The following is a 72,089-nucleotide window of genomic DNA, read 5'->3' as shown; positions in this document are numbered from 1 at the left end:
GCGCACCCTCAATGCATGCCGAGCGCTTTACCGCTTCTATCTGGGCAAGGCGTCACCTAGTCGCTTGACCAGGCCGAAGTAGCTGCTCGGAATGGGCCGGCGGGCCATAACCGGACTATGATGTCCTACATGGCCAAACCAGACATCCTGTGCGGCTCCGCCAGCTGCATCATCTGATTGTTCAGCAGCTCTGGCCGCTCCGGCGCCAAATACTGCGACCAGAATAGCTTCTCCATCTCGTTCCCATCTTGGGTCCGGAAATATTGGGCGGCATCAGCAGCACTCCTCGGGAGATCCGCAAAAGCGTCTGGAGCACTCCACAGTCGGTTTAGCAAAGCATATCTTCGACCGCCAAATATACTCTGTAAAAGAAAAGGGTTACCGGCTGCTATCTGTCCGGCTTGCTTGATCTCCTCGTGAGCAGCCCAAGATTTGGACCGTGCCTCCTTGGCAGCCTGAAGAGCCTTGGTGAGATCGGCCGTTTGGGCCTTGTTCCTCTCCTCCAAGGACTCACATTTGGTGGCGGCCTCCTGGAGTGCATGCTCTACTTTGGTCACCCTTTCTTCGTACTGAAGGCGGGAGGCCTTTTCGGCCTCCACTTCTTTAGCCGCATTGTTTGTGGCTGCTTTGCTTACCCTTCCCTCCTCCTTGGCTTCGGCAAGTGCACTCCTGAGGGCCTCGACCTCAGTCGCGTTGCCTACACACGTTCATAGTTACACATGGGCTTAAAACTCTAAGGTTTGCTTTATAATTCAAGCTTAAAAGGGGTCTTTAAAAAAAGCATACCTTGGGCCTCATCGAACCACTTGTTAATACGGTCGATCTCATCATCGGCCAGCTTCAGTTTCCGCTGGAGTTCGGAAACTTCAGCATCCTTAGTTGAGGATGCTAACAGTGAAGCCTGTTTATCAAAATAGATAAGCATGGTTATCCCTGCAAATATTTGATCCTCTGTCTAGCCCCTTTTTCCGAAGAGCTAAATAGAGTCTCATGGCCTACTATCTATATACATGCATATTCTTCCAATATGAAAAGTGGCTAAAACATGTTATATCACTTACCTCAAAACCTGTTAACAGGCTAGTGAAAGCATCGTTCACACCACTTTTGGCGGACTGAACTTTCTCAACCACCGTACCCATCAGGGTACGGTGTTCTTCCACGATGGAAGCACATTGGAGTGCTTCCCTCAACATATCCGACGCCTCTGGATTGGTAGAGGTCGCCGGTGGAGTTTGACCTCCTCCTTCTCTTGAAGGGGGATGCTTGCTCGACTCCGGAACCATGTGGGTCTCTGAAGCGATATTCGGCTGAAGGCCGGATTGATCTAGCCCCCCGTCGTCAGTTGCCATGGGGGTAGTATCCCCCATGTCTTCGGCAGACGAGGCTTTACCCTCTGGCGCCGTCTCAGTAGCCTTCCCCGTCTCCCCCTGGCCTAGAGAAGCCCTTTGGGACAACACCTCGGTGTCATCCGGGGCTCGGGGTGGAGAAGTTTGTGGAGGCGTTTCGCTCTCCATCATCTCCGGCGCCAACGAGTTCCCCGACGACGATGATTGCTCGGGGGATAATGGACCGGACTGAAATACATAATAAACATGTTACCCTACAAACTGTAAAAGACCGGATATGTAGATGGAATCTTTAAAACACTTACGATCCGGCCTGGGGCTTTGCTGGGGGATGACTTCGGTGTCTGAATCCGAGTCATCCGGGAGGGATATCTTCTCCCTTTTGGACGCCTCTGCCTCTAGTTCGACAGAGGCCACCCTTTTCTTCTTTCCCCCTTGAGGGGAGAATTTCTTTCCTCCTCGTCTTCTTCGTCTTCGTCTACCTCAAGGGAGGAAAGAGTGTCGGCATCTCCGGACACAGTGTCAGAAGTGCCCTTACGGCGGAGGCCAATTCTGGTCTCCTTGCCCTTCTTCTTGGCCTTCTTCTCCGGCGCCTAGTACGTGATAACCCACAAGTATAGGGGATCGCAACAGTTTTCGAGGGTAGAGTATTCAACCCAAATTTATTGATTTGACACAAGGGGAGCCAAAGAATATTCTCAAGTATTAGCAGTTGAGTTGTCAATTCAACCACACCTGAAAGACTTAGTATCCGCAGCAAAATATTTAGTAGCAAAGTAGTATGGAAGTAACGGTAACGGTGGGAAAAGTAACAGTAGCAGTTTTGTAGTAATTGTAACAGTGGTAACGAAAAAGTAACTAAGCAAAGATCAATATGTGAAAAGCTCGTAGGCAATGGATCGGTGATGGATAATTATGTCAGATGCGATTCCTCATGCAACAGTTATAACATAGGGTGACACAGAACTAGCTCCAGTTCATCAATGTAATGTTGGCATGTATTCCAAATATAGTCATACGTGCTTATGGAAAAGAACTTGCATGACATCTTTTGTCCTACCCTCCCGTGGCAGCGGGGTCCTATTGGAAACTAAGGGATATTAAGGCCTCCTTTTAATAGAGTACCGTACCAAAGCATTAACACTTAGTGAATACACGAACTCCTCAAACTACGGTCATCACCGGGAGTGGTCCCGATTATTTTCACTTCGGGGTTACCGGATCATAACACATAGTAGATGACTATTGACTTGCAAGATAGGATCAAGAACTCACATATATTCATGAAAACATAATAGGTTCAGATCTGAAATCATGGCACTCGGGCCCTAGTGACAAGCATTAAGCATAGCAAAGTCATAGCAACATCAATATCAGAACATAATGGATACTAGGGATCAAACCCTAACAAAACTAACTCGATTACATGGTAAATATCATCCAACCCATCACCGTCCAGCAAGCCTATGATGGAATTACTCACGCACGATGGTGAGCATCATGAAATTGGTGATGGAGGAAGGTTGATGATGACGATGGCGACGGATTTCCCTCTTCGGAGCCCCGAACGGACTCCAGATCAGCCCTCCTGAGAGAGATTAGGGCTTGGCGGCGGCTCCATATCGTAAAACGCGATGAATCCTTCTCTCTAATTTTTTCTCTTCGAATGTGAATATATAGAGTTGGAGTTGAGGTCGGTGGAGCCTTAGGGGGGCCACGAGGCAGGGGGCGCGCCCTCCACCCTCGTGGACAGGGTGTGGGCCCCCTAGTGTTGATTCTTTTGCCAGTATTTTTTATTAATTCCAAAAATATTCTCCGTGAAGTTTCAGGTCATTCCGAGAACTTTTATTTCTGCACAAAAATAACACCATGGCAATTCTGCTGAAAACAGCGTCAGTCCGGGTTAGTTCCATTCAAATCATGCAAGTTAGAGTCCAAAACAAGGGCAAAAGTGTTTGGAAAAGTAGATAAGTTGGAGACGTATCAACTCCCCCAAGCTTAAACCTTTGCTTGTCCTCAAGCAATTCAGTTGACAAACTGAAAGTGATAAAGAAAAACTTTTACAAACTCTGTTTGCTCTTGTTGTTGTAAATATGTAAAGCCAGCATTTAAGTTTTCAACAAAGATTATGAACTAACCATATTCACAATAACACTTAGGTCTCATGTTTACTCATATCAATGGCATAATCAACTAGCGAGCAATAATAATAAATCTCAGATGACAACACTTTCTCAAAACAATCGTAATATGATATAACAAGATGGTATCTCGCTAGCCCTTTCTGAAACCGCAAAACATAAGCGCAGAGCACCCTGAAGATCAAGGACTGACTAAACATTGTAATTCATGGTAAAAGAGATCCAGTCACAGTCATACTCAATGTAAACTAATAGTAATGCATGCAAATGACAGCGGTGCTCTCCAGCTGGTGCTTTTTAATAAGAGGGTGATGACTCAACATAAAAGTAAAGATAGGCCCTTCGCGGAGGGAAGCAGGGATTTGTAGAGGTGCCAGAGCTCGAGTTTTGAAACAAAGGTAAATAATATTTTGAGTGGTATACTTTCATTGTCAACATAACAACCAAGAGATCTCGATATCTTCCATGCTACACACATTATAGGCGGTTCCCAAACAGAATGGTAAAGTTTATACTCCCCCACCACCAACAAGCATCAATCCATGGCTTGCCCAAAACAACGGGTGCCTCCAACTAACAACAGTCCTGGGGGAGTTTTGTTTGCAATTATTTTGATTTAAGCATGGGACTGGGCATCCCGGTATCAGCCATTTTCTCGTGAATGAGGAGCGGAGTCAACTCCTCGTGAGAATAACCCACCTAGCATGGAAGATACAGACAACCCTAGTTGATACATGAGCTATTCGAGCATACAAAACAGAATTTCCTTTGAAGGTTTAGAGTTTTTACACATACAAATTTACTTGGAACAGTAGGTAATTACCGCATATATAGGAAGGTATGGTGGACTCATATGGAATAACTTTGGGGTTTATGGAAGTGGATGCACAAACAGTATTCCCGCTTAGTACAAGTGAAGGCTAGAAAGAGACTGGGAAGCGACCAACTAGAGAGCGACAACAGTCATGAACATGCATTAAAATTAATCAACACTGAGTGCAAGCATGAGTAGGATATAATTCACCATGAACATAAATATCGTGGAGGCTATGTTGATTTTGTTTCAACTAGCGTGAACATGTGCCAAGTCAAGCCGCTCGAATCGTTCAAAGGAGGATACCACCCTATCATACCACATCATAACCATTTTAATAGCATGTTGGCACGCAAGGTAGACCATTATAAACTCCTAGCTAATTAAGCATGGCATGAGCAACTATAATCTCTAATTGTCATTGCAAATATGTTTCATTCATAATAGGATGAATCAGGGACGATGAACTAATCATATTTACAAAAACAAGATAGGTCGAGTTCATACCAGCTTCTCTCATCTCAATCAGTCCATCATATATCATCATTATTGCCTTTCACTCGCACTGCCGAACGGTGTGGATAATAATAATAGTGCACGTCCATTGGACTAAACTGGAATCTGCAAGCATTTAATATAAGGGAGAAGACAAGGTAATCTGGGTTGTTGATTAAATCAACAATAATGCATATGAGAGCCACTTCAACATTTTCATCATGATCTTCCCCTCTCGACCCCCAAAGAAAAGAAATAAAATAAAACTATTTACATGGGAAAGCTCCCAACAAAAAAAAAGAAAACGAGAAATATTTTTGGGTTTTCTTTTTAATTATTACTACAGGCATGGAAGTAAACTAGCTAAAAGCTACAACTAATTTTTTTGATTTTTTCTTAAGGTTTTTCAAACACATAAGAAAAAGACTTAGAAAAGAAAATAAACTAGCATGGATGGTACAATGAAAAAGTATGAGCACCGACAACTAGAATGAGTGTGTAAACATGAATGTAATGTCGGTGAGAAATACGTACTCCCCCAAGCTTAGGCTTTTGGCCTAAGTTGGTCTATGGCCATGGCTGGCCTGACGGATATCCAAAGTTGTAGCTGGGATCGTACTGAGCTGCAGCAGCTACTGCCTCAAGAGCTGTAGCTTGGAGGCGAGCTGCCTCCGTCCTCCTCTCGTACTCGTTCGCCTCCTCCCTGGTTATAACATATCTCCTTTTTGCCTGAAAGTCAAAGAAAGTAGGAGCAGGGAGAGCAATATGGACAGTGCGACGTCTGTCAAAGATTAGTTGGTACTGGAGGAATTGTCCATTCCTCTCAACAAACTGATGGCGAACCATAGCATTATAATCCAGATAAGCAGGAGGCAACCTAATATCATTTTCATGTATGGGTACATCAAGATAATTAGCTACATGAGTTGCATAAATTCCACCAAACAAATCTCCACTTAAACCATTAAGATGCAACCTTCATGCAACAATAGCCCCCAAGCTGTATTGTTTATCACCTAATACCGCACTTTTGAGGACACAAAGATCTGGAACACACATGTGACAGGCCTCATCTTTACCGTTAATGTATCTACCTATGAAGAGAGCGAAATAGTGTATGGCAGGGAAATGAATGCTGCCTATGTTAGCTTGTGTGATTTCTCTAGATTCCCCCACAGTGATACTAGCAAGAAAATCTTTATATTCAGATTTGCGAGGTTCACTAACATTACCCCACTGCGGGAGTTTACAAGCAACATTAAAATCTTCTAGGTCCATGATATATGATTTATCATATAGATCAAATAAAACAGTGTGAGAATTGCGCGAGGATGTAAGTTTAAACCTTCTCACAAAGGAATTAGTTAGGTAGTGGTATTGCGGGCACTTATCTGACACGAAACCCTCAAGATCAGCATTACGCACATACGCGTCAAATTCTTCCTTAATGCATGTCCGGACCATAAACTCCTCTGACGGCCATTCGCAAGGCCGCACTTGAGCTTCCCTTGGTGGTTCATCGTCCGGCTCACGTATCGCGAGCCTTGGTCCTTGCTTCCTTGAGTAACCACCTTGGTATATTTTCCTAAACATATTTCTTCCTTTGAAAAATTTCTGAAATTTTTAGTGACTCAAAATAAAAGTGAACCAAACCCAACAAGATTGATAGCAACTACTCCCACAAGTTCCTAGAGACTATATCATGCATTAAAACTACTTTTGACCATACAAATTTGACATGCAAGCTCAAGAACAGGGTCACCTAAGCAGCAAAAATTTGTAATAAATAAAGCACTAGAACAAAAACTAATTGGACCATTGGAGGAGTCACATACCGAAGAACAATCTCCCCAAATAGTTTTGTGAATGGAGCTTTGAGCAAGGAGATCGAAAATGGCAGCAAGATGAGCTAGAACACGGGTTTGAGCTATGGGAGGATTTTTTCTGGAGGAAGACGAAGTGATTGGGTGCTGGAATAAGTGGAGGGGGTCCACGTGGGGCCCACGGGGCAGGGGGGCACGCCCCAGGGGGTGGGCGCGCCCTGGACCCTCGTGGCCGGGTGATGGCTCCCCCTGGTGTGTTCTTAGTGCCAGATATTCTTAAATATTCTACAAAAAATCATATTTCATTTTCAAGACATTTGGAGAACTTTTATTTTCAAGGTATTTTTTATTGCAAGCAGGATAATTTAGAAAACAGATAGAAAATACTATTTTTGCTTTAATTAATTTAATAACAGAAAGTAAAAGGAGGGTACCTAAATTTGTGCTTTCTAACTTCATCCATCTCATGCCCATCAAAAGGAATCCACTAACAAGGTTGATCAAGTCTTGTTAACAAACTATTTTCGAATAACATGGAACCAGAGAAATTTCGAATAATACTAGGTTACCTCAACGGGGATATGCACGTTCCCAACAATAAGAATATCATATTTCTTCTTGACAGTAGGAAGAGGAAATTCAAAACCTCCAATAATAATCGTTGAAATTTTTCCAATAGAATTAATACTATGGACTTGAGGTTGTTTCCTCGAAAAGTGTATCGTATGCTCATTACCATTAACACGAAAAGTGACATTGCCTTTGTTGCAATCAATAAAAGCTCCTGCAGTATTAACAAGGGTCTACCAAGGATAATCGACATACTATCGTCCTCAGGAATATCAAGAATAACAAAGTCCGTTAAAATAGTAACGTTTGCAACCACAACAGGCACATCCTCACAAATACCGACAGGTATAGCAGTTAATTTATCGGCCATTTGCAAAGATATTTCAGTAGGTGTCAACTTATTCATATCAAGTCTACGATATAAAGAGAGAGGCATAACACTAACACCGGCTCCAAGATCACATAAAGGAGTTTTAACATAGTTTCTCTTAATGGAGCATGGTATAGTTGGTACTCCGGGATCTCCTATTTCTTAGGTATTCCACCTTTAAAAGTATAATTGGCAAGCTTCCGGTATCTTCTTTTATTTGTAACAATATCTTTCATATACTTAGCATAAGGATTCATTTTAAGCATATCAGTCAAACGCATACGCAAAAAGATAGGTCTAATCATTTCAGCAAAGCGCTCAAAATCCCCATCATCCTTTTTCTTGGATGGTTTAGGAGGAAAGGGCATGGGTTTCTGAACCCATGGTTTTCTTTCTTTACCGTGCTTCCTAGCAACGAAGTCTCTCTTATCATAACGTTGATTCTTTGATTGTGGGTTATCAAGATCAACAGCAGGTTCAATCTCTACATCATTTTATTGCTAGGTCGAGCATCAACATGAACATCATCATTAACATTATCACTAGGTTCATGTTCATTACCAGATTGTGTTTCAGCATCAGAAATAGAAATATCATTGGGATTCTCAGGTGTGTCAACAACGGGTTCACTAGAAGCATGCAAAGTCCTATCATTTTTCGTTTCTTCTTTTTAAAAGGACTAGGAGCTTCAACATTAGTTCTCTGAGAATCTTTCTCAATTCTCTTAGGGTGGCCCTCAGGATACAAAGGTACCTGAGTCATTCTACCCCCTCTAGTCATAACTCTAACATCATTATCATTTTTCTTATTATTTAATTCATTGAGCAAATCATCTTGTGCTTCAAGCACTTGTTCTACTTGAGTGGTAACCATAGAAGCATGTTTACTAATGAGTTTAAGTTCACCTTTAACTCTAGACATATAATCACTCAAGTGTTCAATCATATAAGCATTTCGTTTCAATTGTCTACCAACATAAGCATTGAAGTTTTCTTGTTTAACAATAAAATTATCAAACTCATCTAAGCATTGGCTAGCAGACTTATTACGAGGAATATCACCTTCATCAAATATATAGAGAGAATTTACCTTTACTACCTGTGTCGGGTTATCAAGACCATGTATTTCTTCAATAGGTGGTAAATTCTTAACATCTTCAACTTTAATACCCTTTTCTCTTTCATAGATTTCTTTGCCTCTTGCATATCTTCAGGACTGAGAAATAGAATACCCCTTTTGTTTGGAGTTGGATTAGGAGTTGGTTCAGGGAGTGTCCAATCATTATCATTACTAAGTATATTATTCAATAACAATTCAGCTTGATCAACAGTTCTTTCCCTAAAAACACAATGAGCACAACTATCCAGGTGGTCTCTTGAAGCATCGGTTAGTCCATTATAAAAGATATCAAGTATTTCATTTTTCTTGAGAGGATGATCAGGCAAAGCAATAAGTAATCAGAGAAGCCTCCCCCAAGCTTGTGGGAGACTCTCTTCTTCAATTTGCACAAAATTATATATTTCCCTTAAGGTAGCTTGTTTCTTATGAGCGGGGAAGTATTTAGCAGAGAAGTAATAAATCATATCTTGGGGACTACGCACACAACCAGGAGTAAGAGAACTAAACCATGTTTTAGCATCACCCTTTAATGAGAACGCAAATAACTTAAGGATATAGTAGTAACGAATTTTTCCTCATTAGTGAGTAGGGTGGCTATATCAATCAATTTAGTACGATGTGCTACAACAGTTTCAGATTCATAGCCATAAAAAGGATCAGATTCAACCAAAGTGATTAACTCAGGATCGACAGAGAAATCATAATCCTTATCAGAAATACAAATAGGTGAAGTAGAAAAAGCAGGGTCATATTTCATTCTAGCATTCAAGGACTTTTCTTTCAGCTTAACTAACAGTTTCTTAAGATCATATCTATCTTTGCAAGCAAAAAAGTCTCTAGCATTTTCTTCATCCATAACATAACCCTCAGGCACATCAGGCAATTCATATCTAGGGGGGAATCTTCATCATCACTTTCATCAATATTACCAGTTTCAATAATTTCATTCTCTCTAACCCTAGCAAGTTGTTCATCAAGAAATTCACCTAGTGGCACAATATTATCAAGCATAGAAGTAGTTTCATCAAAAGCATCATGCATAGCAGAAGTGGCATCATCAATAACATGCGACATATTAGAATCAATAGCAGGTGTAGGTGTCGCAAATTTACTCATAACAGAAGTTGAATCAAGTGCAGAGCTAGATGGCAGTTCCTTACCTCCCCTCGTAGTTGAGGAAAAATCTTGGTTCTTTCATCTTTCAAGTTCCTCATAGTGACCAGCAGATATAAATCCCAAGTGACTCAAAGAATAGAGCTATGCTCCCCGGCAACGGCGCCAGAAAATAGTCTTGATAACCCACAAGTATAGGGGATCGCAACAGTTTTCGAGGGTAGAGTATTCAACCCAAATTTATTGATTCGACACAAGGGGAGCCAAAGAATATTCTCAAGTATTAGCAGTTGAGTTGTCAATTCAACCACACCTGAAAGACTTAGTATCTACAGCAAAATATTTAGTAGCAAAGTAGTATGGAAGTAACGGTAACGGTGGCAAAAGTAACAGTAGTAGTTTTGTAGTAATTGTAACAGTGGCAACAGAAAAGTAACTAAGCAAAGATCAATATGTGAAAAGCTTGTAGGCAATGGATCAATGATGGATAATTATGTCGGATGCGATTCCTCATGCAACAGTTATAACATAGGGTGACACAGAACTAGCTCCAGTTCATCAATGTAATGTAGGCATGTATTCCAAATATAGTCATACGTGCTTATGGAAAAGAACTTGCATGACATCTTTTGTCCTACCCTCCCGTGGCAGCGGGGTCCTATTGGAAACTAAGGGATATTAAGGCCTCCTTTTAATAGAGTACTGGACCAAAGCATTAACACTTAGTGAATACACGAACTCCTCAAACTACGGTCATCACCGGGAGTGGTCCCGATTATTGTCACTTCGGGGTTACCGAATGATAACACATAGTAGGTGACTATTGACTTGCAAGATAGGATCAAGAACTCACATATATTCATGGAAACATAATAGGTTCATATCTGAAATCATGGCACTCGGGCCCTAGTGACAAGCATTAAGCATAGCAAAGTCATAGCAACATCAATCTCAGAACATAATGGATACTAGGGATCAAACCCTAACAAAACTAACTCGATTACATGGTAAATCTCATCCAACCCATCACCGTCCAATAAGCCTACGATGGAATTACTCACACACGGCGGTGAGCATCATGAAATTGGTGATGGAGGAAGGTTGATGATGACGATGGCGACGGATTCCCCTGTCCAGAGCCCCAAACAGACTCTAGATCAGCCCTCCCGAGAGAGATTAGGGCCTGGCGGTGGCTCCATATCGTAAAATGCGATGAATCCTTCTCTCTAATTTTTTTCTCCCCGAACGTGAATATATAGAGTTGGAGTTGAGGTCGGTGGAGCCTCAGGGGGCCCACGAGGCAGGGGGCGCGCCCTAGGGGGGTAGGCGCGCCCTCCACCCTCGTGGATAGGGTGTGGGCCCCTTGGTGTTGATTCTTTCGCCAATATTTTTTATTAATTCCAAAAATATTCTCCGTGATGTTTTAGGTCATTCTAAGAACTTTTATTTCTGCACAAAAACAACACCATGGCAATTCTACTGAAAACAGCGTCAGTCTGGGTTAGTTCCATTCAAATCATGCAAGTTAGAGTCCAAAACAAGGACAAAAGTGTTTGGAAAAGTAGATACATTGGAGACGTATCAGTATGGCGCCGGGACCAGCATCTTCGTTAGGAGAGGGATGGCTGGGTCTTCGGGCAGTGGAGCCAGACAATGGATCCACTCCGCCTTCTTTGTCCAACCCTGAAGAAATAATGGAAGGCTCAACGTGCAGATGGGGAGTGCAAGTCGAAATTATGATTTGGAAATCAGAAAAACTTATTGGCGTGGTCGGATGAGCATGGTCGAGGCCGAGGTCTTCGGTCGTTTCTGGCCACGACTTCTGGGCCTTGAAAAGCAGCTTCCATATTTCTTCGTGCGTCATGCCGAAGAACCGCTGCAAGGTCTGAGGACTGGCCGGTTCGAACTTCCACATATAGAGAGTCCGACGCTGGCAGGGGAGAGTCCAGCGAAAAAGCATCACCTGGATCACATCAGCGAGGCTGGTGTCCTTCTCTATTACACCCTTGACGCGCTTTTGCAGCATCATCACCTCGTCAGTTGATGCCCAATCCAGGCCCTTGTTAATCCATGATACTAGCCGCATTGGAGAACCAGATTTGAACTCAGGGGCAGCAGCCCAGGTGGCGTCGCAAGGTTCCGTGATGTAGAACCACTCCTACTGCTACCCCTTCACTGTCTCTACAAAGGTCCCATTGGGCCAAGTGACGTTGGGGAGCTTGTTAACCATGGCGCCGCCGCACTCTGCGTGTTGGCCGTCACCACTTTTGGCTTCACATTGAAGACCTTGAGCCACAGGCCGAAGTGGGGGGATGCGGAGGAACGCATCACATACGACGATGAACGCCGAGATGTAGAGAAAGGAATTCGGGGCTAGATCGTGGAAACCTAGCCCGTTATAGAACATGAGCCCGCGGACGAAGGGGTGGAGAGGAAACCCTAGCCCGCGGAGAAAGTGGGGGATGAAAACTACCCTCTCATTGGGCTCCGGGGTGGGAATGATCTGCTTCTCAGCAGGGAGCCGATGGACGATTTCTTTGGCCAGGTACCCCGCTTCCCGGAGTTCCTGGATGTTTCCCTCCATAACAGAGGACACCATCCACTTGCCTTGCACTCCAGATCCGGACATGGCTGGAATGGTTGGTGGCAAGGGAGAAAGTTTGAGACTTGGGCACTGGAGCTCGGGGGCAGATGGGCCGAGGAGGAAGAAGGCGTGAGGTAAAAAGTGGGATCCCAGTCTTCTTATAAAGGCAGTGGATATCAAGCATCCCCCAACGAGCCTTAAACCTCGCCTATTCCCAAGGGGTCATGCGAACAGCACGGTTGGATTACCCAAACTCGTATTGATGAAGATCCCGCAATAAAAGGACACGATCTCTGCTTTGACAAGACGTGTTGCTAGAGGCTGCGTCTCGAAACGCGAAACAGGAGGTCAAAAAATGATTCGAAATAATGAAGTGGCTGGACATAACGTCCCCCCAGTAAAGTTTTCAGAAGACAAACCTTATTTTTGTTTAAGTATTTTGCCCTTGTGATTCTGGGTTGTGACTGTTGTGCAGAGCCGGATATAGTTCTTTTGATCAACTACTTTGGAGTATTCGGAGGAGGAACCCGCCCTGCAATGCCGAAGACAATCTGCGCACTGGACACATCGTCATTGAAACCTAGTTCAGGGGCTACTAAGGGAGTCCTGGATTAGGGGGTCCCCCCGTCCGGGCTATGTGACGTGGGCCGGACTGATATGCCGTGAAGGTACAAGATAGAAGGCTTCCCCCCATGTCCGGAGGGGACTCTCCTTGACGTGGAAGACAAGCTTGGCGTTCGGATATGAAGATTTCTTTCTGTGTAAACTGACTCTGTACATCCCTAGCCCCCTTCGATGTCTGTTTAAACCGGAGGGTTTGGTCCATAGAGGCAATCATAATCATAGATGCTAGACATCTAGGGTTTAGCCATCACGATCTCGAGGTAAATCAACTCTTGTAACCCCTATACTCGTCAAAGTCAATCAAGCAGGAAGTAGGGTATTACCTCCATTAAGAGGGCCCGAACCTAGGTAAACATCATGTCCCCTGCTTCCTGTTACCTTCCATCCTTAGACGCACAGTTCGGAACCCCCTACCCGAGATCTGCGGGTTTTGACACCAACACCCCGTACGTGGGCGCAAGTCCCGAGGTGGTGCCGCTAGAAACGCCACTCTCCTGAGGCCCTTAGTGGAGTAGCTGCTTCTTCTTATCGGGATGACCTCAGGAGGGTACAGGGCGCCTTCGTTGTCTAGGTCTTCGGCTGCTGCCGCCTAGTAAGCGCGCTCGAGGGAGCACACTGCATCCTTTTCCTCACAGGCGACCGAGATGACGCCGCCGCTCCCTGGCATCTTGAGGACGTTGTAGCCGTGAAGGATCACCGCCATAAACTTGCCCAGGGCTGGATACCTAATACGTCTCCAACGTATCTATAATTTTTGATTGTTCCATGCTATTATATTATCTGTTTTGGATGTTTATGGGCTTTATTAAACACTTTTATATTGTTTTTGGGACTAACCTATTAACCCAGAGCCCAGGGCCAGTGCCAGTTTCTGTTTTTTTCCCTTGTTTCAGTGTTTCGAAGAAAAAGAATATCAAACGGAGTCCAAAAGGAATGAAACCTTTGGGAGAGTTATTTTTGGAACAGAAGCAATCCAGGGGACTTGGAGTGCACGTCAGGGAATCAACGAGGAGAGCACGAGGCAGGGGGCGCGCCCACCCCCTGGTTGCACCCTCCACCCTCGTGGGCACCTCGTGGCTCCCCTGACCGACTTCTTTCACCTATATATGTCCATATACCCTAAAAACCTTCGGGGGCAGAATAGATCGGGAGTTCCGCCGCCGCAAGCCTCTGTAGCCACCAAAAACCAATCGGGACCCTGTTCCGGCACCCTGCCGGAGGGGGGATCCCTCACCGGTGGCCATCTTCATCATCCCAGCGCTCTCCATGACGAGGAGGGAGTAGTTCACCCTCGGGGCTGAGGGTATGTACCAGTAGCTATGTGTTTGATCTCTCTCTCTCTCTCTCTCGTGTTCTTGAGATGATACGATCTTGATGTATCGCGAGCTTTGCTATTATAGTTGGATTTTATGATGCTTCTCCCCCTCTACTCTCTTGTATTGGATTGAGTTTTCCCTTTGAAGTTATCTTATCGGATTGAGTCTTTAAGGATTTGAGAACACTTGATGTATGTCTTGCCGTGCTTATCTGTGGTGACAATGGGATATCATGTGATCCACTTGATGTATGTTTTGGTGATCAACTTGCAGGTTCCGCCCATGAACCTATGCATAGGGGTTGGCACACGTTTTTGTCTTGACTCTCCGGTAGAAACTTTGGGGCACTCTTTGAAGTACTCTGTGTTGGTTTGAATAGATGAATTTGAGATTGTGTGATGCATATCGTATAATCATACCCACGGATAGTTGAGGTGACATTGGAGTATCTAGGTGACATTTGGGTTTTGGTTGATGTGTGTCTTAAGGTGTTATTTTACTACGAACTCTAGGGCTCTTTGTGACACTTATAGGAATAGCCCAATGGATTGATCAGAAAGAATAACTTTGAGGTGGTTTCGTACCCTACCATAATATCTTCGTTTGTTCTCCGCTATTAGTGACTTTGGAGTGACTCTTTGTTGCATGTTGAGGGATAGTTATATGATACAATTATGTTATTATTGTTGAGAGACCTTGTACTAGTGAAAGTATGAACCCTAGGCCTTGTTTCCTAGCATTGCAATACCGTTTACGCTCACTTTTACCATTTGTTACCTTGCTGTTTTTATATTTTCAGATTACAAAAACCTATATCTACCATCCATATTGCACTTGTATCACCATATCTTCGCCGAACTAGTGCACCTATACAATTTACCATTGTATTGGGTGTGTTGGGGACACAAGAGACTCTTTGTTATTTGGTTGCAGGGTTGCTTGAGAGAGACCATCTTCAACCTACGCCTCCCACGGATTGATAAACCTTAGGTCATCCACTTGAGGGAAATTTGCTACCGTCCTACAAACCTCTGCACTTGGAGGCCCAACAACGTCTACAAGAAGAAGGTTGTGTAGTAGACATCAAGCTCTTTTCTAGCGCCGTTGCCGGGGAGGCTAGGTAAGCGGCACTCACACCCCGTCAACTGAGCTCTTTTCTGGCGCCGTTGCCGGGGAGGTGAGTTCTTGAAGGTATATCTTTAGATCTTGCAATCGAATCTTTTAGTTTTTTGTTTTATCACTAGTTTAGTTTATAAAAGAAAACTACAAAAAATATGGAATTAAGGGTGCCTCATATGCTTCATCTTTTTAATGTCTTTCGTGAAATGATGGGAAGAAAAATTGTGCTCAAGTACTAGAAGAAGAATTATATAGAATGCTTGGCATAAAATATGTGAATGATGAGCATGATTGCAATGTTGTTAGTATGAAATTTTGAATACCCATGATGCTAATGATATGCAAAGCCACAAGCTTGGGGAAGCTATGTTTGATGAAGATGATATTTTTTGTCCCCCAAGCTTTGATCAGCAAATTTACTATGATGAAAGCATGCCTCCTATCTATGATGATTATTGTGATGACACGTATGCTATAAATAATAATGATAACCATGAAACTTATCATCTCAATCTTAATTTTCAATCACATGATAATTATTTTGTGTAGTTTGCTCCCACTACTATTCATGAGAAGAAGTTTGCTTATGTGGAGAGTAATATATTTTATATGCTTATAGATCATGAAAAGAATGCTTTAGGTGCTGGTTATATTGTTGAATTCATTCATGATGCTGCTGAAAATTGTTATGAGGGAGGAACATATGCTTGTACGAATTGCAATAATATCAAGTTTCCTCTCTATGTGCTTAAAGTTTTGAAGTTATGCTTGTTGTGCCTTCCTATGCTAGTTGATTATTGTTCCCATAAATTGTTTGCTCACAAAATCCCTATGCATAGGAAGTGGGTTATACTTAAATGTGCTAGTCATATTCTTCATGATGCTCTCTTTATGTTTCAATTCTTATGTTTTATGTGAGCATCATTGAAATCATCATGCCTAGCTAGGGGCGTTAAACGTTAGCGCTTGTTGGGAGGCAACCCAATTTTATTTTTGTTTCTTGTTTTTTGTTTCTGTTTAGTAATAAATAAATCATCTAGCCTCTGTTTAGATGTGTTTTTATGTTTTAATTAGTGCTTGTGCCAAGTAAGACCTATAGGATCTTCTTGGATGATAGTTATTTGATCTTGCTGAAAATTCCAGAAACTCTCTGCTCACGAAAACAATTGTTTAAAATCACCAGAACGTGATAAATTACTGATTTCAATGGCAGCAGATCAATAAAAAAAATTTCTAGGTCTTCCTATTTTGGCTGAATTTTTTGATTTCCAGAAGTTTGCGCTAGTTACAGATTACTACAGACTGTTCTGTTTTTGACAGATTCTGTTTTTCGTGTGTTGTTTGCTTATTTTGATGAATCTATGGCTAGTAAAATAGTTTATAAACCATAGAGTAGTTGGAATACAGTAGGTTTAACACCAATATAAATAAAGAATGAGTTCATTACAGTACCTTGAAGTGGTGTTTTGTTTTCTTTCGCTAACGGAGCTCACGAGATTTTCTGTTAAGTTTTGTGTTGTGAAGTTTTCATGTTTTGGGTAAAGATTCGATGGACTATGGAATAAGGAGTGGCAAGAGCCTAAGCTTGGGGATGCCCAAGGCACCCCAAGGTAATATTCAAGGACAACCAAGAGACTAAGCTTGGGGATGCCCCGGATGGCATCCCCTCTTTCGTCCTCGTTCATCGGTAACTTTACTTGGAGCTATATTTTTATTCACCACATGATATGTGTTTTTCTTGGAGCGTCATGTCATTTTATTTTGTTTTGCTTGATGTTTGAATAAAATATCAAGATCTAAAATTCTAAAATGTTAGAGAGTCTTCACATAGTTGCATAATTATTCGACTACTCATTGATCTTCACTTATATCTTTCGGAGTAGTTTGTCGTTTGCTCTAGTGCTTCACTTAATTATATCCTTTTAGAGCACGGGGGTGGCTTTATTTTGAAGAAATATATGAACTCTCATGCTTCACTTATATTATTTTGAGATTCTTAAACAGCATGGTAATTTTCTTTGGTTATGAATTTAGTCCCAATATGATGGGCATCCAAGAGGGATATAATAAAAAAATTCATATAAAGTGCATTGAATACTATGAGAAGTTTGATTCTTTATGATTGTTTTGAGATACGAAGATGGTGATATTAGATTCATGCTAGTTGAGTAGTTGTGAATTTGAGAGATACTTGTGTTAAAGTTTGTGATTCCCGTAGCATGCACGTATGGTGAACCGTTATCTGATGAAGTCGGAGCATGATTTATTTATTGATTGTCCTCCTTATGAGTGGCGGTCGAGGACGAGCGATGGTCTTTTTCTACCAATCTATCCCCCTAGGAGCATGCGCGTAGTACTTCGTTTCGATAACTAATAGATTTTTTCAATAAGTATGTGAGTTCTTTATGACTAAGGTTGAGTCCATGGATTATACGCACTCTCACTCTTCCACCATTGCTAGCTCTCTAATACCGCGCACCTTTCGCTGGTATCATACACCCACCATATACCTTCCTCAAAACAGCCACCATACCTACCTATTATGGCATTTCCATAGCCATTCCAAGATATATTCCCATGCAACTTTCCACTGTTCCGTTTATTATGACATGCTCCATCATTGTCATATTGCTTTGCATGACCATGTAGTTGACATTGTATTTGTGGCAAAGCCGCCGTTCGTAATTCTTTCATACATGTCACTCATGAGTCATTGCACATCCCGGTACACCGCCGGAAGCATTCACATAGAGTCATATTTTTGTTCTAAGTATTGAGTTGTAATTGTTGAGTTGTAAGTAAATAAAAGTGTGATGATCTTCATTATTAGAGCATTGTCCCAGTGAAGAAAGGATGATGGAGACTATGATTCCCCCACTAGTCAGGATGAGACTCCGGACGAAAAATAAATAAAGAAGAGAAAAAAGAGGCCAAAAAAAAGAGAAGGCCCAAAAAAACAAAACAAAAAAAACAAAAAAAAAACAAAAAAAGAGAGAAAAAGAGAGAAGGGGCAATGCTACTATCCTTTTACCACACTTGTGCTTCAAAGTAGCATCATGATCTTCATGATAGAGAGTCTCGTATGTTGTCACTTTCATATACTAGTGGGAATTTTACATTATAGAACTTGGCTTGTATATTCCAATGATGGGCTTCCTCAAAATGCCCTAGGTCTTCGTGAGCAAGCGAGTTGGATGCACACCCACTTAGTTTCTTTTTGAGCTTTCATATACTTATAGCTCTAGTGCATCCGTTGCATGGCAATCCCTACTCACTCACATTGATACACCTAGTTGATGTGAGACTATCTTCTCCTTTTTGTCTTCTCCACAACCACCATTCTATTCCACCTATAGTGCTATGTCCATGGCTCACGCTCATGCATTGCGTGAAGATTGAAAAAGTTTGAGCACATCAAAAGTATGAAACAATTGCTTGGCTTGTCATCGGGGTTGTGCATGATTTAAATATTTTGTGTGGTGAAGATAGAGCATAGCCAGACTATATGATTTTGTAGGGATAACTTTCTTTGGCCGTGTTATTTTGAGAAGACATGATTGCTTTGTTAGTATGCTTGAAGTATTATTGTTTTCATGTCAATATTAAACATTTGTTATGAATCTTATGGATCTGAATATTCTTGCCACAATAAAGAAGATTACATGGATAAATATGTTAGGTAGCATTCCACATCAAAAATTCTATTTTTATGATTTACCTACTCGAGGACGAGCAGGAATTAAGCTTGGGGATGCTGATACGTCTCAAACATATATATAATTTTTGATTGTTCCATGCTATTATATTATCTGTTTTGGGTGTTTATGGGCTTTATTAAACACTTTTATATTATTTTTGGGACTAACCTATTAACCCAGAGCCCAGTGCCAGTTTCTGTTTTTTCCCTTGTTTCAGTGTTTCGCAGAAAAAGAACATCAAACGGAGTCCAAACGGAATGAAACCTCCGGGAGAGTGTCGCGACCGGTTTTTCAATAAAATAATTATTGAGAGACCGATCCCTTTTACGGACCAGCAAGGAAGAATTCCTTCTCACTGATAGACAGTATCTTGGTCACAGAAGAAAAATACCAGGAGTACTAAATATAATACAAGGTTGAGCAGGGACTGCCCAACAATTTATTACATGCACGCCGCTAAAACAAAACGGCGGATAGGGTGGCAACTACTAACTCACGATAATAACGGTGGTGGAAATATCACCGCGAAGCGAGTGATATGATTCCAGAAGACTACAACTCATCGAGCGTCGGAGTGAGGCTCGAGAAGACTTATTGCGGGTGGCGGAAGCGTAAACAATACAAGTGACCAAAATCCGGGATCGCGCAGGACTGACTAGGACTCCTCTAGGCGTCGGACGCGCTATCAAACTCTTCATCCAAGAGATCACCTTCGTCAACATCTGGCCAAATCAACAAGCCAGGTGAGTACTATGAAAGTACTCGCAAGACAGTTCGGACATAAGGTATAATAAATGTAAACATGAAGCACATGAACAAATTAACCAGTGCGATCAGACATAGAGGTAATAAATACTGGGTGCCAAGCGAGGGTCTGAATGACACCTCGAGCGGAAACTGCAGAAATTATAATACTGATGCCAAACGAGTGTCTGAAAGACTCCTCGAGAGGAAAAATGCGGAATAATAATGCCACAGTCAGGCGTCGGGGCGACACCACAGAAAGGGCTTATTACAGAAAATAAAGGCAGTGCATGCCACAGTCGGACGTCTGAGCGACATCACAGAAAGGGCTTATATTTAAAGTAAAGAACAAGAACACGCCACAGTCGGACGTCTGCGCGACGTCTCATAAAGGGCTTATATCACCACTCAATAATACATTGGTTCGGGAACATAAGTATCACAAGCATGAGACAAATATAAAGTTAGTCCATCCACAGGAATAACAATAAATCTGAATTTACCACTTGAGCTTGTTCTCCGGGGACAAGTTTTTCACACAGATGGATATGGATATAATACTTACACTGCTTGATCATGGATACGATGATTTGAAAAGAATTGACTCTGCAGAGTTTGTACTTAACCACAGCCAACGGATTTCAGTAGTCACGGGGACTAGTTCCGTCTACGGTGTTTTGGAAGGAACACGTCTAACCAGTACACACCCAATTCAACCATCCGAAGCCAGGGATCACCCTCGGCAACGTCCAAGAAAAACCTTGAGACGCGGAGGCTACAACCTCGCGTAGCATGGGATCAAAGTTTTATACGCGCGCTCTAAGGGGGTGCCCCCCCCCCCTCTCGGTCCCAACCGAAAACACCCATGCCCCCTGACCGGATGACTGGCTTTAATCCTGGGCCAAGGTACCATCATCCCGGCCTCTCTGTTTGGTGTGTACACGGAAAGAGGTTACCAACTTACTGAACCGCACCCTGGCAATGAGACATGTGGTAGCACGATATGGGGAAAGAACGATAACACGGCTCCAACCATTTTAACGTCGGAAGAGTCGGATGACACAAGGCTGGTATGCTACAACAGTACCACCTTGCTGCCCTTCATGTCATCACATGATTAGGCCATCTCTCATCAGAGATCATCGCAACTCTGGAACAACCGGGTCGTTGCCTTACAAGCAACGAGGCATTTACCGACACTCATATGCCACGCACAAAACTTTCACGTGAACATGAAAACCATCTGTCATATCAAATGTTCAAAACATGCTTGCCTGGTTCGGAGACGTCGGAGTCTAGCTCGGCGAAGTTCGCGGCCCCTTCACCTCTCCCGGAACCTACGGCAATCACGAAACGGGTACTAACGTGAAAACCAACACATACACAGAGACTTTTCCAAATACTTTTCAAATAAATCCCATAAAAAACTAGACAAAATTTGAAGATTGTCAGAAAAAGAATCACTCAAAAATACCTTTTTATTAAAAAGTTATAAAGTTTTCTGTCCAGGGACTTATCTGTAATGAAACAGAAAAGTTCCAGGGTTTTAACTGAGAAAACAGAAAACGCTTCGGCTGGGAATGCGCAAGCGCAAAGGAGAAGACGTATTTTGCCCGAAGGCGCCAACAGAAAACGGTTCGCGAATAAAAGAACAGAGGCTGACACGCGGGGTCCACATGTCAGGTTTGAAAAGCTCGCCGGCGCCCGAAGACTGCGGTGGACGCCGGCGTCGAACCACGGCGAGTTAGGAGAAACGGAGGGTACCAAGAGCTTCAGCGCCTTCTTCCGCGTCGGTGGGTGGTCGACTCGTCCAACGGGGAGCACCACGTCGACGGCGGCACTTTCTCCGGCGGACGGCGGCTCGGGTGAGGATGGGGAACTCCGGTGGAGGGCTGCAAACTACGAATTGAGGCGCGGGTCAGAACGAGTGATGCAAGGTGAAGCTACTGGCAAGAGAATGGAGGCGGAGGGGCACACAAGGGGGCGAATCGGGCTGGATCCCGTGGCGGGTCGCGGCGGCCGGAGTCGAGGAAGGAGACCTCCTCGGGGCTCTTCCAGTGGCTAGGCGTGCTCTAGGGGGAGTGCAGGGCTGGTGGGTGCTCGAGTTGAAGCTCGGGGCCTCTATTTATAGGCAGATCGACGGGGTGGCCGTGAACGGAGAATCTCCGGCGAGCGATTACGGCGGAGCAGTGGGTTGGCAGGTGGTTTGAGCGGCCGGGCAGCATCAGTGGAGGTTACTGGATTCGTTTTACAGCTAAACGGGGTTGGTCTTGGCGTAATGGCGTCGGTCCACGGTGAGGTGACCGCACGGGCTCAAAGGCGGCAGAGAGCGCGCTCCGCGCCCTGCAGTTCACGACGAGAGCGGCAGCGCGTTCGGCGGAGTGGAAGGCCACGCGGCGAGCTCCGGTGGTTTGGGCGGCGATGGGTGGCGTCGTCGGCGCCGTGTCTCCCGCTGGCGTCCGCAAAGCCGCCGCCGGCATCGGTCACGGGGCGGCGCACCTTCTGCTGCTCGTCGCCGACGCCCGCAAGGCGCCAGGCGTTCGTGCGGTGCAGGAACAAGAGGGCGGGGACGAGGAGCAAGGCGACGCGGTGGCACTGGCGAGATCGACGTCCGCTTATGAAGAAAACGACAGCAGCCACTTGACTGAATCTCTGAAACTCTGAACCTGACAATGACCATGCACTGCAGATGTTCGACAGGAGGTTTTGGCCATGAGATAAATTTTTCTGGAGCTGTAACTTGGTGAGATGACCACTCAAAGCACCCAGGGGCTGCCTGATTTTACTTGGAATTTTTGGAGAAGGTTTTGAATGAATTTCACCAAATTTGACAAATCTGGTCCAAACTTGCAGCAAGTGTAGTTTGAAAATTTTGAACTGAAGACCAGTGGATCTTCATAGTTCTAGGTTGGGGTTTCAAAGGACTAGGAGGGAGAGTTGGTTTGGTGGCAAAAATTAAAACAGAAAATGGAGTTCCTTTGTAAATCTCCAAGTGGTAGAATAGAGGACAGAAATTTGTTTGAATATAATTTGAATGGAAATAGATACATGGGGAGGTTCAACTTGCTGGATTTTCTGTAAAACATGATCCAAAGGTGAGGGAAGGGTTAGGAGAGAGCATTTGCACTAGGGCCATGGCAAGGAGGAATTGTTGAAAGTGGCAAAGGACTTTCCAAAAGCCATAGTGCAAAAATTCAAAAAGGTTTTCAAAAGTTATTTTTCCCAAATGAAAAATCTTTTGTCTTGAGTCGAAATGAAAAGCAAGGACTTCCAAGACCAAAGGCAGATCTTGGGTGAATCCCAATAAAGTTTTTGCCATAAGGAAAAATTATATGAGAGGGAGAGTTCTCTTGAAGAAAAATTTAAATCACTCCCCTCAAGTTAAATAAAAATCTTTTGAAAAATCCAAATAAAAACTTGGGTGTCACAGAGAGTTATTTTTGGAAAAGAAGCAATCCAGGGGACTTGGAGTGCACGTCAGGGAATCAACGAGGAGAGCACGAGGCAGGGGCGCGCCCACCCCCTGGGCGCACCCTCCACCCTCGTGGGCCCCTCGTGGCTCCCCTGACCGACTTCTTTCACCTATATATGTCCATATACCCTAAAAACCTTCGGGGGCAGAATAGATCGGGAGTTCCGCCGCCGCAAGCCTCTGTAGCCACCAAAAACCAATCGGGACCCTGTTCCGGCACCCTGCCGGAGGGGGGATCCCTCACCGGTGGCCATCTTCATCATCCCGGCGCTCTCCATGACGAGGAGGGAGTAGTTCACCCTCGGGGCTGAGGTTATGTACCAGTAGCTATGTGTTTGATCTCTCTCTCTCTCTCTCTCGTGTTCTTGAGATGATACGATCGTGATTTATCGCGAGCTTTGCTATTATAGTTGGATTCTATGATGCTTCGCCCCCTCTACTCTCTTGTAATGGATTGAGTTTTCCCTTTGAAGTTATCTTATCGGATTGAGTCTTTAAGGATTCGAGAACACTTGATGTATGTCTTGCCGTGCTTATCTGTGGTGACAATGGGATATCACGTGATCCACTTGATGTATGTTTTGGTGATCAACTTGCGGTTTCCGCCCAGGAACCTATGCATAGGGGTTGGCACACGTTTTTGTCTTGACTCTCCGGTAGAAACTTTGGGGCACTCTTTGAAGTACTCTGTGTTGGTTTGAATAGATGAATTTGAGATTGTGTGATGCATACCGTATAATCATACCCACGGATAGTTGAGGTGACATTGGAGTATCTAGGTGACATTTGGGTTTTGGTTGATGTGTGTCTTAAGGTGTTATTTTACTACGAACTCTAGGGCTGTTTGTGACACTTATAGGAATAGCCCAATGGATTGATCGGAAAGAATAACTTTGAGGTGGTTTCATACCCTACCATAATCTCTTCGTTTGTTCTCCGCTATTAGTGACTTTGGAGTGACTCTTTGTTGCATCTTGAGGGATAGTTATATGATCCAATTATGTTATTATTGTTGAGAGAACTTGCACTAGTGAAAGTATGAACCCTAGGCCTTGTTTCCTAGCATTGCAATACCTTTTACGCTCACTTTTACCATTTGTTACCTTGTTGTTTTTATATTTTCAGATTACAAAAACCTATATCTACCATCCATATTGCACTTGTATCACCATCTCTTCGCCGAACTAGTGCACCTATACAATTTACCATTGTATTGGGTGCGTTGGGGACACAAGAGACTCTTTGTTATTTGGTTGCAGGGTTGCTTGAGAGAGACCATCTTCAACCTACGCCTCCCACGGATTGGTAAACCTTAGGTCATCCACTTGAGGAAAATTTGCTACTGTCCTACAAACCTCTGCACTTGGAGGCCCAATAACGTCTACAAGAAGAAGGTTGTGTAGTAGACGTCAATACCCAAGGATGTCGTTGTACGGCAAGCGGATGTGGGCGACGTCGAAGTTAATGAGCTCGGTGCGGTAATTGTTGCGCGGGCCGAATGTGACGGGGAGGCGAACCTGCCCAACTAGGGTGGTGGAGCCGTCGGTCACCCCTAAGAAGGGCTTGGTAGGCTGTAGCTGATCGTACGAGACTTGGAGGCGGTCGAACGTCTCAACAGACAGAACATTGAGCCCTGCGCCGCCGTCGATGTGGGTCTTGGTGACTTGGACATTGCTGATGATGGGTGAGCAGAGCATCGGGAGGGCGCCCGTAGTTGCCGCGCACTTGAGCTGGTCTAACGAGTTGAAGGTAATGGCACACTTGGACCACCTGAGTGGGCGCTTGGCCTCGAGTCTGGAAGGGACCGCGTTCACCTCACGAGCAAACTGCTTGAAGATACGCTGAGAGGCTGGGGTTTGAGCGCCACCCAAGATGCAGGCGATGGCGCGCGGCTCCTGTAAGCCCCCAGCCCCCTCGTCCTTATGATGGTCATCGTTCCTTCTTGGTGGTGGTGGAAGCAGAGGGAGGCTAGAATTTCCCTCGGGGCGGTCCTCATGAGGCCAGTCTCTCCAGGCGCCCTCGCGAGGCTGGTCCTGCTAGCGGTCCTCACGAGGCCGGTCGCACCACTCCTGGCGGGGGCCGCGGTCGTCCCAGCGTCCTCCACTTTGTCCTCCTCCTCGGCCGTAGCCTCGGTCATTGTGCTCAGGGCGTCGACCGAAGCTCCCATCACGGATAGCCCTGAGCTCCTGACAGTCGTTGGTGTTGTGGTTGTGAACGTTGTGGAAGGGGCATAACGAGCGGTTGGCCTTGGATGACTCAGGGTGGTCACAGCCGCGCTTCATCTCCGGCTCTGCCGCGAGCACTGCAGCCCCCTTGCGCTTCACTCCTTGATCTTGGCCTTCTTGTCCTCCTGGTCGGCAGCTGGGAGTTTGAGGAGAGAAAGGCGTCCTTCCTCAGCTCTCGCGCACTTGGTTGTCGTGTTGAACATCTCCAGGGCCATGCATAGGTCTTCATGGATGGCGAGCTCCTCCTTCATCTTGATGTCGCGGACGCCATCCGCGAACACGGAGATGATGGCCTCATCCGTCACCTTGGGGATCTTGAGGCGGACGCTGTTGAAGCGCTGGATGTACTTCTGCAGGGTCTCCCCTGGCTGCTGCTTGACGCACCGTAGGTCACTTGCGGCCGGCGAGCGATCACGAGTGCCCTGGAAGTTGGCGATGAAATGCTCGCCATCTCGCCCCAGGAGATGATCGATCCCGCGGGTAGGTTCAGGAGCCACGAGCGCGCGCCATCCTTGAGGGCCATGGGAAACCAGTTCGCCATGACTTTCTCGTTGCCGTTGGTCGCCTCGATGCTCAGCTCATAGAGCTGCAGGAACTCTGGGTGCCGTCGTAGCACGGAGGCAGGTCGGGCTTGAACTTGCCTGGCCAGACGACACTGCGCAGCTCGGGAGTGAAGGCACGACAGCCTGCTGTGGTCACCGGAGCCCGTCGCGGAGGCGAAGCGTGGTACTGGTATCCACGCGCCGCCGCCGCAGGCGGTACACGGTCTTGACGCGGTGGTGTTGGGAGTGCAGGAGCGTTTTTTTGCGGATGAGGGACTTCTTGGCAGCTTCCTTCTTCGTGTACGGGGGCCCTGCATGGTGGGTCATGCTGCGGGGCCGCACGTCTTGGTGCGAGGGCTGCGTCTTGATGCGGAGGTGGTGGAGGCGCCCCGTGGGCTACGTCGCCCACAGCTGGAGGTGGGCGAGGTAGCGAGAGGGACGATGCAGGAGAGCCTCCAGTGGCGCTGACGAGCTCGGCGATGCGGTCCAGCCAATCTTCGTAGAGGTCGTCGACCGGGCGGTAACGCAGGAGCTCACGTGCCATGAGCAGCGCAGCCTGCGCGTCCGTGGGCTTGCGATGAGCGAGGGACGATGAGCCGGCCGGAGTCAGCGACGGGGTGGCGGTGCGTCCGTCCCGCCGCAAAGAAGGGTGCAGCGACGAGGCTTGCTGCTCGTTTCCGGCCAGGCCGGTGGCAGCATTGGCAGCAGGTGATGGAGAACGGTGGGGAGGTCCGCCAACGAGCGCCGTCTGAGCGACGTGAGCGGCAAGGGCGGCCCGGCGCTTAGCACCGGCTCGGCGGGCGTCGGCCATGGATGCGGAAGAGCAGTGGAGCGTGGATCGACGGAGGGAAGGCTTCGGCGCACCCCCTACCTGGCGCGCCAAATGTCGGATCGTGGGTTCCGGCAAACCCTTGAGGTTCGAACACTGGGGTGCGCGCGAAGAACTCTCTCTCCCTAGCTCGCTCGCACCATGATCTCAAGGCCTACCTTGACGAACCCAAGAACAAGAGACGCGAGGGTTTATACTGGTTCGGGCCACCATTGTGTTGTAATACCCTACTCCAGTGTGGTGTGGTGGATTGCCTTGTAGGCAAAGGATGAACAAGTACAAGGTAAGAACAGCCTCCTGAGTAGAGGTGTTCTAGAGCTCAGTGAGCTGGTGGGATGGCCTTGGTGGAATGGATCCAGTCCAAAATTCGTTCTCTCGTCCCCCCTTTTTCCTCCGCTATGGTGGTGCCTAGTCCTATTTATAGGGGCCTTGGTCCTCTTCCCAAATCTTAGGCGGGAAGGGATCCCACAACGGCCAATTTTGAAGGGAGACAACTAGTACAAGCTATCCTGACAAAAGGTTGTCTTTGCCTGCCAAAGGCTCTGGTGGTGATGTAGCTGTGGGCTCAGCTGTGATCTCCATCCTGCCGTCCTGCTGGTCTTGGTCTTGTTGCACCGATATGGAAACTTTTGCCTGACGCCTCAGGACTCCTCGCCTGTGCCTGCCTCTTTAGCACCAAAGAGGAAACTGGTACTCTGCGCCCGCTTGCGCCCGCCTGGCCTTGATCGTTATGACTCACGTCACGTGAACCTCGTGAGGTGCCCCCTACATAGATATCTCCGCTCCTCGGGAGCTAGCCTAACGAGGCTGCCCCTGAGGAGGTCTTGGTGTCGTCCGCCTCGCGAGGCTTGGCCCCTCGCGAGGGTCTTGAGTGGATATTGCTGAAGATGGGCCGTACCAGGTCGTTGGTCGAGCCGCATCGTGGGCCGTAGGCAGGCAGGTCTGGGTACCCCCGTTCCCAGGACGCCGACACCTATATTCCTTTACTTTTCAGTACTCGTAAATCTACCCATGACTTGGTGGTTGTCTTCATTTACCTAGAAATTGCTATTGATGTATATCTATGTGACTTATTCTTGTTCATACATGTATGGTTTTGTATATTCTTGGTGCATATGCTATGCTTATATTGATGGTTGCTTGCGGTACATATAAAGTTCTTATATGCTTTTCATGTGGCTAGATGCTAGAGGAGATCCTTGTGTGTCTAATGATGCTAATTTCTTTGAGAGCAAGTATGTTCCCAGAAGTATCCATGCAGGCTTGGAATCTGACTTTCCTTATGCTTCGACTACCGCTTATTTTCCACGGCTATGTTTGAGGCCTTATGTACACAAATAATGTAAACAGATGACACACTAGATGTGCCCTACTAAGGTTGCCTCACATTTTTTTAAATAACCAAATCTCTTTGGTCATCGTACATGTATATATTAAGCTTTTGATTATGTACTTCGATGTGCTCTGTGTTAACCTCTCAATACATGGAACCAAATGCCGCATACATTTCGAGACCAATTGGGCCTAAACGTAGATGAGTGGGACTGGGTTGTTAAACCTGCTAGGTCCTTGTTAGCCATTGGGTGTACATTTTGTAAGATAACTCAAGTAAAGTGACACCTACAGGGTCCAAGATGTTAGCCTCTCAATAGAAGGAAGCACTCTTTCTACATGGAAAAAAGTATATCAGAGGGCCTGCGGATACAAAGGAGAAAACTTGGTGAACCAACTACACACAAACAACAAAATAAGGTATTAGGAGCTATCCAAAGTCCTTTATACTATGTTTGTATAACGACAAGGCTAAATATTCTGTTTGGGTTCCACACCCACACGATCGATTTGGCATGTCAGTGGGAAGAAACCACTTCCACCTCCGTATGGGTGCCGTCTTTGCTCAAAACGCTTGGTGTGCCACAAGAAAGAGTTGCTACTATATGGTGCGACAATTTGGGTGCAATATATCTTTCGACCAACCTCGTCTTTCGTGCGGGGAAAAACAGATAGAGGTAAATTTTCACTTTGTACAAGAAAGGGTAGCTTAACTGAAGTTATAAATTGTATTCATACCATCCTCGAATGAATTGGCTGATTTTTTAACCAAATCTAGCTCTTCAAGTGGAATTCTCACAAACATTGGGCGCAGTGCCCAATAAGGAAATGTTGTGATTGAGAGGGCTATTAGGAATAGAGATTGGGAGATTATGTTTAGTGTGTTGTGATTTAATATATCAGTTGTGGATACAGTTCTGATCGTCTAAGCCTTCCTTGTAACTCAAGTTGTGCAAACCCTAGGCTGATTGGCCCCATATAAATATATATACATGTTGCACCCTATTTGCAGGCTGCTCCTCCCTCCTCTTGTTCTCTGGCGACGCCTAGCTCTCGACGGTGAAACATTGTCGCATCGTCGACCACATACACATTCAATCTGTAGAGAGTTCGTCCTTTGTATCTTCGTTGGAGGGACCGTAAGTGCGAGAAAATTCTAGCCGTTCGAAGGTTGTAAATACTAGACGCAGGAATCTATATCAATGGATCTTCACAAACTCTTCTTGCAGTGCTATTAAGAGTTGGTAATGATCCGATTCAGGTTTAAACTTGTATGCATCTTCATAGTGATCCTGGATCTTGATTCATAGAACGTTTTTTCTACTACGATTCCCAAAATTTCCTTCTGATTCCCCTACCGCTTTACTCTCCCCTACTATGTTCGAGGCCTTGGGTACATAAATAATGTACAGAGTCCACGCACTAGATGTGCCCTGATATGGCTGCCCCACATTTGTTATAACTAGATGACTCCTCGCTCATTGCGGTAGGATGTTAGTATGCCAATCAGCTCAATGCGAGGGATGCACATTAAAAAAGAGAAGAGGGGAAAACGAGAAAATGTTGGGGCGTGGTGGCATGAGGCTAAATAGACTTAAAGAATCAACAATGTTATAAAAGAAATGTGGTGCCAGAGGGGTGCAAAATAGCTAATTTGAAATTAGCAAAGACTCAAATAAAATAATATACTTGATCTACTAAAATCTTGGCAACACATACGTACTTGAAGAAACAATTGACAACCCTCCATATTTGCAAATAGCAACAAAGGTGAAAGCTAAAGAGTGAAATAAAAATGAGTTTTGTTAATCAAGAATGGCCCAAATCTGAAATGGTTGATGTCTATTTGAATGTCCATGCATGTAAAAAAGCAAAATCTAAAACTATATTATCGTATAATAGGAACAATACTGCCGAAGAAGCATCAAAGGGACAACCAAACCACATAGAACAGGAATAATTGTGTAATTCCAAAATAGGAGTGCTAATTCTAAAGTTAAGGGAACAAATACAAAGAAAAATAGTGCAACCCAATTCAGGTAACCCAATCCAAAAAATGGTTAAATATAAAAAGTTACTCCCTCCGTTCGGAATTACTTGTCTCGGAAATGGATGTATCTAGAACTAAAATGCGTCTAGATACATCCATTTCTGCGACAAGTAATTCCGAACGGAGGGAGTACCATGTAGCGGTCAACTAGTCAAGGGCTTGAGGCATGTATGAAGCTTTGTTTGAGAGTTAGGAAGTAATCATGTTCATCTATGTCACAGTGACTACTACTGAAAATAAGATGGGTGACAGTTTAAAAGGTCATACCTTCAGCATAACCAGATCCGCTAATGTTGTACAATTGTGGCCAATAATCCGGTAATAATTTACTTTTAAATTCGGCCAGGAAAAAAATTTAAGTAAACAAATTTACGCCAATGAGGAACACAATGAGATAAATAACAACTCCTATGAAAATATTGCACGCATACTATGCTAGCTAATTTCATTGCTTGAAGAGCCAACATGTTGTCTCTTATGCAACGTCTAACAATCAATCAACCTGAAAATGAGCTAGCGCATTTAGGCATGCATCTACCACATGGGATGTGTTGTCAAGCAATGTGGTTGATCAAGATCTGCACATGCGGCTTCTATTCAGTCTGAAACTTAAGGCAACATCAAGGATGGAGCAGGAACAAACAAAATCCCATAGACCATGATGGAAAACGAAAAATGTAAACACAATAGAAGAACATATTGAAGGATGAAGATGAGGGATGGACAGACGTACCGCTTCACCAATGGAAATAGCGGCAAAACTACAACAGAAAGAGGAACAACGATGCCAAAGTGGCGGCTGGTAGGTTGAGCTCAGTCGCTCCTGCGAGAGGGGGTAAGGGTTTGAGAGCATAGATGGTGTGGACCGAACAGAGGGAGAAGCACGACTGAGTGGGGGAGGGAAGGAGATCACTACATGATGGAGAGAGACGTGAATAGACGGATGAGACGAGCTGGGGCAGTAAAAAGGAGACAGCGGGGCTTGGACCGGGAGCACGGGAAACCATGACTGGAAGTAGTAGGGACGCACCATTGCAGAAGTTTACGGAGAAGGGGAGGCGTCAATGCATGGGCTCCAAGTCGGCAACCGTGCACGCGTATTCGGTGGCAACGACCAGTGGATGCTTGGCCAGTGGCGGCGCATTATAGTATGGAGAGAGAGAGAGAGAGAGAGAGAGAGAGAGAGAGAGAGAGAGAGGAAGACGATAAGAATCGGTGGAGATTTGTTTTGAGGGCATCAGTGGAGATTTATTGTTTCAAGCTTTAAGGAGATGAAAGAAATCTTTGGAAATTAGTTGATCCATAAGAAGAAAGGTCAGAAGATAAAGCCTCAGAAATAATCGGTTTTTTATAGTGGAAAGTTGAATAGATTAATATGGTAAGGTGGAACGAGTCAAGGTTGTGAACGAAAGCATGTAGTCAGTGGAGAAGTACTAAAGAGGCTTGACCGCTGATGTGAACAGCTTGCATGTTGAGAGAAATAGGGAAGTGGTGATGAACTATTTAGGTATTATAGATAACTAAACTACTTTGGTCGTTGTCATGTATATACCGTGGTTGCGATTATGTACTAAGCTGAATGCATGACTAAAAGATGTGACTGTGAGCTGGTGCACACGTTGTTTACTCGACTGAAACAGAGCGCCACAATTGTCGTGGGAAGCTTCATCTCCACTGTGATGTGCTGATAACCCACAAGTATAGGGGATCAATTGTAGACTTTTCAATAAGTAAGATATTGAACCAAACGAGGAGCTAAAGGTAAGATTTGTATTCCCTTCGACTTCTATGACCACCGATACAACTCTATGCGCACTTAATGTTCACTTTACCTAGAACAAGTATGAGACTAGAAGTACTTTGTAGGTGTAAAAGGATAGGTTTGCAAGATAATAAAGAACACGTAAATAAAAGCTAGGGGTTGTTTAGATAAAGAAACAATCAAGTTAGTTTTAGTAGAGAGCTTTTTGTCACAAGAATGTTATTTGTCCCTAGGCAATCGATAACTAGACCGGTAATCATTATTGTAATTTTATATGAGGGAGAGGCATGAGCTAACATACTTTCTCTACTTGGATGCACTTATGATCGGAACTCTAGCAAGCATCGCAACTACCAACGATCATTAAGATAAAACCTAACCATAGCATTAAGTATCAAGTCCTCTTTACTCCCATACGCAACAACCCACTTAGTCGGGTCTATACTTCTGTCACTCACGCCACCCACCATAAGCGAATCATGAACATATTGCAACACCCTACAACGGAGATCGCTCACGCTTGCGCGACACGGAGAGCACCATAGGGCAACACCAATAATAAAACATACAACTCAAACCAATCACTACAAAAAAAGACACATCCGTGACATTTTGGGCCGAACGAATTTTTTTCTGTCATACTTATGACACTTCTATGACGATAATTGTGACAAAACCCGGTATCATCATAGATGTGGTGGGCTCCTACTTCTATGACAAAAAATCATGATAGAAAATGGGTTTTTCGTCCTGGGCGGGCCGGAGACGCGGCTGCATGACATTCCTTGGGCCGTCCATGACGAAAAAAAACCGTGGTAGAAGCGAGGGCGAGGAAAATATCGGGGTGTTCCCGGTTGCGGTGGGTGGTCGGGGCCGAGCGATGCGAATTTCTCTCGTACACGCACGCGCGTGGGTGCGAGGCATTGTGCTCTAACTGAACCCGAGCGATTGCACTGCAGGCTACGCGTTACTGTACCCGAGCGATCGATCGATGGCTGTTAACTGAACCCGATCGAGCGATTCCTTCGCTACTGCTGCTAACTGAAGCCGATCGATGCTGCCTCTGCATGAACAGTGAGCGTTGCTAGGGGGGTTTGGATAAACAGTTCCCGGTGGGGGTGGATGAACAGGACCCCGTGGTGTTGCCTCTGGATGAACAGGACCCCAATCGATCGAGCCGGTTGGGGCTGGATGGACAGGACCCCGTGGAGGGCTGGATGAACAGGACCACCCCATGGAGGGCTGGATGAACAGTAGACGGTGGAGGGCTGGATGAACAGTAGCCCGTGGAGGGGTGGTTGAACAGGAGCCCGTAGAGAGGGCTGGTTGAACAGTAGCCGGTGGAGTAGCGCGCGGTGGAAGCTGGATGAACAGGAGCCCGTGGATGAACAGTCGCAGGTGGAGGCTGGAGGAGGTCGACGGTGGATGAACAGTAGCCCGTGGAGGCTGGAGGGGGTCGACGGTGGAGATGAACTGTATCCCGTGGAGTCCCGTTTTAGGGTACGCCACACCCCTCCCGATGAACAGGACCCCCGTTTCGACCGTAGCGCTCCAACACAAGTCTGTTTCCTTTGTTTTGCGGTACGCCACACCCCTCCCGATTAACAGGACCCCCGTTTCGACCGTAGGAGGTCCGTTTCCTCCGTTTTGCGGTACGCCAGACCCCTCCCGATGAACATGATCCCGTTTCGAACGTGGCCGGTCGAACACAAGGCCGCTTCCTCCGTTCTGCGGTACGCCAGGCCTCGCATCGGCTGTTCCGTCCAAGCCCTCCCGATGAACATGATGACGCATTTCGTTCTGACCCAGCCGGTTGGCTCCCCATGAACACGACGATGACGCAGTTTCTCCGTTCTGACCCAGTCATGTACACGAGCCCTGGCCGTACGTACGCGCGAGTAGGCGTTCGAGACCCCGCCCGTATGTACGTACGTGACCGTATTTACTTTCTTGCACCCTGGCCGTTGTACGTACGTGTACATGCTACGCGCGCGCCTCTACTACGACACGTGCGCGCCTCTACATCGACCAGTATGTACGTACACGTTCTCGACCAGAATGAAAACGCTACGTACGCTTCGACCAGGTGGGTCCCGACTGTCAGGCACTTTCTTGTGTGCGAAGATGTAGCTGGTGGGTCCCAGCAGTAAGGGGGGCGAATGGTTTTTTTTTGCCCGGACGCACTTCCTTGCGTGCGAAGATGTAGCTGGTAGGTCCCAGCAGTCAGGGGGGAACGTTTTTTTCGCGAAATACAGTTGCCCGTCCGGTGTATCCCTGCTGTCAGGTGGAGGAATAATTATTTTGCTAGTAATAAGGAGGCACTTCCTTGCGGCCGCCGTGGACCCAGCTGTCAGCCTCTCCACGTACAGTACTCTTCCGATGAAAGTCGTTCCTTGACCACGTTGACCACGCCGCACCGAGAGTACCAGGGCGGTGGACGAGAGCGAGGCCTAGGAAGGGGACGACGCGGAGCCAGGGCAGACGCGACAGTGGAAGCCCACGCGGAGAGGAGTACGAGGGTTCACTGGTTCAACTGCAGTGTGAGGCTGCCGTCGCCGCATGGCCTGGCCAGCGGTGGGAATAGTAGGGGGCGGTGAGGCCTCCGCGGCAGCACAGCCGGCCATGGGAGGCATGAGCATGCGGCACGACCGGCGCTGCTTTGGGCGGCTGGAGCAAGAAGACCAGAGGTTGAAGAAGCACTGCGGCCATTGGATGGACATCGTACGGTCACTGGAGCTAGAATCGTTCATATTGACTAGGTTGACAAAGCACTCCGTCCCCGTCAACTTAGTAGGCCCACAAGTCAGCCTCCCACCAAGGTGGGTCCCAACTAGCAGGGGGAGTATTCATTTTTTTTGCGTAATAAGGAGGCACTTTCGGTGGGTGCGAGCTGACAGCGGGGCGAACATTTTTTTCTCGAAATACGGTAGCCCGGCCGATGGGTCCCAGCAGTCAGGGGGAAATGTTTTTTCGCCAAATACGGTGGCCAGTCCGGTGGGTCCCTGTTGTCAGGTGGAGGAATAATTATTTTCTGCGTAATAAGGAGGCACATCTTTGCGGCTGCCGTGGACCCAGCTGTCAGCCTGTCCACGTACAGTACTCTTTCGATGGAAGTTGTTCCTTGACCATGTTGACCACGCCGTGCCGAGAGCACCAGGGCGGTGGACGACGGCGAGGCCTAGGAAGGGGACGACGCAGAGCCGGGGAAGACGCGGCAGTGGATGCCCACGCGGAGAGGAGTACGAGGGTTCACTGGTTCGGCTGCGGTGTGAGGCTGCCGTCGCCGCAGAATAACAGGGGGTGTGGGTGATTAGAGGGATGCCCTGGCTAGCGGTGGGAGTAGTAGGGGCGGTGAGGCCTGCACGGAAGGCGGGAGCAGGCGGTCCCGCCGGCGTTGGATTTAGCGGCTAGAGCAAGAAGATCAGAGATTGAAGAAACACGACGGCCGTTGGATTGACATCCAACGGTTACGTCTGCTAGAATCGTTTGTTGACGTATATAATAACTAATTTTTTTTGCATACGCGTCAACTTAATAGGCCCACAAGTCAGACCATTTCCTCTTTTTTTAATAATTTATATATAGCCCATTGCGACTTCTTATGCAATTTATTGCAGTCCATTTTTTGGTTGGCCAGGGCCAATTTCGCATATTTCTGTGGGTTCCAAACTATTTTTAATACCGAAATGTCGAGCCAGATTTAAAGTACTTTGAAGATATATTTAAATTAGGTTAATGCCCAGTGAAATAGGAATCTAAAAATGTGAAAAAATTCAGAAATTATAAAGTAATTGCCAATTTGTCATCTGTTTTTATATTTACAACCCATTTTATATTACTTTCAAGATTTGCAGGCATCTTGAAAGAGTTGCAACCCATCAGGGCGTACAAAAATAAGTAGGCCTGGATTGGGTATTCTTCAGAAAAAATAATCTGGGCTCATATTCACAAAGAAAAAATAGCTGGGCTGGTCACATGATGAACATAAAATATAAGCCTGGGCTAGACGGGCCACAGCCCAGTTCAAACCCTGCTCCGTCTCAACAATGACAAAAAAATACTGCTCGAGCTGCTACATCCCAGGTGTCAGCAGATCTTGTGCTGTTCTCTTGTCTATTGACTATATACGCTCACAATGTCGTGAGTCCCAGATGTCAGGAAAACACTAGGAGGAAGCATTTTACTTTTCCATACGCTGACATGGTGGGCCCCTACTGTCATCCTCTCCACGTACTTCTGCCGATTCCTATTGTTTGTTGACCATGTTGACAACGCGAGAGGGCGGCGCTGCGGCGAGCGCACCAAAGCGCGCGGAGGACGACGAGGAGGCCTCGGACGTCGGCGTTAACGATTTAGGAGACGGTGGGGCGGCGATGCGTGCACTGAGGCGCAGCCAGCCGTGGGAGGCGGAAGCAGGCGGCCCCGCCGGCGCTGATTTGGTTTTGGCGGCTAGAGGAAGAAATGACTGAAGAAACACGACAAACTGTAAAAGTAGTAGGAGTACTTAACAACCTTAATTAAAACCAGCAGGGGCACTTAACAACCATAGCTGAAAGCAGTATGAGTACTTATACAGGTTCAACCGTAATAAGCACGCCTTGAACAGTGCTACTTTGTCTATAGTTAACCTAGGGTGAGGCCGCCAAGCCCCGGGACAAGGCCCAGGCGCCACCCCGCGCATTTACAACCTTCTGAAAGCGGCTTCGTCTCGCAATGTGGTCAATAAACAGGATATTCGCTTTAAAAGCAGGAACATAATCTTCTGTCCTATTCTCCAAGATGGACGGGCCTTCATTATTTGAGACCACCCATGAATAAGTATCTTTTCACCTCCAAGGGAAATGGAGTAGGTCGACATAAACATCATGTTGTGACCAAGCGCAAGTCTGACCCGACCATGGTCAGGCATATGTATAGGAACAATAGAACTGGGCAGTTTCTGTTTCAAGAAGATCACAGCTGTAAAACTGTGTATAAGCAATAGTTTATGAACAACATATATATAACAGAAAACAACTCGTACCATAAGTTTCTCGACACAATTGGACCTGTTCAACGAGTGAAGTAGTGGCACACTTATCCCACGTGGCCTTCCACCATTGAAACGCCCCACAAGGACCTCAAGACGATCAATAAAGTGTAGGAACTTGTGGATGTCGTCCCAGCCAACTTCAGTGCCATCAGTAACAGCCGAGTTTTTACAGAATAACAAACGAGCAGCCTGCTTAACTCTGAAAAAACCTACACGTGCCACCAATTATAAGAAAATATTAGTTAGAAGTAGCATCTTCGTGAGAGATTCGTTGCTATTTCTAAAGTTAAATTATGATTAGTTAGACAGAATAGGTGGATTAAGAAGTAATCGAGGCAACAAGCAAGAACCAGATACAAAACTAACATGGATGAACAATTGGAACGACGTCGGGGTGGAAGATTGCAGTGAAGATGAGTCCAGGTTCTACTATTTCCATCAACATTCGTGCGCCAACTTTCAGTCCGTAACACTTGAGAAAGTTCATCCAAGTTCGGCCATAAAAAAAGCAGCGATCTTCTTGGTTCATGAACCCAACTCGGAACTTATATCCATGGCTTGTCTTCACTGTGACCATTAAACTGGTGTATTCAGTTATGGAAAGGCCGAGCATCTTGAGTACATGTGTTCTGGCAGAGCAAATAATGCACTACAGAAAAAATAATATGAGAACACAATGTATTTCCTATCCAAATCTAGAAATAACTTCCTCCTTCACGTCAGTGTTGATCATCGTACTGGTAGTATCTTTTATCCAAATATAGCAATCCAAATTTCCAAATTAGTCGACAGCATGTTCAAAAAACCCCACCCTCCCAGATAGAAAAGAGGATTCTAGGAACATACTGTGCGCGTTTTAAAATCCTGTGTTAGGATGAGAAGGAACAAGTGTGGCGTCTCGCCGAGACGCAGAAACCTGTAGGGTCCTCGCACTTTGGGCACTGTAAATGAAACACACTAGATTCAGTAGGAAGAAAAATGCATCAACGGCGGCGACTGCCATCCTAGGATTACCCGCGACCAAGGGACTTGGATTCATCGGGGATGGATGAAGAATTCGTACCTGGTTCTCCATGAGAAAACCCTATGCAATCGCGGAGAGGAGGTTTTCTCTGAACAAGCAGACGAGGGAGAAGGGGATTCCGGCCCAGTGAAATATCTCCGCTTCGTCCGTCCAGCTTACTGCTAAAGCTGGAAAGGGGGGGTTGTGATTTGACGGCTCATTGGGCATTACTGCGGCGCTACGACCGGGGTGTGTCTACCGTGCAGTTGTGCACTCTAATTTGTGCATATGGCACGTGGACCCCGTTGCCGGATGCCCACATATCAGTGAAAGGAAGTGGAAAGACAGGAGTAACTAGTTACACAAAAATATATTTTTGACAGAGAGATACTCCCTCTGTAAAGAATATACAAATCTTTTATATCACAACTTTATACATAAGAAAAATCAAGGGGAATATATATATATAACATATATAATTATAAAAAAACAGAGTTGTTTTTAACACAGTATAGACGAGTCAGTGATGCTGGTGTGCCTGCCATCCTGCAATATAGGCCGCCCGATTTATATCTGACGGATAGGAAGAAAACTATGGCAGTTTTGCAAAAAGGTACCCACACACCTCTCCACATTTGCAAATAAGGCCTTGCCTCGTTCATCCTTTTCTCTCACAAGATAAAATACTCATACAAATGCATCTTGATGTTACTTGCAACACACGGGCATTATGGGGGTTCAACTGAGAATATAATACTCAGACAGGCTCACGGTTCTGGACTTTGGGCCGCAGGCCCACCCTGCATGTTTGGGGGCCCATGTGTTCTACCTCAGCGCTTTTCATATTGCAAGCGATCGATACGGCGCTGGTTTTTGATGTTGTCGCAAGGAGAATACACAAAATTGAATAAAGCACGACAGCTGTTGGAATGAAATCGAACGACAGTTCCTAACCAGCATAGGGGAGGCCGAACCGGAGCTCGCCGTTTCGGCCACTGGTGAAATATTCAATGCAAGAGAAAATCAAGACTGGAGGAAACCCATCATTGATTATTTGTGTGATCCTAGTAGAAGGGTGGACATAGTTGTTCGGCGTATGGCTTTCAAATACACAATGAGAGATGGTGGTGTTTTTCGCCGAACGGTTGATGATGTTCTTTTAAAGTGCTTGGACAAGGACCAAGCAAGAGTTGCTATGGGGGAGGTTCATGAACGTATTTGCGGCACTCATCAGTCGGCTCCCAAGATGAAATGGTTGCTACGATGTGCTGGGTTTTATTGGCCGACTATGATTAATGATTGCTTCAGATATTACAAAGGATGCGAAGCTTGTCAAAAATTTGGTGATATTCAGTTGGCTCTGCTGCTATGTTACATCCCATTATCAAGCCGTGGCCTTTCAGAGGATGGGGTTTAGACTTTATTGGACAAATTCATCCGTCTTCCGCAAAGGGGCATCGGTTCATATTGGTGGCAACCGATTATTTCACTAAATGGTCTGAAGCAGTACCTCTCAAGAACATGACACATACGGAGGTAATTAAATTCATAACCGAGCTCATTATTTATAGATTCGGCATTCCTCAAACGTTGACTACGGATCAAGGCTCATCTTTCATGTCACACCAAGTTAGAGAATTTGCCGAATCTTATTACATAAAGTTGCTCAATTCCTCTCCATATTATGCCCAAGCTAATGGACAAGCTGAGTCTAGCAATAAAATTTTAATCAAGCTCATCAAGAAGAAGATTGAGGATAATCCAAAGGAGATGGCGCGAGTTGTTGTCTGAAGCTTTGTGGGCACATAGGATTTCAAGGCATGGTGCTACGAAGGTGACTCTATATGAGCTAGTATATGGTCAAGAGGCTGTTTTACCGGTGGAAGTAAATTTGAATGCTTTGAGAATAGCCAAACAAAATGATTTATTGGCAGTAGACTTTTATAACTTGATGATGGACAATATTGATGAGGTTGCCGATAAACGTTTGGCTGCTTTGAAGGCCATAGAGAGGGACAAGTTGAGGGTAGCAAGAGCTTACAATAAGAAAGTTAAGTTGAAGAATTTTCAAGTTGGCGATCTCGTCTGGAAAGTAATTCTGCCGATTGGAGACAGAAAATTCGGGAAGTGGTCTCCAAGTTGGGAAGGTCCTTTTAGGATTACAAGAATAGTTTCCGGAAACTCTTATTTGGTGGAATCCGTACAAGGGGCACTGTTACCTCGGGCTCTCAATGGCAAGTACTTGAAGAAATACCACCCGAGTGTGGCAAGAAGCCTAAGTAGGCAATGGCCGATATATGATTATCGCCCTTAGCACAAACATGGCCGATATATGATTATCGCCCAAGAAGCCTAAGTAGGCAATGACCGATATATGATTATCTCCCTTAGCACAAACATGGCCGATACCTGATTATCGTCCTGAAAAAAGATGGCCGATGGAGTGTTGACATCGTCCTTAGAACAAGCTATGTGCAAGTTATTTTTCAGCACACAAACTTTGCCGAAAAACAGGGGGGCATGTGTTGACGCCAGATTTTGGCATGGTCAAAAACACAATTAAAATGGCCTCAAATAAAAAGTGTTCAAAGTGAGAAAGTTTTGTATCTTCAAAAGGAGAAACTTTGATATTTGGGCCATAGCCATCCGATTTTATCTCTAAGGCCGAAGTTGTGTTCAAAGTACTGAGATTTTGTATTCAGAACAATATTTGGCTGATTACGCCCCCAAGATGGCCTCATGTGGAAAAATGATCTACAAGAATTGTCTTCGTCTCGTCGAAACGATCGATTTTGATGTAAAAATTGTCCCAATCCGAGTTCGTATGCAAAAGTTAGAGGCAACACTTCGCGGGCCGGTCCTGAGTGAAAAAGTGACGCGAGGGACCAGACACCCACCTAGGTGGTGTCTGATGGGTCGCGTGAGTTATTTGGCCTTTGCCGGCTGAATGAAAACCTTGCCAAGGTGGAAACCTTGCCGGGGTAGAAGCTTGCCGGGGTGAAAACCTTGCCGGGGTAAAACCTTGCCGGTGTGAAAGCTTGCCGGGGTAGAAAAGTGTTCTACATAGAAGTTGTGCGTATCGTCGAAACGGTCAACTTTGCTTTTGGAGTCATCATCATCTGAGATAGTATACAGCCTGCAGAGTTGCTGCAAGACTCGGACATCCAAGAAAACTGCATGACCAAATCCGACTGGAAGTTAAAGATGACCTCGTAAAGTATTGAAGATGACCTTATTTGGAAAAATGATCAACAGGAGGGTTGTTCGTCTCGTCGAGGCGCACCAATTTGGTATTTTGATCTTCTCAATCGGAGGCCATATGCAAATTCTGCGGCCTGTGCAAGGAACAAGGCAGAAGTTTGGGCCAGATTCGGGCTAATCCGAGTTGGATTGGAATTAAAGTTGTAGGACGTGAATTGATGTAATTTTCTTGTAAGGAAAGCCTAAATGAATCATTTACTTGTACGGGAAGTCCAGCCGCCTCTTATATATGTTGGGGGTGACGGCCGATTGAACAACACACAACCGAACAAATCAATATACTACTTTTTCACTCTACGTTTTATCTCTCCACCGTTTTTCTCTCTCGTTCTTCGCTGTTATTCGTGTTTGAGAGCTGCGAATCTTGAGGCTCTAGGGGCGAGCGAATCGACCTAGGGCAGCCCATAGCCGCCGCACTCCCTGACGGGGTCCCTCCCGGGGGTGTGGGGTTTTCGGGTCTGCAAAAGCGCCTGTCGACTGTCTTGCGTAACGCGCTGTCGGTCGGGTCTCCTTCGACGTGAGCTGCGGTGCATCACCCCCGGCGTCGAGGGTACACGTGACGTGTTCGTTTGTCAACAATTACAACGGGGAGAAGAGGTGTTACACCGCTGTATAGAGGGGGAGAAAGTTGGTGATGACGGTGGCGAAGTTGTTGGTGTAGATCGCCGTCACGATGATGGCCCCGGAGGCGTTGCAGCGCCACCGGGAGAGAGGGGAGAGATCCCCCTCCTGCTTCTTCTTCTTCTTTGGCCTCTCCCCTAGATGGCTCTGGTCCATGGCCTCCACGGCGGCGGAGGCGCGGGAGCCCCTCCGAGATTGGATCTCTCTCTCTGTTTCCTTCTGTTTCTGCATTCTGTTTTCTGGGCTTTCACCAGTTCTAAAATTCCCAGAGATCCGTAACTCCGATTGGGCTGAAATTTTGAGACGCTTTTATGTCATATATTATCTTTCTTGCGGTGAAAGAAGGGCACCAACCGCCTTACAGGGGCCCCACAAGCTTGCCAGCCGTGCGCTGGGTAGGGGGCGCGCCTCTTGAGCTTGTGGGCCCCACGGGTATCGTCTCCCGTTGATTCCGCTTTCCAAAATCACATATATTCCAAAATAATTCTTCGTGAATTTTTATCGTGCTTGGACTTCGTTTGATATGGGTATTCCGCGAAACATAAAACATGCAACAAACAGGAACTGGCAATGGGCACTGGATCAATATGTTAGTCCAATAAATCATATAAATTGTTGCCAAAAGTATGTGAAAATTGTGGAATATTGGCATGAAACAATAAAAAAATTATAGATATGACGGAGATCTATCATGTGTGTGTGAACTTCTAATTACATGGAATCAAATGTCGTATATATTTCAATATCGCTGGGATCTGGATGTAGATGAGTGGTACCAGTCTGTTAAACCTACTAGGTCCCCTTATTAGCCGTTGGGTGTACACTTTTTTAGGATAGCTCAGGTAAATTATGTACGTTGACAGTGCCTTGTGTAGCCTCCTAGGGGGTCTCTGATGTTTGCCGTCTTTCTACATGGTAGAAAATTATATCGGAGGGCCCATATTAACAAAGGCGAAAACTTGGTGAACCTACTGCCCACAGCAAACTAAACAAGATATTGGGGGCTATCTAAAGTCCTTTATAGTATGTTGGTTTAATGATTATATTGGGGGCTACCAAAGTTCTTTGTAGTATGTTGGGGCAAATATTCCGTTTGTGTTCCACACCCACACAATTGGTTCGGCATGTGAGCAGGAAAAAACCACTACTCCCTCTGTATGGGTGCAATATTAGCTCAAAGAGCTTGGTGTGCCGTAAGAAAGAGTTCCTTGTTTATGGTGCGACAACTTTGGAGCAATATATCATTCAACCAACCTTGTCTTTCGTGCGAGGAAAAAAAGATTGAGATAGGTTTTCACTTCGTATAAGAAAGGGTAGCTCAACTGAAGCTATAAATTGTATTCAAACCATCCTAGGTCAGCTGGCTAATGGTTGTTACCAAATCTAGCTCTTCAAGTTGGATTTTTCAAATACTTTGGGAACAATGTAAAATAAGGAAAATTTGTCATTGAGGAGGTCTGTTAGAGATAGGAAGGTTATGTTTGGTATGTTGTGATTTAATCCGCTGGTTGTGGATAAAGTTCCGTGTTTAGACCTTCCTTGTAACCGAAGTTGTGCAAACCATAGGCTGATTGCTCGCTATCAATATATACTAGATCGGAAGCGCGCCTTGGCGCGCGTTGCCTGGCTCGGCACAGTGACTCGTCGTCTAAAACTTCAATATAACAAAGCGTTTAGAACATCCAAAGGAAATTAGAGTAACCGCTGAGGATAAATGTGTTCAGTATATATCACAAACAATACAAAGATATATCAAGCGCAAGGTACAGTTGCTGCCCAGGATAACCGAGTTTAATATAGGGCATGCAGATCAAATATATACCAAAAGAAAAGTGTACTTGTGGCCCAGGATACCAAAAGAAACGATGTTCTAGAAACATCGATATCAATGGTACCTTATAGCTGATCATTATTGATAACTCTACTTTCTCTTTCCAAGTTCTGAGGCAAAGCTAATTAGTATTGGATAATACTTGACAGGCTTCATCATCCTAATGATAAATATGAAAACTCTATAAATAATATCACAATTAGCCGTTGGTGTTATTATCGCTAACTGAACCTGGCACAGGCTCAAACATACCAGCTGAAGACAACGAATCACCTTACCAAGGTAGATAACATTTGAAGCCTATCTCTGTGACTAAAAGCAAAATCTTCACAGCTCGCCAAAGTCTGACTACAAAATCAGTAAAAATGAATGTTATCACAAAAGTGATGTGTAATTCTACCACAAAAATAATGCGTGTAAGTACAACTCAGGGGACCTCATACGTCAGTCTTAACCAAAGCAAGCATTCCTCTTCAAAGAATTATTACAGAAGTTGCACATCACATATATTGGAGGAATGCACAGAACAAATGGGCTGCGAGAAACTATGGCTCGCGGAAGTTCAGGTGATAAAAACACATGGTTCGACATTTCAGCAGCTGCTCAGATAACCGAATCATCTACTCTACCCACAACCTAGCGCTAGCAGTTGGCAGCTAATGTTATTCGCGGTTAACCAAGAGAGTATCTTGTGAAAATACATAAATAGCATGTCAGTGATAATGAACTTCTGACGATATCAATTAGGCATCCACACTATATGGGCACACCACATGAAGTAAATTTTGTGTTTATATAGACAGTCATCGAAGAAGAAACGGGGAGGAGGAGGAGCGAGCTGTGGTGAGCTAGCTGTACCTGCTTGAGCCGACCCCTCCTCTTGGAGAGGACGATGGTCTGGTCATTGAGCTTCTTCCAGGCGCCGTCCATGAAGCAGATCCCGACGATCGGCGGACTTTCTGCCGCTGGCCAGGTGGCACTACTTATCCGCGCTAAGGAGCGACTTGATCACCGCGCCGAGGCTGCTGTTCTCCTAGTTACGCGACACTTTGGAAGTTAACAGACATTACATGAAGGGTCACAGCGCAAGTACTGGCATTTCACAGAACAGAGAAGGCCACACATTGCAGTACTGCACATGAATAGCCAGCCAGGCACATAGTGATACCTCAGTAATGGTATTTGTTGGACTAATCCTTGGGAGTAATCACCAGAGCTCAGGCAAATACTTGTGATGGTAAGGTGGCTCGGCAATAGTACTGCAAATAGAAAATGGCACCGTCAGAACATCAGTTTTCAGCTAATTAAGCCAGGTGAGAACGAACAATTAGATTGTAATGACATACTAAGATGAAAGCAGAAACAAATATTACGCAAGAACTACATAAAAATTAGATAGCAGATAATTTTAAGCTTGTAATGACATACCAAACCACAATCTAAGCAGTACGCTATTATTACAGCCCAGAAGGCAGTGGTTCAAAAGATTATATAAGCAAACATATGCTGTTTAGAAAGAAAGAGCACTAAAGGGTCGATACATCCATGAAGCAACCGCAACTTGGTCTTCATTTATCACAGTATATCCTACTCTTCTCCAAGATCAGCTCTATCTTCATTTTTTTGACAGAATCAGCTCTATCTTCTTTGCGAAATAACTCATTCACAATGTTGCATGGTACAATATCATTACGTCAACATTCTGTATAGCTGTACTCACCTTTCCTTTGAATTTTTACCTTAGGTGTCTTCCACTGTTGGTATTTTGTGTCCTTGTGAAGTGCTGGTAGCATCTAGTGGCTGGAAATGATTCACAAAACAATATGAGTTTAAACTGGTACAGTATATTTCATTGAAAGTTTCAGAAGCATGGTCTGTTATTGTTTAACTTGTTATTCTCTGCTTCTAGTACCGCATCCTCGTGTTGGGTGTGAACAATAGACCCCGGAGTTCGCCCTCGGAGACAAAAGGCAAATGGATGCCATCGACGGCTACGCAGAAACAACTGGCGAGTCTCTCCCCGTCAACGAACATCCCACATCGCGGTCCCCAGTAATGGAGGATGGCATGATGGTGGAAGTAGCGCTAAACCCGCCTGACAGCTAGTGTGTCCTCTTCATCCCGTTTGTGAATTAGTGAGGACTAAGATGAGATAGAGCGTGGCGTGAGATGTCCTTGGCTGCTGGTCGTGCTTTCAAACAGTGTGTCTATCATAAGCTCATATAACACAGGGCACAGATACAGATTATTCAGGCAGTACTAAGAGAAGCGCATAGTCAAAAGACAGCATATACTATATAGCTCATAGAGAAAAGATTGATAACAGTGTCGCTCCTTCTTGGTAGCCAGGTACTGCAAATGATGCATCTTATTCTTCATCATATTTGTAAAATTTTACAGGAACAAACTACAGGGCGCACTGGAGCAGCATATTTTTTTCATTGTTTCCTTTGGTAGCAGAAAAGTAAAAATACCTTGTTGGGCCTCTCAAGTAGTAAAAGACATCACTGCCCTTGCGTGCATATCGTGGTTAAATTTGTTCAGAGCCTATTTTTAGAGGCTAAATCTATGGCTCTACCCTTGAACCAGCTGCATCATACAAAGGAACTACTTGTTAAAAGATACAGAGAAAGGTTTTCCATGGATGCCTAATGGTCTTTAACGACGTTGGGCATTTAAAAGCATTACCTCTGTCTCTTTATGCCATGAAACAAGTGATGTTGCAGCATCATTGTCCTTTCCCTGCATCTTTATTTCCAGTTCTTCCACTCTACCTTCATAGGTAGGTCTGTTGATCAATCATCTGCGACTTCAATGGAAATCATGCGGCAAGACTCATCAAGAAATAATCATCATTATATTCTCACAATATCAAGTCCACAACAAGTAATCAGGAAAAAAACTTGAACAAACAGAGGATGCAAGAGGGAGGAGGGAGAGGGTGAGGAAAGAGAGGGAGGGAGAGGAAGGAGGGAGGAGTGGTCGCTACCTGCCTCTGGACGGGTCGCCGGCGCAACTTCGGGCCGCGGCGTTGCTAGGCGGGAGCGGCTGCTCCAGGGAGGAAGGCGCTGTTGGGCGGGAGCAGCTCCTCCAGGGAGGGAGGAGCTGCTGGGCTCCTGTACCGGTGGCGGGGCAGCGGAGGCGTCGGCCTGCAAGGCGCGTCGCGGCGGCGGGCTGGCGGTGGTGTAGGCAGGCCGCGGCCCCGTCCAGATCAAGGGGGGCGAGGCCTCCCCCCTCGCACGCGGCCCCGTCCCGCTCGGCTGCGCGTCGTGGCCCCGGAAGACGCGGAGGTGGAGGAAATTGAAGGAGAGGCGCAGGATCTCGGGCTCGATGTGCGCGATCTCGGCGTTAGCGCCGTCCTCCTCGCGCTCCGGGGGCGGGCGGTGGTTCTCCTTCTCGCCCCTACGCACGGGCGTGCGGTGCAGCGGCAGCCGGCCGGGCGAAGGAGATGACGGCGGCGGAGCAGGGAGGCGCGGGCGGCTCTAGGGTTTGGAGGGAGGGAGAGAGGCGAGGCGGGAGGAAGAGGAGAGGGTGCGGCGCGAGCGGGGGAGGAGCGACGACCCCGCACTCCCCCATCCACTCTCCAGCCAACCGGCGCCGGACACGTCAAAATGACGAAACTGCCCTCGACGGGGCTTGGTATTATCGGCGGTGGCACGGGATATTTGCCCGCTGATGGAGCCCACGTGCTGCACAGTCCACACTCATAGCCACAGTCGCTGACCGGCGTGGCCCACCAGCAAGTGACCCCACACGTCAGCGAGGCAGCAAAGTAATTCTGGAGTAAGAAAAGTCAGTAAGAAAAATCGAATGGAGGCTACTATTCATTGTAGCAGTAATCCGGGCCTGATCCGACGGCCAAAGTCATCCGAAGGCGAGATCTTATGGTCCACAATGCATCAAAGGAAGGATCCGACGGCCAGAAATCCTGAGCGGGGAGAAGCCTCGGTGTGCACTGCTATGCTTGTTTCTGGATGGATACATGCCGCATCCTATGGATTGTAGACACATGTGTGAATTATTCAATAGAAAATGTATTATGTAATAAGCACTTATGTGTTGTTCATTCAACATTGTATTATGAGCGCAAGAAGGTTAACAACATGGTGATTGGCATTTGTCCTCAAGATGAGAGAAGGAAAAAAATCAAACTCAATGGGACACATGGCTTCAACAAGTTATCCAGGCAATGATGAACCAGCACATTCAACTTGTTCCAGGACACACTTACAACTTCACAATGTTCATACCGAAAAAATGGAAAATTCTGGTCATGAGAAAAGGAAGGCCTAGCTAGCAGTATTTTCCAACACAAGATCAAAGCGCTTAGGTTCTTTATTCATTGATAGCAGCAGCTGCAAAACTAAGTAACTATCAAGGCTAGTAGTGTTGTATACACACAGTTCTGTAAGTATACACATAGCTATGCCTGCTGACAAAACATGTATATAGACACAGAGGCGGTGCAAAGTACGAGTTACGAAACATGTACTCTTTTTTCGCCCGCAAAAAAAAAGTACGAGTTACGAACTTATGATCAAATAAACATCAGATATCAAACAAACAGATCATGACAGAAAAAAATCCAGTATAACAATTTCAACGACTAGAATAAAAATGCCTTCGCTCAAAGAGCACGACCGAGACTGAATGTCTCAACTTATTAACGACCATTCCTGCATCTTAACCATGCAAAGACTAAGTAAAATGAGACGACACGCATGACCATGCATTGCATGTGAGGATCGATCCTCTACTCGAAGAAGATGCTCCTCACGATCGCGCTCACTGCAACCCGGATCCCATATTGTTGAAGAACTGCATCAGATCATCCATGGGGAAGCCGGCGCTAGAGCTAGTACCGGCGCCGTCGTGGCCACCAGTACCGTTATTAGCATTGTAGAGCAAGGCACCGTCCCCCTCGGACCTCTGGAAGGTTGGTGGCTGCCAGCCGTGCTGCTGCAGCGGCACATGATACATCTGCGGAGGCCCCATGTCGACGTTGCCGGTGACGTATGGCGCCTGGGGCCGAAAGACCTGCGGCTGCCAGCCTTGTTGCTGCTGAGGCGGCACCTGATATGTCGGCAGATAGCCCATGTCGACGTTGCTCGTGACCTGTGGTGCCTGGGCCTGCTGGAAGACCTCTGGCTGCCAGCCCTCCTGCTGCGGCGGCCCCTGGTCCGTCGACGGAGGGCCCATGTCGACACCGCCGGTGACGTATGGCGCTTGGGGCTGGAAGACCGGCGGCTGCCCGCTGGTATTTGCGATGCGCTCGGCGAGGCTCTTGCGGATCTCCTGCAACTTACAACCAACCCTGGCGACCTCCTCGGCATTCAGGTTGCCGCCGAGCATGGCCTTGTGCAGAAGGATCTTGGTATCGCGGTCCTCACGCTCGCGCCGGAGCTTGTCGGCCTCATGCTGGAGCTTGGCGACTTGCTTGGTGAGGAACTCCTCCTGGGTCACCACCTTCTTGAACCGTGCTATGTCCGGCATGTTCTTGTACCTATTCAGGATAGCCACCGCCTCCGTGTGGGACGGGTAAACGTCCGGCGCCGCGGCGCCCTCATCATACACCAGCATGCAGATCTTGGTGTTGCACAGGATGCCCAACTCGCCCGCCTTCTTCACCAGGTTGTTGCGGCGCGTCACATAAGTACGGCGCTGTGTTGAGTTGCCAATGTACCGGAGGGGCACCTTCTTGCGGGCCATTGCCGGACGATGGGTAAAACCAGCAGAAGGTCGAAAGGGAGGACGAGGGTAATACCAGCAGAAGGTGGAAAGGGAGGACGATGGGTAATACCAGTAGAAGGTCGAAAGGGAAGGGAAGTCGCTGGTTTTGGCGAGTTGAAAGCAAGGGAGGAGGCTTGGATTTATAGGGGAGGATCGGCGAGGATGAGGGCAGCCTTCCGGCCCACCGCCCACATGCATTGTGCTCATCTCTAACTTTGGCGTCCATTTACAGCTTTTACTCTACGCTCATATGATAATTGTACTCATTTAATGCGTCATAACACCACAGATTTTCTCTATAATTAACCCAAAATTGCTAAGAATCGATCCAGATAAAAACGGTGAAAAAACATTTCTGTAATGGTACGTATAGTCATATACTGAATAAGCTATGGAAAATTTCTCTCAAAGACCCATGCATGCATATCTATTAACAAGATATGTTCTTTAGCTAGCTACATATTGCAAAATTAATTTCGCATTTAATTTTCTCTAAAGTTGGTGTCGTGGTTTTGGGTTGGTTGGGTCGGTATTCAAACATGTACATCGTCTCATCACCACGTTAAGAAAATATCAATAAATAGCAAGCATACTTCAGTGGTAAGCAAAAATTACAAATCTACAAAGATATATAAGCAATTTATTCGCAAAAAAAAGATATATAAGCAATTAAACCCGAATTTATCATGCACATTGTGGGAGTAAAGTTCTGCCCTTTTTTCCAACATATGAATTGAATGTTATTCCAAATATACAGGTTGGACTACCCACAACAGGAAAATCACGCATTGTTGTGTATCTGTGTAAGCCGAGTGTAAAAACTCCTATTCAAGAATTCGTCCAATTAACCAGTTACTTGCCAATTAATCCTTACTCGTAGGGTCACCGAGTAGCCGATAAATTGATAAATCATCTGATTAATTGATTAACATGTTGATTATCCTATTACCCCCTACTCGCCAGCTAACCGAGTAGTTACCAGTTAACGATATCCTCAACAAGAGCAAAAACATGGGTGCTCGGCTTACAATAGTGTAAGTCGAACAATAGAAGTACACACGGTTAAAAAAAGAAGAGGACTCGGATTACGTATCAGTAAGCCGAGAGGTCGTAGAAAAAGATCTTGATTTACACAAAATTCTTAGTATAAAATTAAAATGTACACAGGTTACAACGTGCTCTTGATGACATTTGTTGTCGCGTAGCCGCCGTCGGCGCGCTTAATGGCTAGCGTGACGGTAGTCGGTATAAGCCGAGTACTCTCCTGCCGCTCTTGGCTGTTTGCTGTTTTTAAAAGTGAAAACCTTCACCTCCGTTTTAAGACGTCTGTGTATTTACCCTCGGCTTACATTTGGGTTATAAGTTGTCGCCGCCACGCGCCCGGCCCTTTGGTCACCAAATCGTGGCCGCTTTCGCACAAGATCGAGCACGCCGCCGCCAACGGTGCCCTCTTCGCCTCCCACCGCGCCAATGCTCCTCCTCGTCCCTTCTGCCACCGCCGCCGCTCGTGGCCGTCATCCCGTCGTCGGCCGACCTACATACTGAGGTAATTAAGCACGAACATCAGTCGATCTCGATCCCATATCTATAGGTTTTTTTCTTCTCTTTTTTCTCTTTTTTCTATATATATACATGTGTGTGTGTGTGTGTGTGTGTTTGTTTTAATAATAGTTATATTCATTTTAGTATTGATGGTTGATATAGTTGATTTTTTATATTTATGGATATATGATCAATGGCATATGCACGTGCAAAATATTGGAACGATGATCGATATAGTATAGATAGATTGACATTTGATATGGATGTGATGGATTATATGTATGCAAGATCATTTATAGCATGTTCATATATGTGGATGATGAAATCGACATGGAAATGCTCGTGATTATAACCGAACTAATTAATTAATGAAGATGAGTCTTTTTGAGGAATTCAAGAAGATAGTTTGACATATGGCTATTACTTACTTGCTCTATCTATAGGCCTCCCCACCTCCATATATGTCGCGCCGCCAACGATCTGTGTTTCCCGCCAACCGACGTTGGCTACACACACCGCTGTGACACCGCTCCTCCAGCTTCGACGATACTCCTAATCATGCCGAGTTCAAGGTGGAACCAAGGGAGAGAGGGGGAGACGAGAGGAGATTGAGAGAGAGGATGGGGCCCTTGGAGCACGACAACAACCCACTAGAACAAATCTCAAGGGCGGAGAAGATAGTTGAACTCCAACACAAAAGGACGTGGGAGGACGAGCAAGGGTAGATCCCGCTCGCATCATGCTTGGCTCGGATTCGTCGTGCCAAGGAGCACGAGTCCAGGATGGAGTTCATCAGTAACGAGAAATTGGCACTGGCGGTGGTCTCTTGGACCATGCATGAGGAGATGCAGCAATTGTGTTCACATAGCCGACTTCTCTTGGCCAAGGGGGTACTGTGTTGGACGACGGCGAAGGTGAGAGATCGAAGAAACCGGAGCAAAGGGGGGATGGATGGATTTTTGTCACGGTCGGGCGCCTTGATCTCTGTGACTTCCTTCTAATTTAAATAGTCAATCTACTTTATTATTATAGTATGATATTAGAATCTTAACTTGATGGTCCAGCTTGTGGATTCCCATCGTATAATGAACTATTTTTTCATTGTAAGACTATTGTTATATGTATCGATGCAATGCTTACTTGCTCGTATGAGATGTACTCTACTGTCCAAGCGGCACGCCGACCGTCTGGCATGTCACCATGATCTACCATAACACAAACCATGAGGAATATCACCATAGTCTACCCCCTCTCGTTGTCGGTCAACGCCCTAGATTGCATGGGCCCCGCGGATGGCCACATCATCAAAAAGCGCATGAGGGAGGGCCAGAAACCAACTCCACCTGAATGTGAACCAAATATATGTATGAAAAGGTGGTGTGATATTTAAATACCCAACACATAACTCTGATGTGGCACTTGCCTCATAAATATGACAGCCCGACAGGAAGGTTCAAGACTTAGAGTGCTCGTCCCCCACTTCCAGCTGACAGGAGGAAATCTTGTGAATGCATGTGCTCAAACTTGGGCTGGCATGTAACCGTCACCTACCGTAATAAAAACTAGCGGAGTCTTATACCGAAGGTCCCTAACGCCCAGGAGCCCGGCCTCGTCAACCACAAGGGGGCCCAATAGGCCCAGGACACAATGCGAACCCTAGGAAGCAAGACGGCCTTCTTGACGTCCAAGACTAGTGGGAGGCAGCACCCCAGATCGCATCTGCCATGTAAACCCTAGACCTCTCCTGTCTATATAAAGGGAGGTCTAGGGTTCTCATTCATCATCTATCCTCAGATAGGAGAAGTCTCGGTAGCAATTCAATACACCATTGTAACCCCTCCCACAAGGTATCCGTCCACTATGAATCATCAAAGCCAGCAGGACGTATGGTATTACTCTCCGGAGGCCGAACCTGGATAAACCCCTCATGTGCCTCTGATCCATGACTTCCAGCTACGCTTGGACCCCTACCAAGGGATCTGACTGGAATTTGCTCCGTCAGTTGGCGATCCAGGCACGGGCAGCGCCGGCTCGAGTCCGATCATGGATCGGATCTTCTTCTGTTTTCGGCAGCCTACCACCGAGGGAAAGCCTGACCTTTGGCTCCCTGACATTTACCGTCGACGAGGCGGGCCGGGATCTACGTCAACCCATCGGCTCGTCCCTCGAGTACCATCTACATTGGCAACGGCCCCTCAAAAAAAATCTACATTGGCAACGTCACTTTTGTCACCAACACCCACGGCGACCTACGATTGTGCCTACCACATGTTCGACGCAGGACACGCGGTGAGGTCCTGGTCCCGACGACCTCGGCTCCCGGCCTTACCAACGGTTTCTTGTTCGGATTAAAGAACACAGGGGCTGTATACCAGCACAGGTTGCACCAACAAATTCAAAAGAACGTGCAGCTCGTCGCCATGGTGTGTGACAACTGCCACACTGACCATGCACCCGAAGATTGTGTCCTCGATGAAATGGTTTCAGATTACAGCGTCGACATTGCAGACCTACTATCGTTCTCCGACCACGAGGACGCAAACAGCGAACCGGCCTCACCAAAAGAGGACGAGACCGGCGATGCCATGGCCCCACCAACCAAGACCGTATCCCCGGGACGCGAAGAACGCGGCGAAGAATAGAAAAACGCCTCGCGATCCCACACCCCACAGGAGATGGAGGACGGAGTCGAAGAATACGTCCCACAACCGATCTCGTTACACAAAGTGATGTTCGCAGAAGTGGAGGCCAAGGTAAGAAACAACACGCCGCACTCGACCACCACGACAGTGGCGCCGGAAAAAGCTGCAAAAATCCTAAACACAACTGCCCAAACAGGCAGCCCACCCAAATCCCCGGAGGCCCAGAGCATACAAGAAACAACCACGTTGGTTGACAAGCTCAGAGCTATGCCTATAGACCCCGGAATCCTTGCTGACCTCATCAAAGCCATGCACATGACGGCTGAGCTCCAGCCTAAAGAAAAGCAAATGAACTATGCACATTGCATCCTACCATCATCCGGCGGAGGGTTGGCACCCGAAAGCTGGAATACAAGCAGCTCCGAGGAGCACGACTCGGCGTTAGGCGCCAATGACCTCCGACACACAATACAAGCTGCAAAGATAAGGAACCCATAAGGGTCCGTTCGCGACTGCATTGGTTTCCGCTCGGACCTTCGCGATCACCTGCGAGCCCAGGCCATGGAGCGCTACGGGCCAAAATATGAAGCCCTAATACCTCGGCTGATGTCTGGCACCGCGCCTGCATGCTTCCCCTACAAGGTCATCACGTACCAATTCTCTCGGCCATTCATTGTGCGCGGGGTCAAAAAATACACAGGTGATACAAAACCCGACCTCTGGCTCAGCGACTACCTGACATGTGGCGAAATGGCACACGGTGGCATCGGCAATGCCCTTCGCCACGTTCCGCTATGCCTATCAGGGTCAGTGCAGTCGTGGCTAAACGGGCTCCCTCAGAACTCCATCCACAGTTGGGCAGGTTTTGAGCACGAGTTCCCAGTAACTTCGAAGGGACATACCAACGGCCAGGAAGCCTGGTAGATTTCTACAATATAACACAAGGAGAAGAGGAGCCACTATGTGACTTCATCGCTCGTTGGCTCAGGAAGAAAAATACAATGCAAAAAATTTCCAAAGGAATAGCCATCGAAGCATTCGTCAGCGGAGTACTAGACCCCGTGGTGAGGCACAAGATCGAAAGAAAGGCGGCGCAAGGACAACTGTCCGACATGTTAGCCCTCATGAAGATTACAAACGTCTTCGCCACAAGTGAGGAAACTGCTCACGCTGGTCGCCACCACAAGCAACCAAAGGGACCGACTAGCACGCAAGGCAAAGGAGGTCGCACCATGCATGGCAACAACCACGGTCACAAACAGAAGGAACAACCACTGGCGGCAGCAACCAGACAGGAGATCGGTCAACTGAGCAACAAAAGAACCAAGCACGACCGCAAGCAAGGCACGTGTCTCGCACATACGAGACGGTCATGAGCGGCCCCTGCAGATACAACAGCCATGGATCCTGCAAAGCGTTGCACTCAACACGGGAGTGCCACCTCAACGAGCAAATCACCCAAGAGAAGAATGGAAGGGACAGAGATGTCTCAGACAGCGAGGATGGTCGCCACGTACACGCGACCTCCCAAAGGACTCCAAGAGGAGGCTGAAAGGAAAGATCCGATACGCACACACTAAACATGATCTTCCGAGGCCCGGAGTCCAAAAGGGCCCAGAAGCAAACCCTGTGGGAGGTATATGCCCTCATTCCCGGAGTAGCCCAGCTACTGGACTGGTCGAATCATACAATCTCCTTCGGGCTCATTGATCACCCAGGCTATATACCCAACCCTGAAAGGAACGCTCTCGTCGTCGACCCCATCATCAGGGGCTGCTAGTTGTCTTAAGTTGTCATGGATGGCGGATCCGGCCTCAACATCATGTATGCTATAACACTGCAGAAAATGGGCCTCCCCATAATAGGTCTGTGGCCTACATCAACACATTTCCATGGCATCGTCACGAGGAAGAAGGCCGAACCACTCGTTCAAATCACACTAGAGGTCATCTTTGGCAAGGAGGACAACTTCCGGGCCAAAAGGCTATCTTTCGAGATGGTCCCTTTCAAAGGAAGATATCACACCCTCCTGGGAAGACCGACATTCATTAAGTTCATGGCTATACCATGCTATGCCTACATGAAGCTAAAGATGCCCAACCAGGACGGGGTCATCACCGTTTCCAACGACACCAAGAACGCACACACAGTGGAGGTCGCCCACCTGGAGCAGGCAGAGGCCGACTACCGGAAGACGAACAAGAACGCATACATGTCTTCTCTGAGCACTTCAAGAAGCAGAAGAATGGCAACCCGATGCCTTCTCCTATGATTAGGCGAGCCATCGATCCTTTGGGTGATCCCACAACGGAACTCTCAATGAAAGCACCAATGTCGGTGTCAAAACCGGCAGACCTCGGGGTAGGGGGTCCCGAGCTGTGGATCTAGGATCAACGGATAACAGGGGACGACAAACACAATATTTACCCAGGTTCAGGCCCTCTCGAAGAGGTAAAACCCTACGTCCTGCTTGGTTGTATTGAATATATGATGGAGTTTACAGAGTAGATCTACCTCGAGATCAGCATGAGCTAAACCCTAAGGCTATGCAGCGACAAATATAGCTCTGACCCTAATGACTACAACCCTCGGTTTATATAGACACCGATAGGGTTAGGGTTACCGAAGATAGATTACAATAAGAGGGAAAGAGATCTCGTCCACCCTTGACTTGGAGGGCACACCACGGCTTCGCTGGTTTCCGGTCACCACACGGCTCCTCCAGTCTGGCCCATATACAATGGGTCGTCACACCGACCCCTTAGTCCAAGACTTCCTCAGTAGCCCCCGAACTTGCCTCCAACGCCAAGACTTGTATCCGCCGCCCGTCCATCTGACCAGAATTCGGCCTACGAGGCGAGTTCTCCAGTGCGTTCCACCCATGCTCGAAACCAAGCAATATCCGGAAACTAAGACGATGGTTTTACTTAACACCAAGGGCAACAACAAAAAAATATTATTCAAGCACGAATAGTGCCGTCATCTGATAACTCTTTCTCTCTCAACGAAGAGTAACTTCCAGCCATAACGCCGAGCAGTTACTATTTCTTGAGGCGCGGTTCAAGGCTGACGCCATGTTTGACACGTCTCCTCAAGGTGGAGATCGTGTCCCACTTTTCAAGGGATATGGTTAAAGATTCCGATTCCCCTCCCCGTTCATAACGTTGCGGAGATATCGGGAAGTGGAGAAGCCAGCGGCACGAAAAAAGGAATCCCGGGCCTGCCAACAACCTATAAAGGGGGTCGCTACAGTCTGCATCCCACGCCCTCTTCCACCTTCCGCTCGCACAGACCCTCGGAGCTCCAGTGCCCCTTCTCTCTGTTCTCACAGGGAATCCCACTTGCCCCCATTCGACCATGGCCGGATCTGGCGCCAATGGGAAGTGGGAGGCCTCCTCCGTCACCAACGAGGACATCCTGAAGCTGAAGGACGCCGGCTACTTGTCGGCCAATGTCGCCCATCGGGGCCCCGAAGAGGGCTAGATCATCCCTACGCCCAAGCCGGGCGAAAGGGTAGTTTTTCTCACCCATTTCCTTAGGGGGTGATAACCCACAAGTATAGGGGATCGCAACAGTTTTCGAGGGTAGAGTATTCAACCCAAATTTATTGATTCGACACAAGGGGAGCCAAAGAATATTCTCAAGTATTAGCAGCTGAGTTGTCAATTCAACCACACCTGGAAGACTTAATATCAGCATCAAAGTATTTAGTAGCAAGGTAGTATGGAAGTAACAGTGACAGTAGCAAAAGTAACAGTAGCAGTTTTATAGCAATTGTAAAGTGGCGACAGAAAAGTAACTTAGCAAAGATCAATATGTGAAAAGCTCGTAGGTAATGGATCAATGATGGATAATTATATCGGATGGCATTCATCATGCAACAGTTATAACCTAGGGTGACACAGAACTAGCTCCAATTCATCAATATAACGTAGGCATGTATTCCGAATATAGTCATACGTGCTTATGGAAAAGAACTTGCATGACATCTTTTGTCTTACCCTCCCGTGGCAGCGGGGTCCTAATGGAAACTAAGGGATATTAAGGCCACCTTTTAGTAGAGAACCGGAACAAAGCATTAGCACTTATTGAATACATGAACTCCTCAAACTACGGTAATTACTGGAAAGAATCCCAATTATTGTCACCTTGGGGTATGCGGATCATAACTCGTAATAGGTGTCTACAACTTGCAAGATCGGATCAAGAACACAAATATATTCATGGAAACATAAAGGGTTCATATCTGAACTCATGGCACTCGGGCCCTAGTGACAAGCATTAAGCATAGCAAAGTCATAAAAACATCAATCTCTGAACATAGTGGATACTAGGGATCAAACCCTAACAAAACTAACTCGATTACATGATAAATCTCATACAACCCATCACCGTCCAGCAAGCCTATGATGGAATTACTCACGCACGGCGATGAGCATCATGAAATTGGTGATGGAGGAAGGTTGATGATGATGATGATGATGGCGATGGATCCCCCTCTCCGGAGCCCCGAACGGACTCCAGATCAGCCCTCCCGATGAAGAACAGGAGGCGGCGGCGGCTCCGTATCATAAAACGCGTTGAATCCTTCTCTTTGATTTTTTCTCCCCGAGGGGAATATATAGAGTTGGAGTTAGGGTCGGAGGAGGTCCAGGGGACCCACAAGGCAGGGGGCGCGCCCTCCACCCTTGTGGACACGTGGTGGGTCCCCTCTGGTTGATTCTTTCGCCAATATTTTTTATAAATTCCAAAAATATTCTCTGTAAATTTTCAGGTCAATCCGAGAACTTCTATTTCTGCACAAAAATAACACCAAGGCAATTCTGCTGAAAACAGCGTCAATCCGGGTTAGTTCCATTCAAATTATGCAAATTAGAGTCCAAAACAAGGGCAAAAGAGTTTGGAAAAGTAGATACGATGGAGACATATCAACTCCCCAAGCTTAACCCATTGCTTGTCCTCAAGCAATTCAGTTGACAAACTGAAAGTGATAAAGAAAAACTTTACAAACTCTGTTTGATCTTGTTGCAAATATGTATAGCCAGCATTCAGGTTTTTAGCAAATATTATAAACTAACCATATTAACAATAACATTTAGGTCTCACATTTACTCATATCAATGGCATAATCAACTAGCGAGAAATAATAATAAATCTCGGATGACAACACTTTTTCCAAGACAATCATGATATGATATAACAAAATGGTATCTCGCTAGCCCTTTCTGAGACCGCAAAACATAAATGCAGAGCACCCCTGAAGATCAAGGACTGACTAGACATTGTAATATATGGTAAAAGAGATCCAGTCACAGTCATACTCAATATCAATTAATAACAACACATACAAATGACAGTGGTGCTCTCTAACTGGTGCTTTTTATAAGAGGATGATGACTCAACAATAAAAGTAAAATAGATAGGCCCTTCGCAGAAGGAAGCAGGGATTTGCAGAGGTGCTAGAGCTCGAGTTTTATAACAGAGATGAATATAATCTTGAGCGGTATGCTTTCATTGTCAACATAACAACCAAGAGATCTCGGTATCTTCCATACTAGATACATTATAGGCGGTTCCCAAACAGAATGATAAAGTTTTTACTCCCCCTCCACCAACAAGCACACCCCACAGCTGATCCGAAACAACGGGCACCGTCCATACCAACAACAGTCCTGGGGGAGTTTTGTTTGATATTTATTTTGATTTGATTTGAGCATGGAACTGGGCATCCTGATTACCAGCCACTTTCTCATGAATGACAAGTGAATCAACACTCATCGTGAGAATAACCCATGGAAGATACTGACAGCCCCTAGTTGCTACATGAGCGATTCGGGCATACAAAACAGATTATCATTTGAAGGTTTAGAGTTTGTCACATGCAAATTTACTTGAACGACAGGTAAATACCGCATATAGGTAGGTATGGTGGACTCATATGGAATAACTTTGGGTTTATGGAAGTGGATGCACAAGTAGTATTCCCGCTTAGTACAAGTGAAGGCTAGCAAAAGATTGAGGAGCGACAAACTAGAGAACGACAACAGTCATAAACATGCATTGAGATTAACCAACATCGTGTGCAAGCATGAGTAGGATATAAATCACCATGAACATAAATATCATGGAGGCTATGTTGATTTTGTTTCAACTACATGCGTGAACATGTGCCAAGTCAAGCCACTTGAATCATTCAAAGGAGGATACCATCCTATCATACTACATCACAACCGTCTTAAAAGCATGTTGGCACGCAAGGTAAACCATTATAAACTCCTAGCTAATTAAGCATGGCATGAGTAACTATAATATCTAATTGTCATTGCAAACATGTTTCGTTCATAATGGGCTGAATCAAGAATGATGAACTAATCATATTTACAAAAACAAAATAGGTCGAGTTCATACCAGCTTTTCCTCATCTCAATCATTTCATCAAATATCGTCATTATTGCCTTTCACTTGCATGACCGAACGGTGTGAATAATAATAAGCATGCACGTGCATTGGACTAAGCTGGAATCTGCAAGCATTTAATCAAGGGAGAAGACAAGGTAATATGGGCTCTTTGTTAGATCAACAATAATGCATATGAGAGCCACTCATCATTTTCATCGTGGTCTTCTCCTCTCGCCCCAAAGAAAGGAAAAAAGAATTTCAAAGAAACACACTAAAATATTTTTGGAGTTTTTGTTTTTCTGAGGCAAGTAAAACAAGAACAAGAAAAACTATTTATACGGGAAAGCTCCCAACAAGCAAAAGAAGAACGAGAAATCTTTTGGGTTTTCTTTAATACTACAACTAATTTTTTTGGATTTTCTCATTGTTTTTCAAACACACAAGAAGAAAGCAATAAAAGAAATAAACCAACATGGATAATACAATGAAAAATTATGAACACCGACAATTGGAATGAGTGTGTGAACATGAATGTAATGTCGGTGAGAAATACGTACTCTCCCAAGCTTAGGCTTTTGGCCTAAGTTGGTCTATGACCACGGCTGGCCCGACGGATATCCAAAGTTATAGTCGGGATTGTACTGGGACGCGACAGCTACTGCCTGAAGGGCTGCAACATGAAGGCGAGCGGCCTCCACCTCTCTCTCATACTCGCTTGCCTCCTCTCTAGTTATAAAATATCACCGTTTTACCTGAAAGTTAAAGAAGGCAGGAGCATGAAGGGTAATATGGCTGTCAAAGATTAGTCGGTACAGGAGGGACTGTTCGTTCCTCTCAAGAAACTGGTAGCTTACCATAGCATTATAATCAAGAAAAGCAGGTGGTAACTTAATGTCGTTCCCCCTTATGGGTACTGATGACTCACAAGTATAGGGGATCTATCGTAGTCCTTTCGATAAGTAAGAGCGTCGAACTCAACGAGGAGCAGAAGGAAATGACAAGCGGTTTTCAGCAAGGTATTCTCCGCAAGCACTGAAATTATCGGTAACAGATAGTTTTGTGATAAGATAATTCGTAACGGGTAACAAGTAACAAGTGTAACTAAGGTGCAGCAAGGTGGCCCAATCCTTTTTGTAGCAAAGGACAAGCCTGGATGGACTCTTATATAATGCAAAGAGCTCCCGAGGACACATGGGAATTACTGTCAAGCTAGTTTTCATCATGCTCATATGATTCGCGTTCGTTACTTTGATAATTTGACATGTGGGTGGACCGGAGCTTGGGTGCTGCCCTTCCTTGAACAAGCCTCCCACTTATGATTAACCCCTCCCGCAAGCATCCGCAACTACGAAAGAAGAATTAAGATAAATCTAACCATAGCATGAAACATATGGATCCAAATCGGCCCCTTATCAAGCAACACATAAACTAGGGTTTAAGCTTCTGTCACTCTAGCAACCCATCATCTACTTATTACTTCCCAATGCCTCCCCCCTAGGCCCAAATCAAGGTGAAGTGTCATGTAGTCGACGTTCACATAACACCACTAGAGGAAAGACAACATACATCTCATCAAAATATTGAACGAATACCAAATTCACATGATTACTTATAACAAGACTTCTCCCATGTCCTCAGGAACAAACGTAACTACTCACAAAGCATATTCATGTTCAAAATCAGAGGAGTATTGAATAGCATTAAGGATTTGAACATATGATCTTCCACTGAGTAAACCAACTAGCATCAACTACAAGGAGTAATCAACACTACTAGCAACCCACAGGTACCAATCTGAGGTTTTGAGACAGAGATCGGATACAAGAGATGGACTAGGGTTTGAGAGGAGATGGTGCTGGTGAAGATGTTGATGGATATTAACCCCCTCTCGATGAGAAGATCGTTCATGATGACGGTGGCTTCGATTTCCCCCTCTGGGAGGGAAGTTTCCCTGGCAGAACAGCTCTGCCGGAGCCCTAGATTGGTTCTGCCCAAGTTCCGCCTTGAGACGGCGGCACTTTGTCCCGAAAGCTTCCTTATGATTTTTTTCCAGGTAAAAACCATTCATATAGCACAAGATGGGCACCAGGGGCCTGCCAGGTGGACGGCAAGGCAGGGGGCGCACCTAGGGGGTAGGGCGCGCCCCCCACCCTTGTGGTTTCCTGGTGGGTCCCCTCTGGTGCTTTATTCGCCCAATATTTTTTATTAATTCCAAAATGATTCTCCGTAAAGTTTCAGGACTTTTGGAGTTGTGTAGAATAGGTCTCTAATATTTGCTCCTTTTCCAGCCCAGAATTCCAACTGCCGACATTCTCTGTCTTCATGCAAACCTTGTAAAATAAGAGAGAAAAGGCATAAGTATTGTACCATAATGTGTAATAACAGCCCATAATGCAATAAATATCAATATAAAAGCATGATGCAAAATGGACATGTCAACTCCCCCAAGCTTAGACCTCGCTTGTCCTGAAGCGAAAGCCGAAATCGACAAATATGTCCACATGTTTAGAGATAGAGGTGTTGATAAAAAAATACAGACATGAGGGCATCATGATCATCTTTAGAACAACAGCATATATATTGTCATATAATTCCTTATGCTATAGTCTCGTTCACAAGGTAACACTACTAGGGAAAACACTAGTAGTAGCGCGGGTTTTGAGGCTATCAGCAGCGCGGGCAGCCGCGCTACTACTACGGCGCTACATCTAACTGTTAGTAATAGCGCGGTCTGTACCCGCGCTACTACTATTGACTATATCAGCCGCGCTTTTCCGGAATGCGCTACTATTAATTAGCTGTAGCAATTTCCTAGCCCGCACTACTGCTATATCTTTCATCATTTCCCCCTGGCTTCCTACCCCATTTCAGCTTCAATAAATTGCAATTTCCAGATACTAGGTACTACTAGATATCAATTTCATAAAGCATTATAGGTATTAGCTAGTACTCCCTCGGTTCCAAATTACTCGTCGTGGTTTCACGATGAGTAATTTGGAATGGAGGGAGTACTAGATACCAATTTCATATATACTCAACATGCATCCTCAAGCAGTACTAGGTGATATCGACGACGATCATCATACGTAGTTCTAGATGCTATCGACGACGATCATCATATGTAGTTCTAAATGATATCGACGATGATCATCATATGTAGTTCTAGATGATATAGCCACACACACATATGTAGTTCTAGATGATATCAACGACGATCATCATCCTCAAGCCTGGGCGGTGGGTGTTCCTAATAGTAATTAGGATGGCCTGTCCAACACGAAGATTCTTTCCAACGAGGAATCTCTTCCACCCAACCGAGTTGAAGTATGTGCGACCGTCTATGTCCATGCGGCAAGTACAGGTGGTGACGGAGCCCCTTGCGGTAAGGCGTAGTTCAGCTGAGCCTTCTTCATCAGGCTCGATACCACAACTCACAGATAGGTTCTTTGGCAATTTCAGAATAAGAAAAACATATCAATTAATAAATAGCCTCGTACATACTCTTGCAAATATATTTATATTAAGTATATATTTCTACACTATCAAAAGACACAGTACTACACATTTGTACTAATTAAGCATTAATTCTACTAATAAGTATATATGGATTATCTACACTATTAATAGTTCCTTGGATTCTACACTAATAAGCATGTGATCAGACTCTACACTAAAGCATATCATCGACTAGATTCCACACAACATATCATTGGACTCTACACTAAGCATATCATCGAATAATTTGCATTTGTAAGTATAACAATAAAGCATATATATATATCATAAAATTACTATAGTCAGTATAACATACCATTTCATGCCGATCGACTATGGTACATGTCAGGCGGGTCACGAATGGCACCCCGACAAAGTCATCACGTGGCGGAATTATGTCCCATAGGTTGCACACCTCCTCCTCGCTCAGCCTCATTCTTTGAGCTATGATGGCTTCATGAAGTGGGTTCTCATCATCTTCATCGAGTGGGTCCTCATTATCTTCATCATCTTCGTCATCTTCATCATATTCCACCAGGTTGATATAAATGACAGCCAACTTGGGTCTTTCTGCTCTGAAGGAGAAGCTGATCAACTCACCACCAGTAAGACGCATGCGGGCGAGGAAACGAGCCCATCCATCTCCTCCAATCTATGACATATTGCGTCCTTTCTCGACCTCCATAGTGTACGGCCCCCCAAGAGCCTCAAATGTCACAGTGTCTCCTGTCGGCTTGTTGAATTTCAACCTCACATGGCATGGGACGATCTGTGTAAAAAAAGCAAAATGACACAATGCAGTAATGCCAACACTAAAAATAAAATAGTTGTTACATTTCATCTAATTTCTTGCCGCCGCATGACGAAAACTCGGCTGGAAGTAGATGCCGAACAGCTTGCCAGTTGCAAGGCTGTGGCGCACCTTGACTTGCACAGTCGACATGGTGGTGGTGCCATTTTCCTAAAGCAATATGAGCAAAGGATTAACGATCCACTTCATAGGAAAGAAAAACAGTAGCATGTGATATTTTTGGTTCTTCTTCAGTTATATTTTCATAGTGGAACCCGATCCCAAAAAGTAAACAACAAGCTCTCAATTTGATGAAGAGATTCTTCCGCGAGAAGCAATTTGATGGACAATTATAATCCTAAGATCTAGTAACATACAAGATGACAAGGTATCACCTACGAAAGCATTTCAGTGGCACCTATTGCCGAAAAAACTATTTGGCCCCTACCAAAGGTATAATCCTAAGATCTTTAATAAGTTATCTACCAAATCAAGGTACCACCTACCAAGACACATTTCATCTAATTTGGCCCCTATTGCCTAAGATAACTGATTAAAAAACAAGTGGCAAATTTAATTGGGATTAACTTAGCACTTGCAAACTAAATACTTGTATCAAAACCAATATCTAGCAGATCACGGTACCACCTACCAAAGCATTTCAACTAAATTCACTACAAAAAAAAGACACATCCGTGACATTTTGGGCCGAACGAAAAAAAATTCTGTCATACTTATGACACTTCTATGACGATAATTGTGACAAAACCCGGTATCATCATAGATGTGGTGGGGTCCTACTTCTATGACAAAAAATCATGACAGAAAATGGGCTTTTCGTCCTGGGTGGGCTGGAGGCGCAGCTGCATGACATTCTTTGGGCCGTCCATGACGGAAAAAACCATGGTAGAAGCGAGGGCGCGGAAAACATCGGGGAGTCCCCGGTTACGGTGGGTGGTCGGGGGCCGAGCGATGCATGTTTCTCTCGTACGTATGCGCGTGTGTGCGAGGCGTTGGGCTCTAACTGAACTCCAGCGAGGCATTGGGCTCTAACTGAACCCGAGCGATTGCACTGCAGGCTACGCATTACTGAACCCGAGCGAGCGATCGATGGCTGTTAACTGAACCCGATCGAGCGATTCCTTCGCTACTGCTGCTAACTGAAGCCGATCGATGCTGCCTCTGGATGAACAGTGAGCGTGCTGGGGGGTTTGGATGAACAGTTCCCGGTGGGGGTGGATGAACAGGACCCCGTGGTGTTGCCTCTGGATGAACAGGACCCTGATCGATCGAGCCAGTTGGGGCTGGATGAACAGGACCCCGTGGAGGGCAGGATGAACAGGACCACCCCGTGGAGGGCAGGATGAACAGTAGACGGTGGAGGGATGGATGAACAGTAGCCCGTGGAGGGGTGGTTGAATAGGAGCCCGTGGAGAGGGCTGGTTGAATAGTAGCCGGTGGAGTAGCGCGCGGTGGAGGCTGGATGAACAGGAGCCCGTGGATGAACAGTCGCAGGTGGAGGCTGGAGGAGGTCGACGGTGGATGAACAGTAGCCCATGGAGGCTCGAGGGGGTCGACGGTGAAGATGAACAATATCCCGTGGAGTCCCATTTTGCGGTACGCCACACCCCTCCCGATGAACAGGACCCCCGTTTCGACCGTAGCGCTCCAACACAAGTCCGTTTCCTCCGTTTTGCGGTACGCCACACCCCTCCCGATCAATAGGACCCCCGTTTCGACCATAGGAGGTCCGTTTCCTCCATTTTGCGGTACGCCAGACCCCTCCCGATGAACAGGATCCCGTTTCGAACATGGCTGGTCGAACACAAGGCTGTTTCCTCCGTTCTGCGGTACGCCAGGCCTCGTTTCCATCGGCTGTTCCATCCAAGCCCTCCCGATGAACACGACGACGCATTCCGTTCCGACCCAGACGGTTGGCTCCCCATGAACACGATGACGACGTTGTTTCTCCGTTCTGACCCAGCCATGTACACGAGCCCTGGCCGTACGTATGCGCGAGTAGGTGTTCGAGACCCTGCCCGTATGTACGTATGTGGTCGTATTTTCATTCTTGCATACTGGCCGCTATACGTACGTGAACATTCTACGTGCCCGCCTCTACTACGACACGTGCGCGCCTCTACATCGACCAGTATGTACGTACACGTTCGCGACCAGAATGACAACGCTACGTACGCTTCGACCAGGTGGGTCCCGACTGTCAGGCACTTCGTTGTGTGCGAAGATGTAGCTGGTGGGTCCCAGCAGTCAGGGGGCGAATCATTTTTTTTCCCGGACGCACTTCCTTGCGTGCGAAGATGTAGCTGGTGGGTCCTAGCAGTCAGGGGAAACATTTTTTTCGCGAAATACGGTGGTCTGTCCAGTGGATCCCCGCTGTCAGGTGGAGGAATAATTATTTTGCACGTAATACGGAGGCACTTCCTTGCTGCGGCCGTGGACCCAGCTATCAGCCTCTCCACGTACAGTCCACATCCGATGGAAGCCGTTCCTTGACCATGTTGACCATGCCGCGCCGAGAGCACCAGGGCGGTGGACGACGGCGAGGCCTAGGGAGGGGACAACGCGGAGCCGGGGAAGACGCGGCAGTGGATGCCCACGCGTAGAGGAGTATGAGGGTTTTCACTGGTTCGTTGTGGTGTGAGGCTGACGTCGCCGCAGAATAACAGGGGGTGTGGGTGAGTAGAGGGATGGACTGGGCAGCGGTGGGAGTAGTAGGCGGCGGTCAGGCCTCCGCCGCATCGCAGCCGGCCACGGGAGGCAAGAGCACGAGGCACGACCGGCGTTGGTTTGTGCGGCTGGAGCAAGAAGACCAGAGGTTGAAGAAGCACTACGGTCGTTGGATGGACATCGTACGGTCAGTGGAGCTAGAATCGTGCATATTGACTAAGTTGACAAAGCCCTCCGTCCCCGTCAACTTAGTAGGCCCACAAGTCAGCCTGCCACTATACTGGGTCCCAGCTAGCAGGGGGAGTATTAATTTTTTTGTGCGTAATAAGGAGGCACTTCCTTGCGTGCGAAGATATAGCTGGTGGGTCCAAGGTGTCAGTGGCGGTAACGTTTTTTCGTGAAATACAGAGGCCCTTTCAGTGGGTCCCAGATGTCAGGTGGAGGAATCATTATTTTGCGCGTAATAAGGAGGCGTTTCCTTGCGTGCGGCCGTGGACCCAGCTGTTAGCCTCTCCACGTATAGTCCACTTCAGATGCATGCCGGTCGTCTGTACGAGGGTTTACTGGTTCGTCTGCCGTCGCCGGAGAATAACAGCAGGTGTGGGTGAGTAGAGGGATGGCTAGGCCAGGGATGGGAGTACGGTGGGGCGGTGAGGCTTGCGCGGCAGTACAGCCGGCCGCGGGGAGGAGGGAGCAGGCAGTCCCGCCAGCGCTTGTTTGAGCGACTGGAGCAGGAAGAGCAGAGATTGAAGAAGCACGACGGCCATTGGATGGAAATCCAACAGTCACTGCTTGTGCATCAACCTTTTTTTTAGGAAAGCCTCAAATCTGTGGAAATCAGCATACAACCCATCTGCCATTATTTCTAATAATTTATAGCCCGTTTGCTAATTCTTAAGGTTTTTTTTATCCCATATTCTTTTTGTTAGCATTACAGCCCATATTGTGGCCATGGTTAAAAATTATACGAAATTTTGCATATTTCGGTGCGGTCCGAACTATTTTTAATCCCGAAATTTCGAGTCACATTCAAACTGATTTTTAAAATAAATGTATATCAATATAAAATCCAACAAATTGTCCACGCATAAAAATCAATGCAATTTAAAATCTCGAAATGAAAAAAAAGAAATTTGAAACTAATTGCCGGTTTGATGTGTTTTAAAAATGTACAACCCATTTCTCATTACTGATAGGCCATTTTCTCGGCCAGCCGAATGATGCTCTCCTCGTCTTGAAAGATTTGCAGCCCAACAGGCCTGACAAAGCGACTTACTTGGCAAATCACAAGAAAATGGGCTGTGGCCATGGACCCAGCTGCGGCCGTGGACCCAGCTGTCTGCCTCTCCACGTACAATACTCTTCCGATGGAAGTCGGTCGTTGACCACATTGACCACGCCGTGTGGAGAGCACCAAGGCAGTGGACGACGGCGAGGCCTAGGAAGGGGACGACACGGAGCCGTGGAAGACGCGGCAGTGGATGCCCACGCGGAGAGGAGTACGAGGGTTCACTAGTTCGGCTGCGGTGTGAGGCTGCCGACGCCGTAGAATAACAGGGGGTGTGGGTGAGTGGAGGGACGGCCTGGCCAGCGGTGGGAGTAGTATGGGGGCGGTGAGGCCTCCGTGGCAGCACAGCCAGCCATGGGAGGCAGGAGCAGGCGGCACGACCGGCGCTGCTTTGGGCGGCTGGAGCAAGAAGACCAGAGGTTGAAGAAGCACTATGGCCATTGGATGGACATCGTACGGTCACTGGAGCTAGAATCGTTCATATTGACTAAGTTGACAAAGCGCTCTGTCCCCGTCAACTTAGTAGGCCCACAAGTCAGCCACCCACTATGGTGGGTCCTAGCTAGCAGGGGGTATTCATTTTTGTGTGCGTCATAAGGAGGCACTTCCTTGCGTGCGAAGTTATAGCTGGTGGGTCCGACCTGTCAGCTGGGGCAACATTTTTTCCGTGAAATACAGAAGCCCTTCCCATGGGTCCTAGCTGTCAGGTGGAGGAATCATTATTTTGCGCGTAATAAGGAGGCATTTCCTTGCGTGCGGCCGTGGACCCAGCTGTCAGCCTCTCCATGTACAGTCCACTTCCGGATGTCATTCATTGACCACGTTGACCAGGCTGCGCCGAGAGCACCAGGGCGGTGGACGACGGCGAGGCCTAGGAAGGGAACGACACGGAGGCAGGGAAGACACGGCAGTTGTTTCCCACGCGGAGGGGAGTACGAGTGTACGAGGGTTTACTGGTTCGTCTGCCGTCGCCGGAGAATAACAACAGGCGTGGTTGAATCATGTTAGCAATTGCCGCATTTTATGATTATGAAATTTGGCAAATGGATGTAAAGACTGCATTCCTGAATGGATTTCTAGAAGAAGAGTTGTATATGATGCAACCTGAAGGTTTTATCGATCCAGAGGATGCTAACAAAGTGTGCAAGCTCCAGCGATCCATCTATGGACTGGTGCAAGCATCTCGGAGTTGGATAAACGTTTTGATAGTGTGATCAAAGCATATGGTTTTATAAGGACTTTTGGAGAAGCCTGTATTTACAAGAAAGTGAGTGGGAGCTCTGAAGCATTTCTAATATTATATGTGGATGACATATTGTTGATTGGAAATGATATAGAATTTCTGGATAGCATAAAAGGATACTTGAATAAGAGTTTTTCAATGAATGACCTTGTAAAATAAGAGAGAAAAGGCATAAGTACTGTACCATAATGTGTAATAACAGCCCATAATGCAATAAATATCAATATAAAAGCATGATGCAAAATGGACATGTCAACTCCCCCAAGCTTAGACCTCGCTTGTCCTGAAGCGAAAGCCGAAATCGACAAATATGTCCACATGTTTAGAGATAGAGGTGTTGATAAAATAAAATACAGACATGAGGGCATCATGATCATCTTTAGAACAACAGGATATATATTGTCATATAATTTCTTATGCTATAGTCTCGTTCACAAGGTAACGCTACTAGGGAAAACGCTAGTAGTAGCACGGGTTTTGAGGCTATCAGCAGCGCGGGCAGCCGCGCTACTACTATGGCGCTACAGCTAACTGTTAGTAATAGCGCGGTTTGTACCCGCGCTACTACTATTGACTATATCAGCAGCGCTTTTCCGGAACGCGCTACTATTAATGAGCTGTAGCGATTTCCTAGCCCGCGCTACTGCTATATATTTCATCATTTCCCCCTGGCTTCCTACCCCATTTCAGCTTCAATAAATTGCAATTTCCTGATACTAGGTACTACTAGATATCAATTTCATAAAGCATTATAGGTACTAGGTAGTACTCCCTCGGTTCCAAATTACTCGTCGTGGTTTCACGATGAGTAATTTGGAAAGGAGGGAGTACTAGATAACAATTTCATATATACTCAACATGCATTCTCAAGCAGTACTAGGTGATATCGACGACGATCATCATATGTAGTTCTAGATGATATCGACGACGATCATCATATGTAGTTCTACATGATATCGACGACGATCATCATATGTAGTTCTAGATGATATAGCCACACACACATATGTAGTTCTAGATGATATCAACAATGATCATCATCCTCAAGCCTGGGCGGTGGGTGTTCCTGATAGTAATTAGGATGGCCTGTCCAACATGAAGATTCTTGCCAACGAGGAATCTCTTCCACCCAACCGAGTTTAATGTGTGCGACCGTCTATGTCCATGCGGTAAGTACAGGTGGTGACGGAGCCCCTTGCGGTAAGGCGTAGTCCAGCTGAGCCTTCTTCATCAGGCTCGATACCACAACTCATAGATAGGTTTTTTGGTAATTTCTCAATAAGAAAAACATATCAATTAATAAATAGCCTCGTACATACTCTTGCAAATATATTTCTATTAAGTATAGATTTCTACACTATCAAAAGACACAGTACTACACATTTGTACTAATTAAGCATTAATTCTACTAATAAGTATATATGGATTATCTACACTACTAATAGTTCCTCGGATTTTACACTAATAAGCATGTGATCACACTCTACACTAAAGCATATCATCGACTAGATTCCACAGAGCATATCATTGGACTCTACACTAAGCATATCATCGGATAATTTGCATTTGTAAGTATAACAATAAAGCATATATATATCATCAAATTACTACAGTCAATATAACATACCATTTCATGCCGATCGACCATGGTACTTGTCAGGCGGGTCACGAATGGCACCCCGACAAAGTCATCACGTGGCGGAATTTTGTCCCATAGGTTGCACACCTCCTCCTCGCTCAGCCTCATTCTTTGAGCTATGATGGCTTCATGAAGTGGGTTCTCATCATCTTTATCGAGTGGGTCCTCATTATCTTCATCATCTTCGTCATCTTCATCATCTTCCACCAGGTTGATATAAATGATAGCCAGCTTGGGTCTTTCTGCTCTGAAGGAGAAGCTGATCAACTCACCACCAGTAAGACGCATGCGGGCGAGGAAACGGGCCCATCCATCTCCTCCAATCTACGACATATCGCGTCCTTTCTCGACCTCCATAGTGTACACCCCCCAAGAGCCTCAAATGTCATAGTGTCTCCTGTCAGCTTGTTGAATTTCAACCTCACATTGCATGGGACGATCTGTGTAAAAAAAGCAAAATGACACAATGCAGTAATGCCAACACTAAAAATAAAAATAGTTGTTACATTTCATCTAATTTCTTACCGCCGCATGATGAAAACTCGGCTGTAGGTAGATGCCCAACAGCTTGCCAGTTGCAAGGCTGCTGGCGCACCTTGACTTGCACAGTCGACATGGTGGTGGTGCCATTTTCCTAAAGCAATATGAGCAAAGGATTAACGATCCACTTCATAGGAAAGAAAAACAGTAGCATGTGATATTTTTGGTTCTTCTTCAGTTATATTTTCATAGTGGAACCCGATCCCAAAAAGTAAACAACAAGCTCTCAATTTGATGAAGAGATTCTTCCGCGA

The 72,089-nt window shown here is 46.1% G+C and overlaps 1 protein-coding gene and 1 long non-coding RNA gene across 3 annotated transcripts; both read right to left on the bottom strand.

The window, feature by feature from the left end:
• Nucleotides 1–43,778: 43,778 nt before the first annotated feature.
• On the bottom strand, nt 43,779–47,405 carry LOC123497337 (uncharacterized). 2 transcript variants are annotated; one of them, XR_006671024.1, is made up of 6 exons: nt 46,829–47,405; nt 46,528–46,648; nt 46,314–46,428; nt 45,008–45,639; nt 44,698–44,872; nt 43,779–44,187 (listed from the first exon to the last, which is right to left on the bottom strand). It is a non-coding gene; the product is annotated as an uncharacterized lncRNA (long non-coding RNA). The 2 variants fall into 2 exon arrangements; XR_006671025.1 differs by having other exon boundaries at nt 46,528–46,642.
• A 965-nt stretch (nt 47,406–48,370) lies between these two features.
• On the bottom strand, nt 48,371–49,660 carry LOC120974451 (uncharacterized). Its single transcript, XM_040400934.3, has one exon. It carries the CDS (start codon nt 49,546–49,548, stop codon nt 48,625–48,627), a length of 924 nt encoding a protein of 307 aa, XP_040256868.1. The 5' UTR covers nt 49,549–49,660; the 3' UTR covers nt 48,371–48,624.
• Nucleotides 49,661–72,089: the final 22,429 nt, after the last annotated feature.

This window comes from Aegilops tauschii, chromosome 2 (genome assembly GCF_002575655.3).
Source record: "Aegilops tauschii subsp. strangulata cultivar AL8/78 chromosome 2, Aet v6.0, whole genome shotgun sequence".
NCBI lineage: Eukaryota > Viridiplantae > Streptophyta > Magnoliopsida > Poales > Poaceae > Aegilops > Aegilops tauschii.
This window is presented reverse-complemented; position numbering and strand designations above follow the sequence as displayed.

What these genes read in the sequence shown, in the direction of transcription:
- LOC120974451 (XM_040400934.3), bottom strand. Translation starts at nt 49,548, where the DNA reads ATGGCCCGCAAGAAGGTGCCCCTCCGGTACATTGGCAACTCAACACAG.